Source organism: Oncorhynchus keta, unplaced genomic scaffold (genome assembly GCF_023373465.1).
Source record: "Oncorhynchus keta strain PuntledgeMale-10-30-2019 unplaced genomic scaffold, Oket_V2 Un_contig_3332_pilon_pilon, whole genome shotgun sequence".
Classification (NCBI taxonomy): domain Eukaryota; kingdom Metazoa; phylum Chordata; class Actinopteri; order Salmoniformes; family Salmonidae; genus Oncorhynchus; species Oncorhynchus keta.
Window position 1 is genome coordinate 1 of NW_026287200.1, and position 68,214 is coordinate 68,214.

The 68,214-nt window shown below is 49.0% G+C and overlaps 1 protein-coding gene and 1 long non-coding RNA gene across 51 annotated transcripts; both read left to right on the forward strand.

Annotated features, from left to right (window-relative positions):
• Positions 1 to 127: 127 nt before the first annotated feature.
• LOC127923896 (uncharacterized) lies at positions 128 to 3,022 on the forward strand. 2 transcript variants are annotated; one of them, XR_008116056.1, is made up of 7 exons: positions 128 to 274; positions 317 to 518; positions 583 to 646; positions 1,338 to 1,433; positions 1,901 to 1,996; positions 2,157 to 2,252; positions 2,848 to 3,022. It is a non-coding gene; the product is annotated as an uncharacterized LOC127923896 (long non-coding RNA). The 2 variants fall into 2 exon arrangements; XR_008116055.1 differs by lacking the exon at positions 583 to 646 and having other exon boundaries at positions 317 to 582; positions 1,370 to 1,465; positions 1,901 to 2,252.
• A 1,402-nt stretch (positions 3,023 to 4,424) lies between these two features.
• LOC127923897 (BAG family molecular chaperone regulator 1-like) lies at positions 4,425 to 22,052 on the forward strand. Of its 49 annotated transcripts, none has more exons than XM_052508080.1 (9): positions 4,425 to 5,205; positions 6,055 to 6,378; positions 6,429 to 6,865; positions 6,917 to 7,002; positions 7,053 to 7,590; positions 7,693 to 7,806; positions 12,670 to 12,777; positions 18,630 to 18,692; positions 18,839 to 22,052. In XM_052508080.1, exons 5-9 carry the CDS (start codon positions 7,525 to 7,527, stop codon positions 18,929 to 18,931), a joined length of 444 nt encoding a protein of 147 aa, XP_052364040.1. In that variant the 5' UTR covers positions 4,425 to 5,205; positions 6,055 to 6,378; positions 6,429 to 6,865; positions 6,917 to 7,002; positions 7,053 to 7,524; the 3' UTR covers positions 18,932 to 22,052. The 49 variants fall into 49 exon arrangements, with proteins under 49 accessions (XP_052364040.1, XP_052364038.1, XP_052364048.1 ...); XM_052508078.1 differs by having other exon boundaries at positions 6,917 to 6,966; positions 7,003 to 7,590; XM_052508088.1 differs by having other exon boundaries at positions 6,429 to 6,829; positions 6,866 to 6,966; positions 7,104 to 7,590.
• Positions 22,053 to 68,214: the final 46,162 nt, after the last annotated feature.

The window sequence follows — 68,214 nt, forward strand, 5'->3', positions numbered from 1 at the left end:
GGGAGGTTCCTATGTGGCAGCAGTGTGTAGGAGGGAGGTTCCTATGTAGCAGCAGTGTGGAGGAGGGAGGTTCCTATGTAGCAGCAGTGTGTAGGAGGGAGGTTCCTATGTAGCAGCAGTGTGTAGCAGCAGTGAGTAGGAGGGAGGTTCCTATGTGGCAGCAGTGTGTAGGAGGGAGGTTCCTATGTAGCAGCAGTGTGTAGGAGGGAGGTTCCTATGTAGCAGCAGTGTGTAGGAGGGAGGTTCCTATGTAGCAGCAGTGTGTAGGAGGGAGGTTCCTATGTGGCAGCAGTGTGTAGGAGGGAGGTTCCTAGAGGTTCCTATGTAGCAGCAGTGTGTAGGAGGGAGGTTCCTAGAGGTTCCTATGTAGCAGCAGTGTGTAGGAGGGAGGTTCCTATGTAGCAGCAGTGTGGAGGAGGGAGGTTCCTATGTAGCAGCAGTGTGTAGGAGGGAGGTTCCTATGTGGCAGCAGTGTGGAGGAGGGAGGTTCCTATGTAGCAGCAGTGTGTAGGAGGGAGGTTCCTATGTAGCAGCAGTGTGTAGGAGGGAGGTTCCTATGTGGCAGCAGTGTGTAGGAGGGAGGTTCCTATGTGGCAGCAGTGTGTAGGAGGGAGGTTCCTATGTAGCAGCAGTGTGTAGGAGGGAGGTTCCTATGTGGCAGCAGTGTGTAGGAGGGAGGTTCCTATGTGACAGCAGTGTGGAGGAGGAGGTTCCTATGTGGCAGCAGTGTAGGAGGAGGTTCCTATGTAGCAGCAGTGTGTAGGGGAGGTTCCTATGTAGCAGCAGTGTGGAGGAGGGAGGTTCCTATGTAGCAGCAGTGTGTAGGAGGGAGGTTCCTATGTAGCAGCAGTGTGTAGTAGGGAGGTTCCTATGTGGCAGCAGTGTGTAGGAGGGAGGTTCCTATGTAGCAGCAGTGTGGAGGAGGGAGGTTCCTATGTAGCAGCAGTGTGGAGGAGGGAGGTTCCTATGTAGCAGCAGTGTGGAGGAGGGAGGTTCCTATGTAGCAGCAGTGTGGAGGAGGGAGGTTCCTATGTGACAGCAGTGTGTAGGAGGGAGGTTCCTAGATGTTCCTATATAGCAGCAGTGTGGAGGAGAGAGATTCCTATGTAGCAGCAGTGTGTAGGAGGGAGGTTCCTATGTGGCAGCAGTGTGTAGGAGGGAGGTTCCTAGATGTTCCTATGTAGCAGCAGTGTGGAGGAGGGAGGTTCCTATGTAGCAGCAGTGTGTAGAAGGGAGGTTCCTAGATGTTCCTATGTAGCAGCAGTGTGGAGGGAGATTCCTATGAAGCAGCAGTGTGTAGGAGGAGGTTCTATGTGGCAGCAGTGTGTAGGAGGGAGGTTCCTATGTAGCAGCAGTGTGTAGGAGGGAGGTTCCTATGTAGCAGCAGTGTGTAGGAGGGAGGTTCCTATGTAGCAGCAGTGTGTAGGAGGGAGGTTCCTATGTAGCAGCAGTGTGTAGGAGGAAGGTTCCTATGTGCAGCAGTGTGTAGGAGGGAGGTTCCTATGTAGCAGCAGTGTGTAGGAGGGAGGTTCCTATGTAGCAGCAGTGTGTAGGAGGGAGGTTCCTATGTAATATATATAATAATAATATAATATATGCCATTTAGCAGACGCTTTTATCCAAAGCGACTTACAGTCATGTGTGCATACATTCTACGTATGGGTGGTCCCGGGAATCGAACCCACTATCCTGGCGTTACAATCGCCATGCTCTATGCTCTACCAACTGTGCTACAGTGGGCAGCAGTGTGTGTAAGAGGGAGGTTCCTATGTGGCAGCAGTGTGTAGGAGGGAGGTTCCTAGATGTTCCTATATAGCAGCAGTGTGGAGGAGGGAGGTTCCTATGTGGCAGCAGTGTGTAGGAGGGAGGTTCCTATGTAGCAGCAGTGTGGAGGAGGGAGGTTCCTATGTGGCAGCAGTGTGTAGGAGGGAGGTTCCTATGTAGCAGCAGTGTGTAGGAGGGAGGTTCCTATGTAGCAGCAGTGTGTAGGAGGGAGGTTCCTATGTAGCAGCAGTGTGTAGGAGGGAGGTTCCTATGTAGCAGCAGTGTGTAGGAGGGAGGTTCCTATGTGGCAGCAGTGTGTAGGAGGGAGGTTCCTATGTAGCAGCAGTGTGTAGGAGGGAGGTTCCTATGTGGCAGCAGTGTGGAGGAGGGAGGTTCCTATGTAGCAGCAGTGTGTAGGAGGGAGGTTCCTATGTGGCAGCAGTGTGTAGGAGGGAGGTTCCTATGTAGCAGCAGTGTGGAGGAGGGAGGTTCCTATGTAGCAGCAGTGTGTAGGAGGAGGTTCCTATGTGGCAGCAGTGTGTAGGAGGGAGGTTCCTATGTGGCAGCAGTGTGTAGGAGGGAGGTTCCTATGTGGCAGCAGTGTGGAGGAGGGAGGTTCCTATGTAGCAGCAGTGTGTAGGAGGGAGGTTCCTATGTGGCAGCAGTGTGTAGGAGGGAGGTTCCTAGATGTTCCTATGTAGCAGCAGTGTGTAGGAGGGAGGTTCCTAGATGTTCCTATGTAGCAGCAGTGTGGAGGAGGGAGGTTCCTATGTGGCAGCAGTGTGTAGGAGGGAGGTTCCTATGTGGCAGCAGTGTGGAGGAGGGAGGTTCCTATGTAGCAGCAGTGTGGAGGAGGGAGGTTCCTATGTAGCAGCAGTGTGGAGGAGGGAGGTTCCTAGGTAGCAGCAGTGTGGAGGAGGGAGGTTCCTATGTAGCAGCAGTGTGGAGGAGGGAGGTTCCTATGTGGCAGCAGTGTGGAGGAGGGAGGTTCCTAGGTAGCAGCAGTGTGGAGGAGGGAGGTTCCTATGTAGCAGCAGTGTGTAGGAGGGAGGTTCCTATGTGGCAGCAGTGTGGAGGAGGGAGGTTCCTGTGTAGCAGCAGTGTGTAGGAGGGAGGTTCCTATGTAGCAGCAGTGTGTAGGAGGGAGGTTCCTATGTAGCAGCAGTGTGTAGAAGGGAGGTTCCTAGGTGTGAGAAGTGTGCAAGAGAATGAGACAAAGGAATGTGTAGCATTGCGGAAAGTAGTGGTATGTGTTAATTGTAGGGGGTGCTCGTGGAGCCTGGGAATCAGAAATGTCCCGTGTGAGAGAGGCAGGTTGAGGTTTCCAGGGTTAGAGTAGTGCAGACGTTGTCATATAGTGCAGAAATTGTCATATGCTGAGGCAGTGAAGAAAGTAGAGGAAGGTGGGTCAAGGGGGAAGGATCCTGAGAGGCGTTGTGTGACTAGTAGATCTGTACCAGAACATAGGGAGGATCCTGAGAGGAGGGGTGTAGTAGATCTGACCCAGAACAGAGGGAGGGATCCTGAGATGAGGGGTGTGACTAGTAGATCTGACCCAGAACAGAGGGAGGGATCCTGAGAGGAGGGGTGTGACTAGTAGATCTGACCCAGAACAGAGGGAGGGATCCTGAGAGGAGGGGTGTGACTAGTAGATCTGACCCAGAACAGAGGGAGGGATCCTGAGAGGAGGGGTGTGACTAGTAGATCTGACCCAGAACAGAGGGAGGGATCCTGAGAGGAGGGGTGTGACTAGTAGATCTGACCCAGAACAGAGGGAGGGATCCTGAGAGGAGGGGTGTGACTAGTAGATCTGACCCAGAACAGAGGGAGGGATCCTGAGAGGAGGGGTGTGACTAGTAGATCTGACCCAGAACAGAGGGAGGGATCCTGAGAGGAGGGTGTGACTAGTAGATCTGACCCAGAACAGAGGGAGGGATCCTGAGAGGGGTGTGACTAGTAGATCTGGCCCAGAACAGAGGGAGGGGCCAACAAGTGATAAATGCTTCAGTAAGATTGGAGTTTTAGTATTTATAGCAATGGTTATCAACTGTACTACAGGGATGGAACATAGGTCTCAGAAAATGTAGGTTGTGGTGGCAGCTGCAGAGAGGTATTTGGGTGTGCGAGACATCAGAAGAGTTACAGGGTGTGTTAAGTGGTGGTGGCCCATCCTTTCAGGTTGTTGGCCTGAAGTAGGACTAAATACTGTAGATTTAAATAGTGGAGAACGAGGGTGGTGGCCCATCCTTTCAGGTTGTTGGCCTGAAGTAGGACTAAATACTGTAGATTTAAATAGTGGAGAACGAGGGTGGTGGCCCATCCTTTCAGGTTGTTGGCCTGAAGTAGGACTAAATACTGTAGATTTAAATAGTGGAGAACGAGGGTGGTGGCCCATCCTTTCAGGTTGTTGGCCTGAAGTAGGACTAAATACTGTAGATTTAAATAGTGGAGAACGAGGGTGGTGGCCCATCCTTTCAGGTTGTTGGTCGCTCTGGATAAGAGCGTCTGCTAAATGACTTAAATGTAAATGTAAATGTAACAACCACCCGAGCCACTGCCTGTTCACCCCGCTATCATCCAGAAGGCGAGGTCGGTACAGGTGCATCAAAGCTGGGACCGAGAGACTGAAAAACAGCTTCTATCTCAAGGCCATCAGACTGTTAAACAGCCATCACTAACACAGAGAGGCTGCTGCCAACATACTGACTCAAATCTCCAGCCACTTAAAGAAATGGATCACTAGTCTCTTTAAATAATGTCACTTTAATAATGTTTACATATCTTACATTACTCATCTCACATGTATATACTGTATTTTATACCATCTACTGCATCTTGCCTGTGCCGTTCGGTCATCCATATATTTATATGTACATATTCTTATTCCATCCCTCAATATTATAATATATGCCATTTAGCAGACGCTTTTATATTTGTGTGTATTAGGTAGTTGTTGTGGAATTGTTAGATTACTTGTTGGTTATTACTGCACTGTCGGAACTAGAAGCAGAAGCATTTTGCTTCACTCACATTAACATCTGCGAACCATGTGTATAAAATGTGATTTGATTTAACCTGAGCCACGGTACATCCGGCTATGACCGGCCACCCCATTCAATACCAATCAATCGATATAATCGAGAACTATGGCTGTTCAGTTGTCGTTTTTTTTGTTGTCTTTTTCATGTTACTTTTTTCACTGTCTGATTCATGTCGCGTAGTTTCTGATGATCGTTCTCGATGATATCGACTGATTGGTTGTGTATGGGTTGGGCCCGTAACCCTTCTCAACCCAAACAGCGTCTGTGAAGCTGCAGTACCGCCAGTCCCCTCCGTGTTCATGGGATGGCGTGCTTTCCAACCGGAACCCTGGCCTCTTGCGGTTTCACTCATGCTACACAGAAATGGCGGAGAATACAGTCACGGTCACTGTTGCTTACGGTAAAGTCAACCACGTTGCTTTGAATGTTGCAGCTTGTTTAATGTATATTAATTACCCCGTAAAAGGAAGACAAAGAGATGGTGCCTGTAGTCGGATAGTCGGAGTCTCCGGGCTGGCTGGCTACACGCAGCAGGAGATGTTAGTTAGCCAGGTAGTTAGTTGTCAGATACGTTGCTAGGTGCTTTTGAAATGCTGATGTATTTATGTACACTAGTCTTGCTTTAAAATGTATTGGATTGCACCAAAACAGTCTTTGGGAAGCCAGATGTTAATGCGTCAGTTCACATGCTAGACGGAACTAGGAAACTCTGAATACACGTTTCCGTAGTTCCGTAGTTCCGACTGGCATCTGAACGCGGCATCAATACGATTTTAATTTGAATGTACCGTCTGTCGATGGGTTGGCAGGACGGTCGGTCATTAAAAGTGTTGAATTTAAGACCGGTCGTGTTATGAAACACGTTCTGGTCTGTTGTAGACCCACCACCTCTCTGCGTAACGTTACCCAAAGCCCCCCGCAGGTTATTCCCTGTTCGTCCACACGACTCTTCATTTGGACGTAAACAGAGAGGAAGTGGGTCTACAACAGACCTACGTTTGGAAGTCAGTTTAATAATATGATATTTTGTCTCAACTGCCCCCGGTCATAATGACAAAACCGTCCTAAATGGAGTTGTATTTAACATCTGGCTTCCCATGGACTGTTTTTGTGCAAACCAATACAATTGAATGCAACACTAGTGTATGTTGCTAAAAGCACCGATCAGTTACTGAGATGTGTAGCTGGCTAATGTCTCTGATGTAGCCGCTATATGAAAGTACTCTGCATCTAATTCACCCCCATGCAGGTTCTACGAAGCACAGCATCACGGTAACGGGGCTGGACGGGAACGAACCGATACTGAAGGACCTTTCTGATGCTCTGGTTCAGGTTACCGGGGTCCCGATGCCTGCACAGAAACTCATCTTTAAGGGTAGAGTAACAAATCAAAATGTTATGTCACATGCTCTGTAAACAACAGGTGTAGACTAACAGTCAAATGCTGACTGATGGGTCCTTGGTAAACAACAGGTGTAGACTAACAGTGAAATGCTGACTGATGGGTCCTTGGTAAACAACAGGTGTAGACTAACAGTGAAATGCTGACTGATGGGTCCTTGGTAAACAACAGGTGTAGACTAACAGTGAAATGCTGACTGATGGGTCCTTGGAAAACAACAGGTGTAGACTAACAGTGAAATGCTGACTGATGGGTCCTTGGTAAACAACAGGTGTAGACTAACAGTGAAATGCTGACTGATGGGTCCTTGGTAAACAACAGGTGTAGACTAACAGTGAAATGCTGACTGATGGGTCCTTGGTAAACAACAGGTGTAGACTAACAGTAAAATGCTGACTGATGGGTCCTTGGTAAACAACAGGTGTAGACTAACAGTGAAATGCTGACTGATGGGTCCTTGGTAAACAACAGGTGTAGACTAACAGTGAAATGCTGACTGATGGGTCCTTGGTAAACAACAGGTGTAGACTAACAGTGAAATGCTGACTGACTGGGTCCTTGGTAAACAACAGGTGTAGACTAACAGTGAAATGCTGACTGATGGGTCCTTGGTAAACAACAGGTGTAGACTAACAGTAAAATGCTTGGTAAACAACAGGTGTAGACTAACAGTGAAATGCTGACTGACTGGGTCCTTGGTAAACAACAGGTGTAGACTAACAGTGAAATGCTGACTGATGGGTCCTTGGTAAACAACAGGTGTAGACTAACAGTAAAATGCTTGGTAAACAACAGGTGTAGACTAACAGTGAAATGCTGACTGATGGGTCCTTGGTAAACAACAGGTGTAGACTAACAGTGAAATGCTGACTGACTGGGTCCTTGGTAAACAACAGGTGTAGACTAACAGTGAAATGCTGACTGATGGGTCCTTGGTAAACAACAGGTGTAGACTAACAGTAAAATGCTTGGTAAACAACAGGTGTAGACTAACAGTGAAATGCTCTAACCACAGGGTAGCTGGTTCAGCCTCTGCCAAGAGGTCTGGACTGTATGGCACAGGGTGTAGTATATTGCACTCACCTCTAACCACAGGGTAGCTGGTTCAGCCTCTGCCAAGAGGACTGGACTGTATGGCACAGGGTGTAGTATATTGAACTCACCTCTAACCACAGGGTAGCTGGTTCAGCCTCTGCCAAGAGGACTGGACTGTATGGCACAGGGTGTAGTATATTGCACTCACCTCTAACCACAGGGTAGCTGGTTCAAGCCCCAAAATGATGCTGTCCTGTTGTTTCAGGGAAGTCACTGAAGGAGATGGAGGAGAGTCTGTCCAGCTTTGGAATCAAACAGGGATGTAAACTCATGATGATTGGAAAGAGGGTAAGACCTTCCTAGTTCTGCTGACTGGCACTCACATATTTGTTTTTAATAATTTGTTCCTAAAATGGTTTGAATACAGACCCGTGTGTTGTCTCCTCTCAGAACAGCCCAGAGGAGGAGTCTGAGCTGAAGAAGTTGAAGGACATTGAGAAGTCAGTAGAACAGACGGCTAAGAAACTGGAGAAGGTGGATGGAGAGCTGACAGGCCTGAAGAATGTATGTTCTGATACTTTATATCTACATATTATATACATTGCCTTCACCTTTTCCACATTTTTGTTGTTACAGACCGAAGTTAAAATGTATTTACTTAAGATTTTGTGTCACTGATCTACACACAATACCCCCATGGCAAAGTTACATTTAGTTTGTAGAATATTTTTTTAATTGATAAAAATGTTTAAAGCTGAAATGTCTTGAGTCAATAATAAGCGTAAATAAGTTCAGGAGTTTTTAATGACTACCCCATCTCTGTACCCCACACATCTGTAGGCCGTCATTGTAAATAAGAATTTGTTCTTAACTGACTTGCCTAAATAAATAAAAGTTCCCTCAATCGAGGAGTGAATTTCAAGCACAAATTCAACCACAGTGACCAGGGAGGTTTTTCAGTGCCTCGCAAAGAAGGGCACCTATTGGTAGATGTGTTAAAAATCAAATAAAAAGCAGTTCTTGAATATCCCTTTGAACATGGTGAAGTTATTAACTACACTTTGGATGGTGTATCAACACACCCAGTCACCACTGTTAGGTTCTAATTCACAGTAAATAACTCAAAGGACACTATGAAAGCTTAACCAAGTTGAATTCTTCCCAGAGGATCAATGCAGCTGCATTAGACAAAATATGTTTCCACCACCACCACAAGTATATATATATACTCTAATTTAGGCCCTCCTCCTTCTCTCCAATCTGTACATCTATTATGGTTCGACAGGAAGAGGAAGTGATGGGGTAACAAACCATGTTTCCACCACCACAAGTATATATATATACTCTAATTTAGGCCCTCCTCCTTCTCTCCAATCTGTACATCTATTATGGTTCGACAGGAAGAGGAAGTGATGGGGTAACAAACCATTGTTTCTCCCTTAAGGGGATCTGACCTCAGCCCCCTTGATGCCTAATCCAAAGATCTCCACCCGTAACCGATAACCGTTGACTTCTGATGTAAAAACCAGTCTCCGTCACTCCTCAGATACTATACTTCTGAGTATACTGTGTTCCAAGTTTAACCCAGAATGTAACACTACAAAGATACAGGCGTCCTTCCTAACTCAGTTGCTGGAGATGAAGGAAACCGATCAGGGATTTCACCTTGAGGCCAATGACACAGTTACAGAGTTTAATGGCTGTGACAGGAGAAAACTAAGGATGGATCAACAACATTAGTTACTCCACAATATTAACAACCTAATTGACAGAGTGAAAAGAAGGATATTCCACACATGCATCCTGTTTGCAACAAGGCACTAAAGTAATAGGCCATGGTTGACATTCACCTTTCAGCAGGACAACAACCTAAAAGACAAAGACAAATCTACACCGGAGTTGCTTATCAAATCAAATTTATTTGTCACACACACGGTTAGCAGATGTTAATGGTCCTCATACACATGGTTAGCAGATGTTAATGGTCCTCATACACACGGTTAGCAGATGTTAATGGTCCTCATACACATGGTTAGCAGATGTTAATGGTCCTCATACACATGGTTAGCAGATGTTAATGGTCCTCATACACATGGTTAGCAGATGTTAATGGTCCTCATACACATGGTTAGCAGATGTTAATGCGAGTAGCGAAATGCTTGTGCTTCTAGTTCCGACAATGCAGTAATAACCAACGAGTAATCTAACCTAACAATTCCACAACTACTACCTTATACACACACAAGTGCAAAGGGATAAAGAATATGTACATAAAGATATATGAATGAGTGATGGTACAGAGCAGCATAGGCAAGATACAGTAGATGGTATCGAGTACAGTATATACATATGAGATGAGTATGTAAACAAAGTGGCATAGTTAAAGTGGCTAGTGATACATGTATTACATAAAGATGCAGTAGATGATATAGAGTACAGTATATACATATACATATGAGATGAATAATGTAGGGTATGTAAACATTATATTAAGTAGCATTGTTTAAAGTGGCTAGTGATACATGTATTACATAAGGATGCAGTAGATGATATAGAGTACAGTATATACGTATACAGTGCCTTGCGAAAGTATTCGGCCCCCTTGAACTTTGCGACCTTTTGCCACATTTCAGGCTTCAAACATAAAGATATAAAACCTGTATTTTTTTGTGAAGAATCAACAACAACAAGTGGGACACAATCATGAAGTGGAACGACATTTATTGGATATTTCAAACTTTTTTAACAAATCAAAAACTGAAAATGGGGCGTGCAAAATTATTCAGCCCCCTTAAGTTAATACTTTGTAGCGCCACCTTTTGCTGCGATTACAGCTGTAAGTCGCTTGGGGTATGTCTCTATCAGTTTTGCACATCAAGAGACTGACATTATTACCCATTCCTCCTTGCAAAACAGCTCGAGCTCAGTGAGGTTGGATGGAGAGCATTTGTGAACAGCAGTTTTCAGTTCTTTCCACAGATTCTCGATTGAATTCAGGTCTGGACATTGACTTTGCCATTCTAACACCTGGATATGTTTATTTTTGAACCATTCCATTGTAGATTTTGCTTTATGTTTTGGATCATTGTCTTGTTGGAAGACAAATCTCCGTCCCAGTCTCAGGTCTTTTGCAGACTCCATCAGGTTTTTTTCCAGAATGGTCCTGTATTTGGCTCCATCCATCTTCCCATCAATTTTAACCATCTTCCCTGTCCCTGCTGAAGAAAAGCAGGCCCAAACCATGATGCTGCCACCACCATGTTTGACAGTGGGGATGGTGTATTCAGGGTGATGAGCTGTGTTGCTTTTACGCCAAACATAACGTTTTGCATTGTTGCCAAAAAGTTACATTTTGGTTTCATCTGACCAGAGCACCTTCTTCCACATGTTTGGTGTGTCTCCCAGGTGGCTTGTGGCAAACTTTAAACAACACTTTTTATGTATATCTTTAAGAAATGGCTTTCTTCTTGCCACTCTTCCATAAGGGCCAGATTTGTGCAATATACGACTGATTGTTGTCCTATGGACAGAGTCTCCCACCTCAGCTGTAGATCTCTGCAGTTCATCCAGAGTGATCATGGGCCTCTTGGCTGCATCTCTGATCAGTCTTCTCCTTGTATGAGCTGAAGGTTTAGAGGGACGGCCAGGTCTTGGTAGATTTGCAGTGGTCTGATACTCCTTCCATTTCAATAGTATTGCTTTCACAGTGCTCTTTGGGATGTTTAAAGCTTGGGAAATCTTTTTGTATCCAAATCTGGCTTTAAACTTCTTCACAACAGTATCTCGGACCTGCCTGGTGTGTTCCTTGTTCTTCATGATGCTCTCTGTGCTTTTAACGGACCACTGAGACTATCACAGTGCAGGTGCATTTATACGGAGACTTGATTACACACAGGTGTATTGTATTTATCATCATTAGTCATTTAGGTCAACATTGGATCATTCAGAGATCCTCACTGAACTTCTGGAGAGAGTTTGCTGCACTGAAAGTAAAGGGGCTGAATAATTTTGCACGCCCAATTTTTCAGTTTTTGATTTGTTAAAAAAGTTTGAAATATCCAATAAATGTCGTTCCACTTCATGATTGTGTCCCACTTGTTGTTGATTCTTCACAAAAAAAATACAGTTTTATATCTTTATGTTTGAAGCTTGAAATTTGGCAAAAGGTCTCAAAGTTCAAGGGGGCCGAATACTTTCGCACGGCACTGTACATATGAGATGAGTAATGTAGGGTATGTAAATATTATATTAAGTAGCATTGTTTAAAGTGGCTAGTGATATATTTGACATCAATTTCCATCAATTCCCATTATTAAAGTGGCTGGAGTTTAGTCAGTGTGTTGGCAGCAGCCACTCAATATTAGTGGTGGCTGTTTAACAGTCTGATGGCCTTGAGATAGAAGCTGTTTTTCAGTCTCTCGGTCCCAGCTTTGATGCACCTGTACTGACCTCGCCTTCTGGATGATAGCGGGGTGAACAGATAGTGGCTCGGGTGGTTGTTGTCCTTGATGATCTTTTTGGCCTTCCTGTAACATCGGGTGGTGTAGGTGTCCTGGAGGGCAGGTAGTTTGCCCCCGGTGATGCATTGTGCAGACCTCATGGAATGTTCCTGAGTGGCCTAGTTATAGTTTTGACATAAATCAGCTATAAAAAAATATGACGAGACTTGAATGATCAGCAATCAACTTGTCAGAGTTTGAAGAATTTAAAGATGAATGGGCAAATATTGTAAAATCCAGGTGTGCAAAGCTCTTAGAGACTCACCCAGAAAGACTCACAGCTCTTAGAGACTTACCCAGAAAGACTCACAGTTGTAATCACTCTTAGAGACTCACCCAGAAAGACTCACAGCTGTAATCACTGCAAAAAGGTGATTCTACAAAGTAAATTAAATATTTCTGTATTTAATTTTGAATACTTTTCTAAAAATGTCTAAAAACATGTTTTCACTTTGTCATTATAGGGTATTATGTGTAGAAAAAAAAGATTGGATCCATTCAGGCTGAAACACAACAAAATGTGGAATAAGCCGAGTAAGGAAGAATACTTTCCAAAGGCACTTTACATGTGAATATATACTAGGACTGTGATGATACTAAACCAGGAAGCACACAACTCTTGCTATGTAAAATATTGTGTGCTATAGCTTAGAAAATAAATACATGTGACTCTATGATGTTTGTTTCCTAGACAAGTTAAATCCGCATCGTGTTTTGTGTCCTTGCCACAATACTAAGGAGTATTACTGGTATGGTCCTGGTTCAACATCCTTACCAAACTGAGACCCAGCAGTAGTGTTAGCACAGATAATGCCCGGAGAGAGTGAAGCAAGAGCCTGCACTTGTCAGCACCCACACAGTATCTACACATTACATGTACACAGGAGATAGCTTTTCTTTGTACTTTCCTGTTACTGTTGTTCTATAGGGGTTCCTAGCTAAAGACCTGCAGGCTGAGGCGCTGGGGAGACTGGACCAAAGAGTGAAGGTGGCATCTGAACAGTTCATGAAGATTGTAGAGCAGGTGGACTCTATGGTAACACAGCCCTAACCCTCCTACACCTAGTGCTGGTCCCCTAACCCTCCTACACTTAACCCTCCTACACTTCGTACTGGTCCCCTTAACCCTCCTACACCTAGTGCTGGTCCCCCTAACCCTCCTACACTTAACCCTCCTACACTTAACCCTCCTACACTTAGTACTGGTCCCCTTAACCCTCCTACACTTCGTACTGGTCCCCCTTAACCCTCCTACACCTAGTACTGGTCCCCTTAACCCTCCTACACTTAACCCTCCTACACTTAGTACTGGTCCCCTTAACCCTCCTACACTTAACCCTCCTACACTTAGTACTGGTCCCCTTAACCCTCCTACACTTAGTACTGGTCCCCTTAACCCTCCTACACTTAACCCTCCTACACTTAGTACTGGTCCCCTTAACCCTCCTACACTTAACCCTCCTACACTTAGTACTGGTCCCCTTAACCCTCCTACACTTAGTACTGGTCCCCTTAACCCTCCTACATTTAACCCTCCTACACTTAGTACTGGTCCCCTTAACCCTCCTACACTTAACCCTCCTACACTTAGTACTGGTCCCCTTAACCCTCCTACACTTCGTACTGGTCCCCTTAACCCTCCTACACTTAACCCTCCTACACTTAGTACTGGTCCCCTTAACCCTCCTACACTTAACCCTCCTACACTTAGTACTGGTCCCCTTAACCCTCCTACACTTAGTACTGGTCCCCTTAACCCTCCTACACTTCGTACTGGTCCCCTTAACCCCCTACACTTAACCCTCCTACACTTAGTACTGGTCCCCCTAACCCTCCTACACTTCGTACTGGTCCCCTTAACCCTCCTACACTTAACCCTCCTACACTTAGTACTGGTCCCCCTAACCCTCCTACACTTCGTACTGGTCCCCTTAACCCTCCTACACTTAACCCTCCTACACTTAGTACTGGTCCCCTTAACCCTCCTACACTTAGTACTGGTCCCCTTAACCCTCCTACACTTAGTACTGGTCCCCTTAACCCTCCTACACTTAGTACTGGTCCCCTTAACCCTCCTACACTTAACCCTCCTACACTTAGTACTGGTCCCCTTAACCCTCCTACACTTAGTACTGGTCCCCTTAACCCTCCTACACTTAGTACTGGTCCCCCTAACCCTCCTACACTTCGTACTGGTCCCCTTAACCCTCCTACACTTAACCCTCCTACACTTAGTACTGGTCCCCTTAACCCTCCTACACTTAGTACTGGTCCCCTTAACCCTCCTACACTTAGTACTGGTCCCCTTAACCCTCCTACACTTAGTACTGGTCCCCTTAACCCTCCTACACTTAGTACTGGTCCCCTTAACCCTCCTACACTTAGTACTGGTCCCCTTAACCCTCCTACACTTCGTACTGGTCCCCTTAACCCCCCTACACTTAACCCTCCTACACTTAGTACTGGTCCCCCTAACCCTCCTACACTTAGTACTGGTCCCCCTAACCCTCCTACACTTCGTACTGGTCCCCTTAACCCTCCTACACTTAACCCTCCTACACTTAGTACTGGTCCCCTTAACCCTCCTACACTTAGTACTGGTCCCCTTAACCCTCCTACACTTCGTACTGGTCCCCTTAACCCCCCTACACTTAACCCTCCTACACTTAGTACTGGTCCCCCTAACCCTCCTACACTTAGTACTGGTCCCCTTAACTCTCCTACACTTCGTACTGGTCCCCTTAACCCTCCTACACCTAGTGATGGTCCCCCTAACCCTCCTACACTTAACCCTCCTACACTTCGTACTGGTCCCCTTAACCCTCCTACACTTAACCCTCCTACACTTAACCCTCCTACACTTCGTACTGGTCCCCTTAACCCTCCTACACCTAGTGATGGTCCCCCTAACCCACCTACACTTAACCCTCCTACACTTCGTACTGGTCCCCTTAACCCTCCTACACTTCGTACTGGTCCCCTTAACCCTCCTACACCTAGTGATGGTCCCCCTAACCCTCCTACACTTAACCCTCCTACACTTCGTACTGGTCCCCTTAACCCTCCTACACTTAACCCTCCTACACTTAACCCTCCTACACTTCGTACTGGTCCCCTTAACCCTCCTACACCTAGTGATGGTCCCCCTAACCCACCTACACTTAACCCTCCTACACTTCGTACTAGTCACCTTAACCCTCCTACACCTAGTGATGGTCCCCTTAACCCTCCTACACTTAGTACTGGTCCCCTTAACCCTCCTACACTTAGTGCTGGTCCCCTTAACCCTCCTACACTTAACCCTCCTACACTTCGTACTGGTCCTCTTAACCCTCCTACACTTCGTACTGGTCCCCTTAACCCTCCTACACTTAGTACTGGTCCCCTTAACCCTCATACACTTAGTACTGGTCCCCCTAACCCTCCTACACTTAGTACTGGTCCCCTTAACCCTCCTACACTTCGTACTGGTCCCCTTAACCCTCCTACACTTAGTACTGGTCCCCTTAACCCTCCTACATTTAGTACTGGTCCCCTTAACCCTCCTAAACTTAGTGCTGGTCCCCCTTAACTCTCCTACACTTAGTGCTGGTCCACTTAACCCTCCTACACTTAGTGCTGGTCCCCCTAACCCTCCTACACTTAACCCTCCTACACTTAGTGCTGGTCCCCTTAACCCTCCTACACTTAGTGCTGGTCCTCTTAACCCTCCTACACTTAGTGCTGGTCCACTTAACCCTCCTACACTTAGTGCTGGTCCCCCTAACCCTCCTACACTTAACCCTCCTACACTTAGTGCTGGTCCACTTAACCCTCCTACACTTAGTGCTGGTCCCCCTAACCCTCCTACACTTAGTGCTGGTCCCCTTAACCCTCCTACACTTAGTACTGGTCCCCCTAACCCTCCTACACTTAGTACTGGTCCCCTTAACCCTCCTACACTTAGTACTGGTCCCCTTAACCCTCCTACACTTAGTACTGGTCCCCTTAACCCTCCTACACTTCGTACTGGTCCCCTTAACCCTCCTACACTTAGTACTGGTCCCCTTAACCCTCCTACATTTAGTACTGGTCCCCTTAACCCTCCTAAACTTAGTGCTGGTCCACTTAACCCTCCTACATTTAGTACTGGTCCCCTTAACCCTCCTAAACTTAGTGCTGGTCCCCTTAACCTTCCTGCACTTAGTGCTGGTCCCCCTTAACCCTCCTACACTTAGTGCTGGTCCCCTTAACCCTCCTACACTTAGTACTGGTCCCCTTAACCCTCCTACACTTAGTACTGGTCCCCTTAACCCTCCTACACTTAGTACTGGTCCCCTTAACCCTCCTACACTTAACCCTCCTACACTTAGTACTGGTCCCCTTAACCCTCCTACACTTAGTACTGGTCCCCTTAACCCTCCTACACTTAGTACTGGTCCCCTTAACCCTCCTACACTTAGTACTGGTCCCCTTAACCCTCCTACACTTAACCCTCCTACACTTAGTACTGGTCCCCTTAACCCTCCTACACTTAGTACTGGTCCCCTTAACCCTCCTACACTTAGTACTGGTCCCCCTAACCCTCCTACACTTCGTACTGGTCCCCTTAACCCTCCTACACTTAACCCTCCTACACTTAGTACTGGTCCCCTTAACCCTCCTACACTTAGTACTGGTCCCCTTAACCCTCCTACACTTAGTACTGGTCCCCTTAACCCTCCTACACTTAGTACTGGTCCCCTTAACCCTCCTACACTTAGTACTGGTCCCCTTAACCCTCCTACACTTAGTACTGGTCCCCTTAACCCTCCTACACTTCGTACTGGTCCCCTTAACCCCCCTACACTTAACCCTCCTACACTTAGTACTGGTCCCCCTAACCCTCCTACACTTAGTACTGGTCCCCCTAACCCTCCTACACTTCGTACTGGTCCCCTTAACCCTCCTACACTTAACCCTCCTACACTTAGTACTGGTCCCCTTAACCCTCCTACACTTAGTACTGGTCCCCTTAACCCTCCTACACTTCGTACTGGTCCCCTTAACCCCCCTACACTTAACCCTCCTACACTTAGTACTGGTCCCCTAACCCTCCTACACTTAGTACTGGTCCCCTTAACTCTCCTACACTTCGTACTGGTCCCCTTAACCCTCCTACACCTAGTGATGGTCCCCTAACCCACCTACACTTAACCCTCCTACACTTCGTACTAGTCACCTTAACCCTCCTACACCTAGTGATGGTCCCTTAACCCTCCTACACTTAGTACTGGTCCCCTTAACCCTCCTACACTTAGTGCTGGTCCCCTTAACCCTCCTACACTTAACCCTCCTACACTTCGTACTGGTCCTCTTAACCCTCCTACACTTCGTACTGGTCCCCTTAACCCTCCTACACTTAGTACTGGTCCCCTTAACCCTCATACACTTAGTACTGGTCCCCTAACCCTCCTACACTTAGTACTGGTCCCCTTAACCCTCCTACACTTCGTACTGGTCCCCTTAACCCTCCTACACTTAGTACTGGTCCCTTAACCCTCCTACATTTAGTACTGGTCCCCTTAACCCTCCTAAACTTAGTGCTGGTCCCCTTAACTCTCCTACACTTAGTGCTGGTCCACTTAACCCTCCTACACTTAGTGCTGGTCCCCCTAACCCTCCTACACTTAACCCTCCTACACTTAGTGCTGGTCCCCTTAACCCTCCTACACTTAGTGCTGGTCCTCTTAACCCTCCTACACTTAGTGCTGGTCCACTTAACCCTCCTACACTTAGTGCTGGTCCCCCTAACCCTCCTACACTTAACCCTCCTACACTTAGTGCTGGTCCACTTAACCCTCCTACACTTAGTGCTGGTCCCCCTAACCCTCCTACACTTAGTGCTGGTCCCCTTAACCCTCCTACACTTAGTACTGGTCCCCTAACCCTCCTACACTTAGTACTGGTTCCCTTAACCCTCCTACACTTAGTACTGGTCCCCTTAACCCTCCTACACTTAGTACTGGTCCCCTTAACCCTCCTACACTTCGTACTGGTCCCCTTAACCCTCCTACACTTAGTACTGGTCCCCTTAACCCTCCTACATTTAGTACTGGTCCCCTTAACCCTCCTAAACTTAGTGCTGGTCCACTTAACCCTCCTACATTTAGTACTGGTCCCCTTAACCCTCCTAAACTTAGTGCTGGTCCCCTTAACCTTCCTGCACTTAGTGCTGGTCCCCCTTAACCCTCCTACACTTAGTGCTGGTCCCCTTAACCCTCCTGCACTTAGTGCTGGTCCCCCTTAACCCTCCTACACTTAGTGCTGGTCCCCTTAACCTTCCTGCACTTAGTGCTGGTCCCCCTTAACCCTCCTACACTTAGTACTGGTCCACTTAACCCTCCTACACTTAGTACTGGTCCCCTTAACCCTCCTACACTTAACCCTCCTACACTTTGTTCTGGTCCCCTGAACCCTCATACACTTAGTACTGGTCCCCTTAACCCTCCTACACTTAGTGCTGGTCCTCTTAACCCTCCTACACTTAGTGCTGGTCCACTTAACCCTCCTACACTTAGTACTGGTCCCCTTAACCCTCCTACACTTAGTGCTGGTCCCCTTAACCCTCCTACACTTAGTGCTGGTCCACTTAACCCTCCTACACTTAGTGCTGGTCCTCTTAACCCTCCTACACTTAGTACTGGTCCCCTTAACCCTCCTACACTTAGTAATGGTCCCCTTAACCCTCCTTAGTACTGCTCCTAAAGCAGGTGGACTCTATGGTAACACAACCTTATTAACAAGCACATGTAGTTCTAGTCAGGTGGACTCTATGGTAACACAGATTGGTTGAGTAGAGAATCCCGAGCTGCTGGTCTTATCACAGCTTACTCTGTAACCACTAAAACAACTGTGTTGTGTTAACAGACTTTACCAGAGAACTTTGGTGACTGTCGGATGAAGAAAAAGGGTCTAATAAAAACAGTTCAGGTGAGTCTGTTTTCATTTCTGATGAACTCTGAGTCCTTGTTCCACTTGAGTAATATAAAACCATGCTGTTAATAAGTTGTTACTAGTTTTTATTACTACGATGATCTAAGAACAACTGCTGTCTCCTCTTCCTGTTCCTCCTCCAGGGATTCCTGGCTCAGTGTGACAAGATTGAAGCAGGGATTCTAGACCACTTGGCTAAGATCCAGTCTAAGAACCTGGCCCTGGCAGATTCTTAGATCTACTAGTTCACAGAGATCTACTGGGTCACCATCTGGGATCTGCTGTCATGTCCATCTCCACGCTGCTCCACATCTGTCTCTGTCCCTGGTCTCCACGCTGCTCCACATCTCTGCCCTGGTCTCCACGCTGCTCCACATCTCTGTCTCTGTCCCTGGTCTCCACGCTGCTCCACATCTCTGTCCCTGGTCTCCACGCTGCTCCACATCTCTGTCTCTGCCCTGTTCTCCACGCTGCTCCACATCTCTGTCTCTGCCCTGGTCTCCACGCTGCTCCACATCTCTGTCTCTGTCCCTGGTCTCCATGCTGCTCCACATCTCTGTCTCTGCCCTGGTCTCCACGCTGCTCCACATCTCTGTCTCTGCCCTGGTCTCCACGCTGCTCCACATCTCTGTCTCTGCCCTGGTCTCCACGCTGCTCCACATCTCTGTCTCTGCCCTGGTCTCCACGCTGCTCCACATCTCTGTCTCTGTCCCTGGTCTCCACGCTGCTCCACATCTCTGTCTCTGTCCCTGGTCTCCACGCTGCTCCACATCTCTGTCTCTGCCCTGGTCTCCACGCTGCTCCACATCTCTGTCTCTGCCCTGGTCTCCACGCTGCTCCACATCTCTGTCCCTGGTCTCCACGCTGCTCCACATCTCTGTCTCTGCCCTGTTCTCCACGCTGCTCCACATCTCTGTCTCTGCCCTGGTCTCCACGCTGCTCCACATCTCTGTCCCTGGTCTCCACGCTGCTCCACATCTCTGTCCCTGCCCTGTTCTCCACGCTGCTCCACATCTCTGTCTCTGCCCTGGTCTCCACGCTGCTCCACCTCTCTGTCCCTGGTCTCCACGCTGTTCCACCTCTCTGTCTCTGCCCTGGTCTCCACTGAGTCACCATCTGGGATCTGGGGATTTGATTTCGATGACCTTTTGATAGCACCCCTTTCAATTTGAACAAAACCTTCCATACGTAGTGACCCATTGTAGAAGAGGTCAGAAAGTGACCTTCGGGACCTGAATGCCAAAACATCGAAGACATAAAGGTGCTCAAGGTTGACCTAGTAGAATGTATGACACCCATTCTGTGTCTCAACCGATGGACAACACAACCTCAGATGATGTGAAATGGGGTCTAAGCTACAAAATGCAGATATGAAAAAGAGTTTACACTTTGTTAATTTATGTTAAAGCATTAAATAATGTCCACATTTTTATTAAAACATATTTTTTTCAAGAAATGATTAAATCGTATGATAACCCTGTTTGTAAGCTCTTAAATGATATCAATCTCAACCATACATTTTTTCCAGTGATGTCTCGTGGTATGGTGGGGTATGCAAAACGGGTCGACTTTGAGGACCTTTATGTCCTGAATGTTTTGGCATTCAGGTCCCAAACGTCACTTCCTGACTTCTTCTTCGATGGGCGGAAAGTTGTGTTTAAATCAAAAGGGCTGTCAAAAAGTGATTGGCCTGTAGCAGCTCGAGGACACCTCTAGTAGAGTCATCTCTCTCCAGGCCTGTAGCAGCTCGAGGACACCTCTAGTAGAGTCATCTCTCTCCAGGCCTGTAGCAGCTCGAGGACACCTCTAGTAGAGTCATCTCTCTCCAGGCCTGTAGCAGCTCGAGGACACCTCTAGTGGAGTCATCTCTCTCCAGGCCTGTAGCAGCTCGAGGACACCTCTAGTGGAGTCATCTCTCTCCAGGCCTGTAGCAGCTCGAGGACACCTCTAGTAGAGTCATCTCTCTCCAGGCCTGTAGCAGCTCGAGGACACCTCTAGTAGAGTCATCTCTCTCCAGGCCTGTAGCAGCTCGAGGACACCTCTAGTAGAGTCATCTCTCTCCAGGCCTGTAGCACCTCGAGGACACCTCTAGTAGAGTCATCTCTCTCCAGGCCTGTAGCAGCTCGAGGACACCTCTAGTGGAGTCATCTCTCTCCAGGCCTGTAGCACCTCGAGGACACCTCTAGTAGAGTCATCTCTCTCCAGGCCTGTAGCAGCTCGAGGACACCTCTAGTAGAGTCATCTCTCTCCAGGCCTGTAGCAGCTCGAGGACACCTCTAGTAGAGTCATCTCTCTCCAGGCCTGTAGCAGCTCGAGGACACCTCTAGTAGAGTCATCTCTCTCCAGGCCTGTAGCAGCTCGAGGACACCTCTAGTAGAGTCATCTCTCTCCAGGCCTGTAAGCAGCTCGAGGACACCTCTAGTAGAGTCATCTCTCTCCAGGCCTGTAGCAGCTCGAGGACACCTCTAGTGGAGTCATCTCTCTCCAGGCCTGTAGCAACTCGAGGACACCTCTAGTAGAGTCATCTCTCTCCAGACCTGTAGCAGCTCGAGGACACCTCTAGTGGAGTCATCTCTCTCCAGGCCTGTAGCAGCTCGAGGACACCTCTAGTGGAGTCATCTCTCTCCAGGCCTGTAGCAGCTCGAGGACACCTCTAGTGGAACCCTATTCAAACGTAGTGCTTTAGTTTGGGACAGAGACCTATGTGGGAGCCCTATCAGGCCAAAGCAAGGACACTTAAATAAGGAGTGACATTTATGAGCTGTTCTAATGTATTTATTTAGCATGGCAACATGCAGCAGAGTACCCTTATACTGAGCCCTCCGTGTGTGTGCTGGGGTAGAGAAGACAACACTGACTGCTGCAGCCTTTGGTCCCCAGGGACTTAAGAAAAGGGTGCTGTGTATGTAGGATATTTTAACAAAAGTAAAAGAACCAAAAATGAAATAATCCTTCAGACTTTGAAAATGTGTGGTGTTTGCTGATACGTGTCGCTATCACAAAGAGACTGCTGATATTGAGCTGGTGACTGATTCTGTACTGCTTTCTAGTGACAGGATGTGATGTCACTAATGGTCAGTCTGACCAGTGACAGGATGTGATGTTACTAATGGTCAGTCTGACCAGTGACAGGATGTGATGTCACTAATGGTCAGTCTGACCAGTGACAGGATGTGATGTCACTAATGGTCAGTCTGACCAGTGACAGGATGTGATGTCACTAATGGTCAGTCTGACCAGTGACAGGATGTGATGTCACTAATGGTCAGTCGGACCAGTGACAGGATGTGATGCTGACTGCCTAGTGGAACCATGTTATAGTGTGTCGTTTCACATAAAAAGCTGTTGTGATTTAAACTGTGTAGTCTGTCTGAACTGGTATCCTGTGATAATATAGTGCACTAGCCCCCAGCACCCTGGTCAAAGTAGGGCACTAGCCCCCAGCACCCTGGTCAAAGTAGGGCGCTAGCCCCCAGCACCCTGGTCAAAGTAGGGCACTAGCCCCCAGCACCCTGGTCAAAGTAGGGCACTAGCCCCCAGCACCCTGGTCAAAGTAGGGCACTAGCCCCCAGCACCCTGGTCAAAGTAGGGCACTAGCCCAAAGCACCCTGGTCAAAGTAGGGCACTAGCCCCCAGCACCCTGGTCAAAGTAGGGCACTAGCCCAAAGCACCCTGGTCAAAGTAGGGCACTAGCCCCCAGCACCCTGGTCAAAGTAGGGCACTAGCCTCCAGCACCCTGGTCAAAGTAGGGCACTAGCCCCCAGCACCCTGGTCAAAGTAGGGCACTAGCCCCCAGCACCCTGGTCAAAGTAGGGCACTAGCCCAAAGCACCCTGGTCAAAGTAGGGCACTAGCCCCCAGCACCCTGGTCAAAGTAGGGCACTAGCCCAAAGCACCCTGGTCAAAGTAGGGCACTAGCCCCCAGCACCCTGGTCAAAGTAGGGCACTAGCCCAAAGCACCCTGGTCAAAGTAGGGCACTAGCCCCCAGCACCCTGGTCAAAGTAGGGCACTAGCCCCCAGCACCCTGGTCAAAGTAGGGCACTAGCCCAAAGCACCCTGGTCAAAGTAGGGCACTAGCCCCCAGCACCCTGGTCAAAGTAGGGCACTAGCCCAAAGCACCCTGGTCAAAGTAGGGCACTAGCCCCCAGCACCCTGGTCAAAGTAGGGCACTAGCCCCCAGCACCCTGGTCAAAGTAGGGCACTAGCCCAAAGCACCCTGGTCAAAGTAGGGCACTAGCCCCCAGCACCCTGGTCAAAGTAGGGCACTAGCCCCCAGCACCCTGGTCAAAGTAGGGCACCAGCCCCTAGCACCCTGGTCAAAGTAGGGCACTAGCCCCCAGCACCCTGGTCAAAGTAGGGCACTAGCCCCCAGCACCCTGGTCAAAGTAGGGCACCAGCCCCCAGCACCCTGGTCAAAGTAGTGCACTAGCCCCCAGCACCCTGGTCAAAGTAGTGCACTAGCCCCCAGCACCCTGGTAAAAGTAGTGCACTAGCCCCCAGCACCCTGGTCAAAGTAGTGCACTAGCACCCAGCACCCTGGTCAAAGTAGGGCACTAGCACCCAGCACCCTGGCCAAAGTAGGGCACTAGCACCCAGCACCCTGGTCAAAGTAGGGCACTAGCCCCCAGCACCCTGGTCAAGGTAGTGCACCAGCACCCTGGTCAAAGTAGGGCACTAGCCCCCAGCACCCTGGTCAAAGTAGTGCACTAGCCCCCGGCACCCTGGTAAAAGTAGTGCACTAGCCCCCAGCACCCTGGTCAAAGTAGTGCACTAGCCCCCAGCACCCTGGTCAAAGTAGGGCACTAGCCCCCAGCACCCTGGTCAAAGTAGGGCACTAGATCCCAGCACCCTGGTCAAAGTAGGGCACTAGCCCCCAGCACCCTGGTCAAAGTAGGGCACTAGCCCCCAGCACCCTGGTTAAAGTAGGGCCCTCGCCTCCAGCACCCTGGTCAAAGTAGTGCACTAGAACCCAGCACCCTGGTCAAAGTAGGGCACTAGCCCCCAGCACCCTGGTCAAAGTAGGGCACTAGCCCCCAGCACCCTGGTCAAAGTAGGGCCCTAGCCTCCAGCACCCTGGTCAAAGTAGTGCACTAGATCCCAGCACCCTGGTCAAAGTAGGGCACTAACCCCCAGCACCCTGGTCAAAGTAGGGCCCTAGCCTCCAGCACCCTGGTCAAAGTAGGGCACTAGCCCCAGCACCCTGGTCAAAGTAGGGCACTCGCCCCCAGCACCCTGGTCAAAGTAGGGCACTAGCCCCCAGCACCCTGGTTAAAGTAGGGCCCTCGCCTCCAGCACCCTGGTCAAAGTAGTGCACTAGATCCCAGCACCCTGGTCAAAGTAGGGCACTAACCCCCAGCACCCTGGTCAAAGTAGGGCACTAGCCCCCAGCACCCTGGTTAAAGTAGGGCCCTAGCCGCACCCTGGTCAAAGTAGTGCACTAGATCCCAGCACCCTGGTCAAAGTAGGGCACTAGCCCCCAACACCCTGGTCAAAGTAGGGCCCTAGCCTCCAGCACCCTGGTCAAAGTAGGCCACTAGCCCCCAGCACCCTGGTCAAAGTAGGGCCATCGCCTCCAGCACCCTGGTCAAAGTAGTGCACTAGATCCCAGCACCCTGGTCAAAGTAGGGCACTAGCCCCCAGCACCCTGGTCAAAGTAGGGCACCAGCCCCTAGCACCCTGGTCAAAGTAGTGCACTAGCCCCCAGCACCCTGGTCAAAGTAGTGCACTAGCCCCCAGCACCCTGGTAAAAGTAGTGCACCCAGCACCCTGGCCAAAGTAGGGCACTAGCACCCAGCACCCTGGTCAAAGTAGGGCACTAGCCCCCAGCACCCTGGTCAAGGTAGTGCACCAGCACCCTGGTCAAAGTAGGGCACTAGCCCACAGCACCCTGGTCAAAGTAGTGCACTAGCCCCCGGCACCCTGGTAAAAGTAGTGCACTAGCCCCCAGCACCCTGGTCAAAGTAGTGCACTAGCCCCCAGCACCCTGGTCAAAGTAGGGCACTAGCCCCCAGCACCCTGGTCAAAGTAGGGCACTAGCCCCCAGCACCCTGGTCAAAGTAGGGCACTAGCCCCCAGCACCCTGGTTAAAGTAGGGCCCTCGCCTCCAGCACCCTGGTCAAAGTAGTGCACTAGAACCCAGCACCCTGGTCAAAGTAGGGCACTAGCCCCCAGCACCCTGGTCAAAGTAGGGCACTAGCCCCCAGCACCCTGGTTAAAGTAGGGCCCTAGCCTCCAGCACCCTGGTCAAAGTAGTGCACTAGATCCCAGCACCCTGGTCAAAGTAGGGCACTAGCCCCCAACACCCTGGTCAAAGTAGGGCCCTAGCCTCCAGCACCCTGGTCAAAGTAGGGCACTAGCCCCCAGCACCCTGGTCAAAGTAGGGCCATCGCCTCCAGCACCCTGGTCAAAGTAGTGCACTAGATCCCAGCACCCTGGTCAAAGTAGGGCACTAGCCCCCAGCACCCTGGTCAAAGTAGGGCACCAGCCCCTAGCACCCTGGTCAAAGTAGTGCACTAGCCCCCAGCACCCTGGTCAAAGTAGTGCACTAGCCCCCAGCACCCTGGTAAAAGTAGTGCACCCAGCACCCTGGCCAAAGTAGGACACTAGCCCCCAGCACCCTGGTCAAAAGTAGGGCACTAGCCCCCAGCACCCTTGTCAAAGTAGCCCCCAGCACCCTGGTCAAAGTAGGGCACTAGCCCCCAGCACCCTGGTCAAAGTAGGGCACTAGCCCCCAGCACCCTGGTCAAAGTAGGGCACTAGCCCCCAGCACCCTGGTCAAAGTAGGGCACTAGCCCCCAGCACCCTGGTTAAAGTAGGGCCCTCGCCTCCAGCACCCTGGTCAAAGTAGTGCACTAGATCCCAGCACCCTGGTCAAAGTAGGGCACTAACCCCCAGCACCCTGGTCAATGTAGGGCACTAGCCCCCAGCACCCTGGTTAAAGTAGGGCCCTAGCCTCCAGCACCCTGGTCAAAGTAGTGCACTAGCCCCCAGCACCCTGGTCAAAGTAGTGCACTAGCCCCCAGCACCCTGGTAAAAGTAGTGCACCCAGCACCCTGGCCAAAGTAGGGCACTAGCACCCAGCACCCTGGTCAAAGTAGGGCACTAGCCCCCAGCACCCTGGTCAAGGTAGTGCACCAGCACCCTGGTCAAAGTAGGGCACTAGCCCCCAGCACCCTGGTCAAAGTAGTGCACTAGCCCCCAGCACCCTGGTCAAAGTAGGGCACTAGATCCCAGCACCCTGGTCAAAGTAGGGCACTAGATCCCAGCACCCTGGTCAAAGTAGGGCACTAGCCCCCAGCACCCTGGTCAAAGTAGGGCACTAGCCCCCAGCACCCTGGTCAAAGTAGGGCACTAGCCCCCAGCACCCTGGTTAAAGTAGGGCCCTCGCCTCCAGCACCCTGGTCAAAGTAGTGCACTAGAACCCAGCACCCTGGTCAAAGTAGGGCCCTAACCCCCAGCACCCTGGTCAAAGTAGGGCACTAGCCCCCAGCACCCTGGTTAAAGTAGGGCCCTAGCCTCCAGCACCCTGGTCAAAGTAGTGCACTAGATCCCAGCACCCTGGTCAAAGTAGGGCACTAGCCCCCAACACCCTGGTCAAAGTAGGGCCCTAGCCTCCAGCACCCTGGTCAAAGTAGGGCACTAGCCCCCAGCACCCTGGTCAAAGTAGGGCCATCGCCTCCAGCACCCTGGTCAAAGTAGTGCACTAGATCCCAGCACCCTGGTCAAAGTAGGGCACTAGCCCCCAGCACCCTGGTCAAAGTAGGGCACCAGCCCCTAGCACCCTGGTCAAAGTAGTGCACTAGCCCCCAGCACCCTGGTCAAAGTAGTGCACTAGCCCCCAGCACCCTGGTAAAAGTAGTGCACCCAGCACCCTGGCCAAAGTAGGGCACTAGCCCCCAGCACCCTGGTCAAAAGTAGGGCACTAGCCCCCAGCACCCTTGTCAAAGTAGCCCCCAGCACCCTGGTCAAAGTAGGGCACTATCCCCCAGCACCCTGGTCAAGGTAGTGCACTAGCCCCCAGCACCCTGGTCAAAGTAGGGCACTAGCCCCAGCACCCTGGTCAAAGTAGGGCACTAGCCCCCAGCACCCTGGTCAAGGTAGTGCACTAGCCCCCAGCACCCTGGTCAAAGTAGGGCACTAGCCCACAGCACCCTGGTCAAAGTAGTGCACTAGCCCCCAGCACCCTGGTCAAAGTAGGGCACTAGCCCCCAGCACCCTGGTCAAAGTAGTGCACTAGCCCCCAGCACCCTGGTCAAAGTAGTGCACTAGCCCCCAGCACCCTGGTCAAAGTAGGGCACTAGCCCCCAGCACCCTGGTCAAAGTAGTGCACTAGCCCCCAGCACCCTGGTCAAAAGTAGGGCACTAGCCCCCCAGCACCCTTGTCAAAGTAGCCCCCAGCACCCTGGTCAATTTAGGGCACTATCCCCCAGCACCCTGGTCAATTTAGGGCACTATCCCCCAGCACCCTAGTCAAAGTAGTGCACTAGCCCCCAGCACTTTTTAGCTGCATTTACACAGTCAGCTGAATTCTGATCTTTTCCCCAATTTTTGACAAAATAGCTAATCTAGTTGATCAAAAGACGCAATTAGTGGGAATAATATTATAATTATGTTGGCTGTGTAAACGCAGCCATGTTGAATATGGTGTTTCAGATGCAGTCCAGTGTATTCTATCCATTCACTCAGCAGGTTAACAAATCGAACATCTGTCTTCACTTTCACACCTTTATACAGACTATTCAGGAAGTATTCAGACCCCTTCCCCCTTCTCCACATTTTGTTACGTTACAGACTTATTCTAAAATTATTTCAATAATCTCATGAATCTCATCAATCTACACACACTACCCCATAATGACAACGCGAGAACAGGTTTTTAGAAATGTTTGCTCATTTATAAAAAATAAGAAACAGAAATACCTTATTTATTCAGTACCTTAAGTAGTCAGACCCTTTGCTATGAGACCCCAAATTGAGCTCAGGTGCATCCTGTTTCCATTGATCATCCTGTTTCTACAACTTGATTGGAGTTCACCTGTGGTAAATTACATTGATTGGATATGATTTGGAAACCAAGCCATGAGGTCGAAGGAATTGTCCATAGAACTCCCAAGACAGGATAGTATCGAGACATGGATCTGGGAATAGGTACCAAAATAATTATTCACCATTGAACACAGTGGCCTACTTCATTCTAAATGGAACAAGTTTGGAGCCACCAAGACTCTTCCTAGAGCTGTCTGCCCAGCCATCGGGGGAGAAGGGCCTTGGTCAAGGAGGTGACCAAGAACCTGATGGTCATTCTGTGGAGATGGGAGAACCTTCCAGAAGGACAACCATCTCTGCAGCACTCCACCAACCAGGCCTTTATGGTAGAGTGGCCAGACAGAAGCCACTCCTCAGTAAAAGGCACATGACAGCCCACTTGGAGTTTGCCAAAAGGCACCTAAAGAAACAAGATTCTCTGGTCTGATGAAACCAAGATTGAACTATTTGGCCTGAGTGCCAAGTGTCACATCTGGAAGAAACCTTGCACCTTCCCTGCGGTGAAGCACGGTGGTGGCAGCATCCCTGCGGTGAAGCACGGTGGTGGCAGCATCCCTACGGTGAAGCACGGTGGTGGCAGCATCCCTATTTAAAGGTCTTACTCAGATCAGCTACGGAGAATGTGTTCACGCATGGTTCAGTGTTGCTTGCCTCGCAGTGAGCATAGAGCGCATTTAGCTAGTCTGGTAGGATCGTGTCACTGGGCAGATCACCGCTGTTTCCCTTTGTAATCCGTGATAGTTTGTTGTGCAGGTCCTCTTTGTCGATGAATTTGTCTTTGTTCTGGTTGGTCATGTTAAAGGCTACTTTCAAATTCTGGATCTGTGATTGGTCGCACATAACGAACACGTCGGAGGTTGCCCTCTGGAGGGGGTTCTTAACATGTTGGAGGTTGCCCTCTGGAGGGGGTTCTTAACATGTTGGAGGTTGCCCTCTGGAGGGGGTTCTTAACATGTTGGAGGTTGGGAGGCCGTACCTGAGTCAGAGAAACCACAGGATGGTCATGATGTTGGCAGGGTGGGAGGCTGTACCTGGTTCAGAGAAACCACAGGATGGTCATGATGTTGGCAGGGTGGGAGGCTGTACCTGGTTCAGAGAAACCACAGGATGGTCGTGATGTTGGCAGGGTGGGAGGCTGTACCTGGGTCAGAGAAACCACAGGATGGTCGTGATGTTGGCAGGGTGGGAGGCTGTACCTGGGTCAGAGAAACCACAGGATGGTCGTGATGTTGGCAGGGTGGGAGGCTGTACCTGGTTCAGAGAAACCACAGGATGGTTGTGATGTTGGCAGGGTGGGAGGCTGTACCTGAGTCAGAGAAACCACAGGATGGTTGTGATGTTGGCAGGGTGGGAGGCTGTACCTGGTTCAGAGAAACCACAGGATGGTTGTGATGTTGGCAGGGTGGGAGGCTGTACCTGAGTCAGAGAAACCACAGGATGGTTGTGATGTTGGCAGGGTGGGAGGCTGTACCTGAGTCAGAGAAACCACAGGATGGTCATGATGTTGGCAGGGTGGGAGGCTGTACCTGAGTCAGAGAAACCACAGGATGGTCGTGATGTTGGCAGGGTGGGAGGCTGTACCTGAGTCAGAGAAACCACAGGATGGTCATGATGTTGGCAGGGTGGGAGGCTGTACCTGAGTCAGAGAAACCACAGGATGGTCATGATGTTGGCAGGGTGGGAGGCTGTACCTGGTTCAGAGAAACCACAGGATGGTCATGATGTTGGCAGGGTGGGAGGCTGTACCTGGTTCAGAGAAACCACAGGATGGTCATGATGTTGGCAGGGTGGGAGGCTGTACCTGAGTCAGAGAAACCACAGGATGGTCGTGATGTTGGCAGGGTGGGAGGCTGTACCTGGGTCAGAGAAACCACAGGATGGTCGTGATGTTGGCAGGGTGGGAGGCTGTACCTGGTTCAGAGAAACCACAGGATGGTCATGATGTTGGCAGGGTGGGAGGCTGTACCTGGTTCAGAGAAACCACAGGATGGTCATGATGTTGGCAGGGTGGGAGGCTGTACCTGGTTCAGAGAAACCACAGGATGGTCATGATGTTGGCAGGGTGGGAGGCTGTACCTGGGTCAGAGAAACCACAGGATGGTCATGATGTTGGCAGGGTGGGAGGCTGTACCTGAGTCAGAGAAACCACAGGATGGTCATGATGTTGGCAGGGTGGGAGGCTGTACCTGGGTCAGAGAAACCACAGGATGGTCATGATGTTGGCAGGGTGGGAGGCTGTACCTGAGTCAGAGAAACCACAGGATGGTCATGATGTTGGCAGGGTGGGAGGCTGTACCTGAGTCAGAGAAACCACAGGATGGTCATGATGTTGGCAGGGTGGGAGGCTGTACCTGAGTCAGAGAAACCACAGGATGGTCATGATGTTGGCAGGGTGGGAGGCTGTACCTGGGTCAGAGAAACCACAGGATGGTCATGATGTTGGCAGGGTGGGAGGCTGTACCTGGAGTCAGAGAAACCACAGGATGGTCATGATGTTGGCAGGGTGGGAGGCTGTACCTGAGTCAGAGAAACCACAGGATGGTCATGATGTTGGCAGGGTGGGAGGCTGTACCTGGTTCAGAGAAACCACAGGATGGTCATGATGTTGGCAGGGTGGGAGGCTGTACCTGAGTCAGAGAAACCACAGGATGGTCATGATGTTGGCAGGGTGGGAGGCTGTACCTGAGTCAGAGAAACCACAGGATGGTCATGATGTTGGCAGGGTGGGAGGCTGTACCTGAGTCAGAGAAACCACAGGATGGTCATGATGTTGGCAGGGTGGGAGGCTGTACCTGGGTCAGAGAAACCACAGGATGGTCATGATGTTGGCAGGGTGGGAGGCTGTACCTGGTTCAGAGAAACCACAGGATGGTCATGATGTTGGCAGGGTGGGAGGCTGTCCCTGGTTCAGAGAAACCACAGGATGGTCATGATGTTGGCAGGGTGGGAGGCTGTACCTGGTTCAGAGAAACCACAGGATGGTCATGATGTTGGCAGGGTGGGAGGCTGTACCTGGTTCAGAGAAACCACAGGATGGTCAGTGATGTTGGCAGGGTGGGAGGCTGTACCTGGTTCAGAGAAACCACAGGATGGTCATGATGTTGGCAGGGTGGGAGGCTGTACCTGAGTCAGAGAAACCACAGGATGGTCATGATGTTGGCAGGGTGGGAGGCTGTACCTGAGTCAGAGAAACCACAGGATGGTCATGATGTTGGCAGGGTGGGAGGCTGTACCTGGGTCAGAGAAACCACAGGATGGTCATGATGTTGGCAGGGTGGGAGGCTGTACCTGAGTCAGAGAAACCACAGGATGGTCATGATGTTGGCAGGGTGGGAGGCTGTACCTGAGTCAGAGAAACCACAGGATGGTCATGATGTTGGCAGGGTGGGAGGCTGTACCTGGGTCAGAGAAACCACAGGATGGTCATGATGTTGGCAGGGTGGGAGGCTGTACCTGGGTCAGAGAAACCACAGGATGGTCATGATGTTGGCAGGGTGGGAGGCTGTACCTGAGTCAGAGAAACCACAGGATGGTCATGATGTTGGCAGGGTGGGAGGCTGTACCTGGTTCAGAGAAACCACAGGATGGTCATGATGTTGGCAGGGTGGGAGGCTGTACCTGGGTCAGAGAAACCACAGGATGGTCATGATGTTGGCAGGGTGGGAGGCTGTACCTGGTTCAGAGAAACCACAGGATGGTCATGATGTTGGCAGGGTGGGAGGCTGTACCTGAGTCAGAGAAACCACAGGATGGTCATGATGTTGGCAGGGTGGGAGGCTGTACCTGAGTCAGAGAAACCACAGGATGGTCATGATGTTGGCAGGGTGGGAGGCTGTACCTGAGTCAGAGAAACCACAGGATGGTCATGATGTTGGCAGGGTGGGAGGCTGTACCTGGGTCAGAGAAACCACAGGATGGTCATGATGTTGGCAGGGTGGGAGGCTGTACCTGGGTCAGAGAAACCACAGGATGGTCATGATGTTGGCAGGGTGGGAGGCTGTACCTGGTTCAGAGAAACCACAGGATGGTCATGATGTTGGCAGGGTGGGAGGCTGTACCTGGTTCAGAGAAACCACAGGATGGTCATGATGTTGGCAGGGTGGGAGGCTGTACCTGAGTCAGAGAAACCACAGGATGGTCGTGATGTTGGCAGGGTGGGAGGCTGTACCTGAGTCAGAGAAACCACAGGATGGTCATGATGTTGGCAGGGTGGGAGGCTGTACCTGAGTCAGAGAAACCACAGGATGGTCATGATGTTGGCAGGGTGGGAGGCTGTACCTGGGTCAGAGAAACCACAGGATGGTTGTGATGTTGGCAGGGTGGGAGGCTGTACCTGGGTCAGAGAAACCACAGGATGGTCATGATGTTGGCAGGGTGGGAGGCTGTACCTGGTTCAGAGAAACCACAGGATGGTTGTGATGTTGGCAGGGTGGGAGGCTGTACCTGGGTCAGAGAAACCACAGGATGGTCATGATGTTGGCAGGGTGGGAGGCTGTACCTGAGTCAGAGAAACCACAGGATGGTCATGATGTTGGCAGGGTGGGAGGCTGTACCTGAGTCAGAGAAACCACAGGATGGTCATGATGTTGGCAGGGTGGGAGGCTGTACCTGAGTCAGAGAAACCACAGGATGGTTGTGATGTTGGCAGGGTGGGAGGCTGTACCTGAGTCAGAGAAACCACAGGATGGTCATGATGTTGGCAGGGTGGGAGGCTGTACCTGGTTCAGAGAAACCACAGGATGGTCATGATGTTGGCAGGGTGGGAGGCTGTACCTGGTTCAGAGAAACCACAGGATGGTCATGATGTTGGCAGGGTGGGAGGCTGTACCTGAGTCAGAGAAACCACAGGATGGTCATGATGTTGGCAGGGTGGGAGGCTGTACCTGAGTCAGAGAAACCACAGGATGGTCATGATGTTGGCAGGGTGGGAGGCTGTACCTGAGTCAGAGAAACCACAGGATGGTTGTGATGTTGGCAGGGTGGGAGGCTGTACCTGAGTCAGAGAAACCACAGGATGGTCGTGATGTTGGCAGGGTGGGAGGCTGTACCTGGTTCAGAGAAACCACAGGATGGTCGTGATGTTGGCAGGGTGGGAGGCTGTCCCTGGTTCAGAGAAACCACAGGATGGTCATGATGTTGGCAGGGTGGGAGGCTGTACCTGGTTCAGAGAAACCACAGGATGGTCATGATGTTGGCAGGGTGGGAGGCTGTACCTGGGTCAGAGAAACCACAGGATGGTCATGATGTTGGCAGGGTGGGAGGCTGTACCTGAGTCAGAGAAACCACAGGATGGTCATGATGTTGGCAGGGTGGGAGGCTGTACCTGAGTCAGAGAAACCACAGGATGGTCATGATGTTGGCAGGGTGGGAGGCTGTACCTGGGTCAGAGAAACCACAGGATGGTCATGATGTTGGCAGGGTGGGAGGCTGTACCTGAGTCAGAGAAACCACAGGATGGTCATGATGTTGGCAGGGTGGGAGGCTGTACCTGAGTCAGAGAAACCACAGGATGGTCATGATGTTGGCAGGGTGGGAGGCTGTACCTGAGTCAGAGAAACCACAGGATGGTTGTGATGTTGGCAGGGTGGGAGGCTGTACCTGAGTCAGAGAAACCACAGGATGGTCATGATGTTGGCAGGGTGGGAGGCTGTACCTGAGTCAGAGAAACCACAGGATGGTCATGATGTTGGCAGGGTGGGAGGCTGTACCTGAGTCAGAGAAACCACAGGATGGTTGTGATGTTGGCAGGGTGGGAGGCTGTACCTGAGTCAGAGAAACCACAGGATGGTCATGATGTTGGCAGGGTGGGAGGCTGTACCTGAGTCAGAGAAACCACAGGATGGTCATGATGTTGGCAGGGTGGGAGGCTGTACCTGAGTCAGAGAAACCACAGGATGGTCATGATGTTGGCAGGGTGGGAGGCTGTACCTGGTTCAGAGAAACCACAGGATGGTTGTGATGTTGGCAGGGTGGGAGGCTGTACCTGGGTCAGAGAAACCACAGGATGGTCATGATGTTGGCAGGGTGGGAGGCTGTACCTGAGTCAGAGAAACCACAGGATGGTCATGATGTTGGCAGGGTGGGAGGCTGTACCTGAGTCAGAGAAACCACAGGATGGTCATGATGTTGGCAGGGTGGGAGGCTGGACCTGGTTCAGAGAAACCACAGGATGGTCATGATGTTGGCAGGGTGGGAGGCTGTACCTGAGTCAGAGAAACCACAGGATGGTCATGATGTTGGCAGGGTGGGAGGCTGTACCTGGTTCAGAGAAACCACAGGATGGTCATGATGTTGGCAGGGTGGGAGGCTGTACCTGAGTCAGAGAAACCACAGGATGGTCATGATGTTGGCAGGGTGGGAGGCTGTACCTGAGTCAGAGAAACCACAGGATGGTCATGATGTTGGCAGGGTGGGAGGCTGTACCTGAGTCAGAGAAACCACAGGATGGTCATGATGTTGGCAGGGTGGGAGGCTGTACCTGGGTCAGAGAAACCACAGGATGGTCATGATGTTGGCAGGGTGGGGAGGCTGTACCTGGTTCAGAGAAACCACAGGATGGTTGTGATGTTGGCAGGGTGGGAGGCCGTACCTGGTTCAGAGAAACCACAGGATGGTCATGATGTTGGCAGGGTGGGAGGCTGTCCCTGGTTCAGAGAAACCACAGGGTGGTCATGATGTTGGCAGGGTGGGAGGCTGTCCCTGGTTCAGAGAAACCACAGGATGGTCATGATGTTGGCAGGGTGGGAGGCTGTACCTGAGTCAGAGAAACCACAGGATGGTCATGATGTTGGCAGGGTGGGAGGCTGTACCTGTTCAGAGAAACCACAGGATGGTGTGATGTTGGCAGGGTGGGAGGCTGTACCTGGGTCAGAGAAACCACAGGATGGTCATGATGTTGGCAGGGTGGGAGGCTGTACCTGGGTCAGAGAAACCACAGGATGGTTGTGATGTTGGCAGGGTGGGAGGCTGTACCTGGGTCAGAGAAACCACAGGATGGTCATGATGTTGGCAGGGTGGGAGGCTGTACCTGAGTCAGAGAAACCACAGGATGGTCATGATGTTGGCAGGGTGGGAGGCTGTACCTGAGTCAGAGAAACCACAGGATGGTCGTGATGTTGGCAGGGTGGGAGGCTGTACCTGAGTCAGAGAAACCACAGGATGGTCATGATGTTGGCAGGGTGGGAGGCTGTACCTGAGTCAGAGAAACCACAGGATGGTCATGATGTTGGCAGGGTGGGAGGCTGTACCTGAGTCAGAGAAACCACAGGATGGTCATGATGTTGGCAGGGTGGGAGGCTGTACCTGAGTCAGAGAAACCACAGGATGGTTGTGATGTTGGCAGGGTGGGAGGCTGTACCTGAGTCAGAGAAACCACAGGATGGTCATGATGTTGGCAGGGTGGGAGGCTGTACCTGGGTCAGAGAAACCACAGGATGGTCATGATGTTGGCAGGGTGGGAGGCTGTACCTGGGTCAGAGAAACCACAGGATGGTCATGATGTTGGCAGGGTGGGAGGCTGTACCTGAGTCAGAGAAACCACAGGATGGTCATGATGTTGGCAGGGTGGGAGGCTGTACCTGAGTCAGAGAAACCACAGGATGGTCATGATGTTGGCAGGGTGGGAGGCTGTACCTGGTTCAGAGAAACCACAGGATGGTCATGATGTTGGCAGGGTGGGAGGCTGTACCTGAGTCAGAGAAACCACAGGATGGTCATGATGTTGGCAGGGTGGGAGGCTGTACCTGAGTCAGAGAAACCACAGGATGGTCATGATGTTGGCAGGGTGGGAGGCTGTACCTGGTTCAGAGAAACCACAGGATGGTTGTGATGTTGGCAGGGTGGGAGGCTGTACCTGGGTCAGAGAAACCACAGGATGGTTGTGATGTTGGCAGGGTGGGAGGCTGTACCTGAGTCAGAGAAACCACAGGATGGTCATGATGTTGGCAGGGTGGGAGGCTGTACCTGAGTCAGAGAAACCACAGGATGGTCATGATGTTGGCAGGGTGGGAGGCTGTACCTGGTCAGAGAAACCACAGGATGGTCATGATGTTGGCAGGGTGGGAGGCTGGACCTGAGTCAGAGAAACCACAGGATGGTCATGATGTTGGCAGGGTGGGAGGCTGTACCTGAGTCAGAGAAACCACAGGATGGTTGTGATGTTGGCAGGGTGGGAGGCTGTACCTGGTTCAGAGAAACCACAGGATGGTCATGATGTTGGCAGGGTGGGAGGCTGTACCTGGTTCAGAGAAACCACAGGATGGTCATGATGTTGGCAGGGTGGGAGGCTGTACCTGAGTCAGAGAAACCACAGGATGGTCATGATGTTGGCAGGGTGGGAGGCTGTACCTGGTTCAGAGAAACCACAGGATGGTCGTGATGTTGGCAGGGTGGGAGGCTGTACCTGGTTCAGAGAAACCACAGGATGGTCATGATGTTGGCAGGGTGGGAATCAGAGAAACCACAGGATGGTCATGATGTTGGCAGGGTGGGAGGCTGTACCTGGTTCAGAGAAACCACAGGATGGTTGTGATGTTGGCAGGGTGGGAGGCTGTACCTGAGTCAGAGAAACCACAGGATGGTCATGATGTTGGCAGGGTGGGAGGCTGTACCTGAGTCAGAGAAAACAGGATGGTCATGATGTTTTTGGGAGGCTGTACCTGGGTCAGAGAAACCACAGGATGGTCATGATGTTGGCAGGGTGGGAGGCTGTACCTGGTTCAGAGAAACCACAGGATGGTCATGATGTTGGCAGGGTGGGAACCTGAGTCAGAGAAACCACAGGATGGTCATGATGTTGGCAGGGTGGGAGGCTGTACCTGAGTCAGAGAAACCACAGGATGGTCATGATGTTGGCAGGGTGGGAGGCTGTACCTGAGTCAGAGAAACCACAGGATGGTCATGATGTTTGGGAGGCTGTACCTGAGTCAGAGAAACCACAGGATGGTTGTGATGTTGGCAGGGTGGGAGGCTGTACCTGGTTCAGAGAAACCACAGGATGGTCATGATGTTGGCAGGGTGGGAGGCTGTACCTGAGTCAGAGAAACCACAGGATGGTCATGATGTTGCAGGGTGGGAGGCTGTACCTGAGTCAGAGAAACCACAGGATGGTCATGATGTTGCAGGGTGGGAGGCTGTACCTGGGTCAGAGAAAACAGGATGGTCATGATGTTGGCAGGGTGGGAGGCTGTACCTGAGTCAGAGAAAACAGGGTGGTCATGATGTTGGCAGGGTGGGAGGCTGTACCTGGTTCAGAAACCACAGGATGGTCATGATGTTGGCAGGGTGGGAGGCTGTACCTGAGTCAGAGAAACCACAGGATGGTCATGATGTTGGCAGGGTGGGAGGCTGTACCTGAGTCAGAGAAACCACAGGATGGTTGATGTTGGCAGGGTGGGGAGGCTGTACCTGGGTCAGAGAAACCACAGGATGGTTGATGTTGGCAGGGTGGGAGGCTCCACCTGAGTCAGAGAAACCACAGGATGGTCGTGATGTTGGCAGGGTGGGAGGCTGTACCTGGTTCAGAGAAACCACAGGATGGTCATGATGTTGGCAGGGTGGGAGGCTGTACCTTCAGAGAAACCACAGGATGGTCATGATGTTGGCAGGGTGGGAGGCTGTACCTGGGTCAGAGAAACCACAGGATGGTCATGATGTTGGCAGGGTGGGAGGCTGTACCTGAGTCAGAGAAACCACAGGATGGTCATGATGTTGGCAGGGTGGGAGGCTGTCCCTGGTTCAGAGAAACCACAGGATGGTCGTGATGTTGGCAGGGTGGGAGGCTGTACCTGAGTCAGAGAAACCACAGGATGGTTGTGATGTTGGCAGGGTGGGAGGCTGTACCTGAGTCAGAGAAACCACAGGATGGTTGTGATGTTGGCAGGGTGGGAGGCTGTACCTGAGTCAGAGAAACCACAGGATGGTTGTGATGTTGGCAGGGTGGGAGGCTGTACCTGAGTCAGAGAAACCACAGGATGGTTGTGATGTTGGCAGGGTGGGAGGCTGTACCTGAGTCAGAGAAACCACAGGATGGTTGTGATGTTGGCAGGGTGGGAGGCTGTACCTGAGTCAGAGAAACCACAGGATGGTCATGATGTTGGCAGGGTGGGAGGCTGTACCTGAGTCAGAGAAACCACAGGATGGTCATGATGTTGGCAGGGTGGGAGGCTGTACCTGAGTCAGAGAAACCACAGGATGGTCATGATGTTGGCAGGGTGGGAGGCTGTACCTGGTTCAGAGAAACCACAGGATGGTCATGATGTTGGCAGGGTGGGAGGCTGTACCTGGTTCAGAGAAACCACAGGATGGTCGTGATGTTGGCAGGGTGGGGAGGCTGTACCTGGTTCAGAGAAACCACAGGATGGTCATGATGTTGGCAGGGTGGGAGGCTGTACCTGGTTCAGAGAAACCACAGGATGGTCATGATGTTGGCAGGGTGGGGAGCTGTACCTCGAGAAACCACAGGATGGTCATGATGTTGGCAGGGTGGGAGGCTGTACCTGGGTCAGAGAAAAAGGGTTATCATTCCGTGCAAGATTATTTATTCAGCGTTGTACTCACACACATGTCTTCTAATAAAGACAGAGACGATCAATCAATCAGGTAGATCTGTGAAATCAGCAACAAACGGGTCCAAATCAAGCAAAACACTTCAAAATAAAAAGTCTTCCAAATTTGATTTATTTGACCTTCTATTTAAGCAGGGAGTCACCATTGAGAACAGGTCTCTTTCACTGGAGTCTTGTATTGAACACTTGAACATAACGAATTGGAGTGTATTTTGGCTGTTTCAAGATGGAGTATATTTTGAACTGGTTATTTGAAATAGGCAAGGTAGCAATTAAATAAACAATCAGTACATGTTCAAAAACAATTATAAGGGGACATCGAAATGTAGATGACCTGTTAAATATAAATGGAGTCTGAAAGGAATTAATGATTTGAATTTGAAAGATTCTGCATTAAATTATATCTGGAGTAACAGTTTCATTTCCGTTCCACTAGATGGCACTGTCCCCATGCTGCGCCCAGTCAGGGGTCTGAGGTTCAGAAACGAAAGGTTTTACGCTCTTGAAACGCATCTGTGCATTGGTAGCTGTGCTGTACATTGTTATAAACAGTTATTACACTGCCATAGACTTTTCACTGCTATTGACTGTTATAAACACGTATTCAATTATACATTGGGATCCTGAGTGGTGCAGAGGCGTCACTACAGACCCGGGTTCAATCCCGTGCTGTATCACAACCGGCCGTGATCGGGTGTCCCATAGGGCGGCGTACATTTGGCCCAGCGTCGTCCGGGTTAGGGGAGGGTTTGGCCGGTGTAGGCCGTCATTGTAAAATAAGTATTTGTTCTTAACTGACTTGCCTAGTTAAATGAAGGTACAATCAGGCAAATATTATAGACTGTGGTGCTAACACCATCAGGGTTGTGGGTTTGATTCACGGGCCCGCCCATACCTAAAATGGATGCACGAATGACTAAATCGCTTTGGATAAAAGCTTCTGATAAATGGCATTTATTATTACATTGTTAAAACAACAGACAATGTGAAGGTATTTTGCGTTTTCAAATGAAGATTTTTGTCAATTAGGAAATCTGCACGTTTCACGTTGCACAGTTTAAAATGAGGGAGGACGCCGTTTAAAATGAGGCAGGACGCCGTTTAAAATGAGGGAGGACGCCGTTTAAAATGAGGGAGGACACCGTTTAAAATGAGGGAGGACACCGTTTAAAATGAGGGAGGACACCGTTTAAAATGAGGGAGGACACCGTTTAAAATGAGGGAGGACACAGTTTAAAATGAGGGAGGACACAGTTTAAAATGAGGGAGGACGCCGTTTAAAATGAGGGAGGACGCCATTTAAAATGAGGGAGGACACCGTTTAAAATGAGGGAGGACACCGTTTTAAAATGAGGAGGACACCGTTTAAAATGAGGGAGGACACAGTTTAAAATGAGGGAGGACACAGTTTAAAATGAGGAGGACACCGTTTTAAAATGAGGAGGACACAGTTTAAAATTTTAAAATGAGGGAGGACACCAGTTTTAAAATGAGGGAGGACACCGTTTTAAAATGAGGGAGGACACCGTTTTAAAATGAGGAGGACACCGTTTTAAAATGAGGGAGGACACCGTTTTAAAATGAGGAGGACACCGTTTTAAAATGAGGGAGGACACAGTTTAAAATGAGGGAGGACATGAGCATAGCCTTATTTCTATTACAGCATGTTGGTGACTGTCATTCATAGTCCATTCACTGTTTGAGCATTCCTGTAGCTTTTCCTTCCAGAATATAAAATTGTATAAAAAAGGGACTACTATATACTACTATCTGTACTTACTGGTTGCACAGACTCTGTTTCATCCTTCTACACTGAAATTACTCTTGTCTAACGTTTGCATCTGAAGCTGGGCTTGCAGCACAGCTATCCTTGCTGTAAGGCGATCGTTCTCATGTATATTATGAGTACAGCGACTGCAATTAGAAGGCATAACTTTAACATTACTACTTAGCTTCGGCTGGTGGAGGTCCTGGTGAACCATGTCCAGATAAAGCATCATGTTAATGTTACTACTTAGCTTCGGCTGGTGGAGGTCCTGGTGAACCATGTCCAGATAAAGCATCATGTTAATGTTACTACTGGTTGGCTGGTTGAGGTGGCTGGATAAAGGGTCAGGTACTGGTTGGCTGGTGGAGGTCCTGATGAATGTCCAGATAAAGCATCATGTTAATGTTACTACTGGTTGGCTGGTGGAGGTCCTGTGAACCATGTCCAGATAAAGCATCATGTTAATGTTAATACTGGTTGGCTGGTGGAGGTCCTGATGAACCATGTCCAGACCATCATGTTAAATACTGGTTGGCTGGTGGAGGTCCTGATGAACCACGTCCAGATAAAGCATCATGTTAATGTTACTACTGGTTGGCTGGTGGAGGTCCTGGTGAACCACGTCCAGATAAAGCATCATGTTAATGTTAATACTGGTTGGCTGGTGGAGGTCCTGATGAACCACGTCCAGATAAAGCATCATGTTAATGTTACTACTGGTTGGCTGGTGGAGGTCCTGATGAACCATGTCCAGATAAAGCATCATGTTAATGTTACTACTGGTTGGCTGGTGGAGGTCCTGTAGAACCACGTCCAGATAAAGCATCATGTTAATGTTTACTGGTACTAGAACCACGTCCAGGTTGGCTGGTGGAGGTCCTGTAGAACCACGTCCAGATAAAGCATCATGTTAATGTTACTACTGGTTGGCTGGTGGAGGTCCTGTAGAACCACGTCCAGATAAAGCATCATGTTAATGTTACTACTGGTTGGCTGGTGGAGGTCCTGGTGAACCACGTCCAGATAAAGCATCATGTTAATGTTACTACTGGTTGGCTGGTGGAGGTCCTGTAGAACCACGTCCAGATAAAGCATCATGTTAATGTTACTACTGGTTGGCTGGTGGAGGTCCTGGAGAACCACGTCCAGATAAAGGATCATGTTAATGTTACTACTGGTCGGCTGGTGGAGGTCCTGGTGAACCACGTCCAGATAAAGGATCATGTTAATGTTAATACTGGTCGGCTGGTGGAGGTCCTGGTGAACCACGCCCAGATAAAGCATCATGTTAATGTTAATACTGGTTGGCTGGTGGAGGTCCTGTAGAACCACGTCCAGATAAAGCATCATGTTAATATTACTACTGGTTGGCTGGTGGAGGTCCTGTAGAACCACGTCCAGATAAAGCATCATGTTAATGTTACTACTGGTTGGCTGGTTGAGGTCCTGTAGAACCACGTCCAGATAAAGCATCATGTTAATGTTACTACTGGTTGGCTGGTGGAGGTCCTGGTGAACCAGGTCCAGATAAAGCATCATGTTAATACTGGTTGGCTGGTGGAGATCCTGGTGAACCACGTCCAGATAAAGCATCATGTTACTACTGGTTGGCTGGTGGAGGTCCTGATGAACCACGTCCAGATAAAGGGTCATGTTAATGTTAATACTGGTCGGCTGGTGGAGGTCCTGGAGAACCACGTCCAGATAAAGCATCATGTTAATGTTAATACTGGTTGGCTGGTGGAGGTCCTGTAGAACCACGTCCAGATAAAGCATCATGTTAATGTTACTACTGGTTGGCTGGTGGAGGTCCTGTAGAACCACGTCCAGATAAAGCATCATGTTAATGTTACTACTGGTTGGCTGGTGGAGGTCCTGTAGAACCACGTCCAGATAAAGCATCATGTTAATGTTACTACTGGTTGGCTGGTGGAGGTCCTATAGAACCAGGTCCAGATAAAGCATCATGTTAATGTTACTACTGGTTGGCTGGTGGAGGTCCTGATGAACCACGTCCAGATAAAGCATCATGTTAATGTTACTACTGGTTGGCTGGTGGAGGTCCTGGAGAACCACGTCCAGATAAAGCATCATGTTAATGTTACTACTGGTTGGCTGGTGGAGGTCCTGTAGAACCACGTCCAGATAAAGCATCATGTTAATGTTACTACTGGTCGGCTGGTGGAGGTCCTGATGAACCACGTCCAGATAAAGCATCATGTTAATGTTACTACTGGTTGGCTGGTGGAGGTCCTGTAGAACCACGTCCAGATAAAGCATCATGTTAATGTTAATACTGGTTGGCTGGTGGAGGTCCTGTAGAACCACGTCCAGATAAAGCATCATGTTAATGTTACTACTGGTTGGCTGGTGGAGGTCCTGTAGAACCACGTCCAGATAAAGCATCATGTTAATGTTACTACTGGTTGGCTGGTGGAGGTCCTGATGAACCACGTCCAGATAAAGCATCATGTTAATGTTACTACTGGTTGGCTGGTGGAGGTCCTGTAGAACCACGTCCAGATAAAGCATCATGTTAATGTTACTACTGGTTGGCTGGTGGAGGTCCTGGAGAACCACGTCCAGATAAAGCATCATGTTAATGTTAATACTGGTTGGCTGGTGGAGGTCCTGATGAACCATGCCCAGATAAAGCATCATGTTAATGTTACTACTGGTTGGCTGGTGGAGGTCCTGTAGAACCATGTCCAGATAAAGCATCATGTTAATGTTAATACTGGTTGGCTGGTGGAGATCCTGATGAACCACGTCCAGATAAAGCATCATGTTAATGTTACTACTGGTTGGCTGGTGGAGGTCCTGATGAACCACGTCCAGATAAAGCATCATGTTAATGTTACTACTGGTTGGCTGGTGGAGGTCCTGTAGAACCACGTCCAGATAAAGCATCATGTTAATGTTACTACTGGTTGGCTGGTGGAGGTCCTGATGAACCACGTCCAGATAAAGCATCATGTTAATGTTACTACTGGTTGGCTGGTGGAGGTCCTGATGAACCACGTCCAGATAAAGCATCATGTTAATGTTACTACTGGTTGGCTGGTGGAGGTCCTGGAGAACCAGGTCCAGATAAAGCATCATGTTAATGTTACTACTGGTTGGCTGGTGGAGGTCCTGTAGAACCAGGTCCAGATAAAGCATCATGTTAATGTTACTACTGGTTGGCTGGTGGAGGTCCTGAAGAACCAGGTCCAGATAAAGCATCATGTTAATGTTACTACTGGTTGGCTGGTGGAGGTCCTGTAGAACCAGGTCCAGATAAAGCATCATGTTAATGTTACTACTGGTTGGCTGGTGGAGGTCCTGATGAACCAGGTCCAGATAAAGCATCATGTTAATGTTACTACTTAGCTTCGGCTGGTGGAGGTCCTGATGAACCACGTCCAGATAAAGCATCATGTTAATATTACTACTGGTTGGCTGTTGCAGGTCCTGTAGAACCACGTCCAGATAAATGATCATGTTAATGTTACTACTGGTTGGCTGGTGGAGGTCCTGTAGAACCACGTCCAGATAAAGCATCATGTTAATGTTACTACTTAGCTTCGGCTGGTGGAGGTCCTGATGAACCACGTCCAGATAAAGCATCATGTTAATATTACTACTGGTTGGCTGTTGCAGGTCCTGTAGAACCACGTCCAGATAAAGCATCATGTTAATGTTACTACTGGTTGGCTGGTGGAGGTCCTGATGAACCACGTCCAGATAAAGCATCATGTTAATGTTAGTACTGGTTGGCTGGTGGAGGTCCTGTAGAACCACGTCCAGATAAAGGGTCATGTTAATACTGGTTGGCTGGTGGAGATCCTGTAGAACCACGTCCAGATAAAGCATCATGTTAATGTTAATACTGGTCGGCTGGTGGAGGTCCTGTAGAACCACGTCCAGATAAAGCATCATGTTAATGTTACTACTGGTTGGCTGGTGGAGGTCCTGATGAACCACGTCCAGATAAAGGGTCATGTTAATACTGGTTGGCTGGTGGAGGTCCTGTAGAACCACGTCCAGATAAAGCATCATATTAATGTTACTACTGGTTGGCTGGTGGAGGTCCTGTAGAACCACGTCCAGATAAAGCATCATGTTAATGTTACTACTGGTTGGCTGGTGGAGGTCCTGATGAACCACGTCCAGATAAAGCATCATGTTAATGTTACTACTGGTTGGCTGGTGGAGGTCCTGAAGAACCACGTCCAGATAAAGCATCATGTTAATGTTACTACTGGTTGGCTGATGGAGGTCCTGATGAACCAGGTCCAGATAAAGCATCATGTTAATGTTACTACTGGTTGGCTGGTGGAGGTCCTGATGAACCACGTCCAGATAAAGCATCATGTTAATGTTACTACTGGTTGGCTGGTGGAGGTCCTGATGAACCATGTCCAGATAAAGCATCATGTTAATGTTAGTACTGGTTGGCTGGTGGAGGTCCTGTAGAACCACGTCCAGATAAAGGGTCATGTTAATACTGGTTGGCTGGTGGAGGTCCTGTAGAACCACGTCTAGATAAAGCATCATGTTAATGTTACTACTGGTTGGCTGGTGGAGGTCCTGGTGAACCACGTCCAGATAAAGCATCATGTTAATGTTACTACTGGTTGGCTGGTGGAGGTCCTGATGAACCACGTCCAGATAAAGCATCATGTTAATGTTACTACTGGTTGGCTGGTGGAGGTCCTGGAGAACCACGTCCAGATAAAGCATCATGTTAATGTTACTACTGGTTGGCTGGTGGAGGTCCTGATGAACCACGCCCAGATAAAGGGTCATGTTAATACTGGTTGGCTGGTGGAGGTCCTGTAGAACCACGTCCAGATAAAGCATCATATTAATGTTACTACTGGTTGGCTGGTGGAGGTCCTGTAGAACCACGTCCAGATAAAGGGTCATGTTAATACTGGTTGGCTGGTGGAGGTCCTGTAGAACCACGTCCAGATAAAGCATCATATTAATGTTACTACTGGTTGGCTGGTGGAGGTCCTGGTGAACCACGTCCAGATAAAGGGTCATGTTAATACTGGTTGGCTGGTGGAGATCCTGATGAACCACGCCCAGATAAAGCATCATGTTAATGTTACTACTGGTTGGCTGGTGGAGGTCCTGTAGAACCACGTCCAGATAAAGGGTCATGTTAATACTGGTTGGCTGGTGGAGGTCCTGTAGAACCACGTCCAGATAAAGGGTCATGTTACTACTGGTTGGCTGGTGGAGGTCCTGGTGAACCACGTCCAGATAAAGGGTCATGTTAATACTGGTTGGCTGGTGGAGATCCTGATGAACCACGTCCAGATAAAGCATCATGTTAATGTTACTACTGGTTGGCTGGTGGAGGTCCTGATGAACCACGTCCAGATAAAGCATCATGTTAATGTTACTACTGGTTGGCTGGTGGAGGTCCTGTAGAACCACGTCCAGATAAAGCATCATGTTAATGTTACTACTGGTTGGCTGGTGGAGGTCCTGTAGAACCACGTCCAGATAAAGCATCATGTTAATGTTACTACTGGTTGGCTGGTGGAGGTCCTGATGAACCACGTCCAGATAAAGCATCATGTTAATGTTACTACTGGTTGGCTGGTGGAGGTCCTGAAGAACCACGTCCAGATAAAGCATCATGTTAATGTTACTACTGGTTGGCTGGTGGAGGTCCTGGAGAACCACGTCCAGATAAAGCATCATGTTAATGTTACTACTGGTTGGCTGGTGGAGGTCCTGTAGAACCACGTCCAGATAAAGCATCATGTTAATGTTACTACTGGTTGGCTGGTGGAGGTCCTGGAGAACCACGTCCAGATAAAGCATCATGTTAATGTTACTACTGGTTGGCTGGTGGAGGTCCTGGAGAACCACGTCCAGATAAAGCATCATGTTAATGTTACTACTGGTTGGCTGGTGGAGGTCCTGTAGAACCACGTCCAGATAAAGCATCATGTTAATGTTACTACTGGTTGGCTGGTGGAGGTCCTGTAGAACCACGTCCAGATAAAGGGTCATGTTACTACTGGTTGGCTGGTGGAGGTCCTGGTGAACCACGTCCAGATAAAGGGTCATGTTAATACTGGTTGGCTGGTGGAGATCCTGATGAACCACGTCCAGATAAAGCATCATGTTAATGTTACTACTGGTTGGCTGGTGGAGGTCCTGATGAACCACGCCCAGATAAAGCATCATGTTAATGTTACTACTGGTTGGCTGGTGGAGGTCCTGTAGAACCACGTCCAGATAAAGCATCATGTTAATGTTACTACTGGTTGGCTGGTGGAGGTCCTGGAGAACCACGTCCAGATAAAGCATCATGTTAATGTTACTACTGGTTGGCTGGTGGAGGTCCTGATGAACCACGCCCAGATAAAGCATCATGTTAATGTTACTACTGGTTGGCTGGTGGAGGTCCTGATGAACCACGCCCAGATAAAGCATCATGTTAATGTTACTACTGGTTGGCTGGTGGAGGTCCTGTAGAACCACGCCCAGATAAAGCATCATGTTAATGTTACTACTGGTTGGCTGGTGGAGGTCCTGAAGAACCACGTCCAGATAAAGCATCATGTTAATGTTACTACTGGTTGGCTGGTGGAGGTCCTGGAGAACCACGTCCAGATAAAGCATCATGTTAATGTTACTACTGGTTGGCTGGTGGAGGTCCTGTAGAACCAGGTCCAGATAAAGCATCATGTTAATGTTACTACTGGTTGGCTGGTGGAGGTCCTGTAGAACCAGGTCCAGATAAAGCATCATGTTAATGTTACTACTGGTTGGCTGGTGGAGGTCCTGGAGAACCAGGTCCAGATAAAGCATCATGTTAATGTTACTACTGGTTGGCTGGTGGAGGTCCTGGAGAACCAGGTCCAGATAAAGCATCATGTTAATGTTAATACTGGTCGGCTGGTGGTTAGACCTGATTACCCTCCTTTTAGACCTGGTTAGACCTGATTACCCTCCTTTTAGACCAGGTTAGACCTGTTTACCCTTTATTTAGACCAGGTCAGTCCTGTTTACCCTCTGTTGAGACCAGGTTATACCAGTTTACCCTCCATTTAGACCAGGTTAGACCTGTTTACCCTTTATTTAGACCAGGTCAGTCCTGTTTACCCTCTGTTGAGACCAGGTCAGTCCTGTTTACCCTCTGTTGAGACCAGGTTATACCAGTTTACCCTCCATTTAGACCAGGTTAGACCTGTTTACCCTCTGTTGAGACCAGGTTATACCTGTTTACCCTCTGTTGAGACCAGATTATACCTGTTTACCCTCTTTTGAGACCAGGTTATACCTGTTTACCCTCTGTTGAGACCAGGTTATACCTGTTTACCCTCCATTTAGACCAGGTTAGACCTGTTTACCCTTTATTTAGACCAGGTCAGTCCTGTTTACCCTCTGTTGAGACCAGGTTATACCTGTTTACCCTCTGTTGAGACCAGGTTATACCTGTTTACCCTCTGTTGAGACCAGGTTATACCTGATTACCCTCCATTTCGACCAGGTTAGACCTGATTACCCTCCATTTAAACCAGGTTAGACCTGTTTACCCTCCATTTAGACCAGGTTAGACCAGGTTACCCTCCATTTAGACCAGGTTAGACCTGATTACCCTCCATTTAAACCAGGTTAGACCTGTTTACCCTCCATTTAGACCAGGTTAGACCTGATTACCCTCCATTTAGACCAGGTTAGACCTGATTACCCTCCTTTTAGACCAGGTTAGACCTGATTACCCTCCATTTAGACCAGGTTAGACCTGATTACCCTCCATTTAGACCAGGTTAGACCTGATTACCCTCTATTTAAACCAGGTTAGACCAGGTTACCCTCCATTTAGACCAGGTTAGACCAGTGTACCCTCCTTTTAGACCAGGTTAGACCTGATTACCCTCCATTTAGACCAGGTTAGACCAGTGTACCCTCCTTTTAGACCAGGTTAGACCTGATTACCCTCCTTTTAGACCAGGTTAGACCTGATTACCCTCCATTTAGACCAGGTTAGACCTGATTACCCTCCATTTAGACCAGGTTAGACCAGGTTACCCTCCATTTAGACCAGGTTAGACCAGATTACCCTCCATTTAGACCAGGTTAGACCTGTTTACCCTCCTTTTAGACCAGGTTAGACCTGATTACCCTCCTTTTAGACCAGGTTAGACCTGATTACCCTCCATTTAGACCAGGTTAGACCTGATTACCCTCCATTTAGACCAGGTTAGACCTGTTTACCCTTTGTTTAGACCAGGTTAGACCAGTGTACCCTCCTTTTAGACCAGGTTAGACCTGTTTACCCTCCGTTTAGACCAGGTTAGACCAGTATGCACTACCCTCGAAGCATTCATCAGTATTTATCTAATTTTACTAAACACTACAATGAAAACCCCACCAACACACACAGCCCCCACACCCTCCCCTCTCCTCTAACCTCGCAGAGTCCTTGCCAAGTTCACAAATTGAAAGCTCCCCTTGAGGCGTAGTGAAGGAGTGTACACTTCAGGGAGAAGTCGGGTGGTTCTGTGCCAAGTTCATTAACTTCCTCTTGACTGGGCGAGTTGCCAGGGCGACTGATACAATAGCCTAATATGTAAATTAGTTATTGGCCCCTGGCCTGTGATAGGTTGGGTTAGGATCAGCTGGTCTGTGGTTGGTTGGGTCAGGATCAGGTGACCGGGGCCTCATCTAGAGGGGCTCAGTTCCCTAAATCTGTATAATTAATAAACGTAATAGCTCAGCTGCTCCCTCTGCTCTGAACCCGTTCTCTTTCTCTCTCTCTCTCAATTCAATTTCAATTTAAGGGCTTTATTGGCATGGGAAACAGGTTTACATTGCCAAAGCAAGTGAAATAAGTATTAAACAAAAGTGAAATAAACAGTAAAAAATTAACAGTAAACACAAAAAATGAACAGTATGCACAAAAGAATAAAGGCATTTCAAATGCCATATTATGTTTATATAGAGTGTTGTAACAATGTGCAAATAGTTAAAGTACAAAAGGGGAAATATACAGTGCATTCTGAAAGTATTCAGACCCCTTCCCTTTTCCACATTTTGTTACGTTACAGCTTATTCTAAAATGGACTAAAATGGATTAAAATATAAAATCTTTTCCCTTATCAATCTACACACAATAATCTATAATGACAAGTTGAAAACAGGTTTTTAAAAAACATAAATACCTTATGTTTTTACAACTTCATTGGAGGCCACATCAAATGTATTTAAAAAGCCGTTCTTACATCAGCTGATATCTCAAAGTGCTGTACAGAAACCCAGCCTAAAACCCCCAAACAGCAAGCAATGCAGGTGTAGAAGCACGGTTCCTAGGAAAAACTCCCTAGAAACCTAGAGAGGAACCAGGCTATGGGGGTTGGCCTCTTCTGGCCAAGATGTTCAAATGTTCATAAATGACCAGCAGGGTCAAATAATAATAATCACAGTAAACACACACGGCCAGGTGGACTGGGGACAGCAAGGAGTCATCAGGCCAGGTAGTTCCGAGGCATGGACATAGGGCTCAGGTCCTCTGAGAGAGTGTGAGAAAGAATTAGAGAGAGCATAATTAAATTCACACAGGACACCGGATAAGACAGGAGAAATACTCCAGATATAACAGACTGACCCTAGCCCCCCGACACATAAACTACTGCAGCATAAGAACTGGAGGCTGAGACAGGAGGGGTCGGGAGACACTGTGGACACTGTCCGATGATACCCCCAGACAGGGCCAAACAGGCAGGATATAACCCCACCCACTTTGCCAAAGCACAGCCCCCACACCACTAGAGGGATATCTTCAACCACCAACTTACCACCCTGAGACAAGGCCGAGTATAGCCCACAAAGACCTCCGCCACGGCACAACCCAAGGTGGGGTGCCAACCCAGACAGGAAGATCACGTCAGTGACTCAACCCACTCAAGTGACGCACCCCTCCTAGGGACAGCATGGAAGAGCACCAGTAAGCCCCTGTGACTCAGCCCCTGTAATAGGGTTAGAGGCAGAGAATCCCAGTGGAAAAGGGGGAACCGGCCAGGCAGAGACAGCAAGGGCGGTTCGTTGCTCCAGAGCCTTTCCCTTCACCTTCACACTCCCGGGCCAGACTACACTCAATCATAGGACCTACTGAAGAGATGAGTCTTCAATAAAGACTTAAGAGTTTAGACCGAGTCTGCGTCTCTCACATGGGTAGGCAGACCATTCCTTAAAAATGTAGCTCTATAGGCGAAAGCCCTGCCTCCTGCTGTTTGCTTAGAAATTCTAGGGACAGTTAAGAGGCCTGCGTCTTGTGACCGTAGTGTACGTGTAGGTATGTACGGAAAGACCAAATCGGAAAGATTGGTAGGAGCAAGCCCATGTAATGCTTTGTAGGTTAGCAGTAAAACCTTGAAATCAGAGGCTGGAGTAATATGATATTTTTTGGGGGGTTCTTGTCAGGATTCTAGCAGCTGAAGCTTATTATTATTCTTTTTATTTATTTGTTTATCCGGGTAGCCGGAAAGATAAGATCTAAACCAGGCCAGAACATGTCCGTGTAGACCAATTTAGGTTTCCAATCTCTCCAAAAGAATGTGGTAATCGATGGTATCTAAAGCAGCACTAAGGTCTAGAAGCTCGAGGACAGATGCAAAGCCTTGGTCTGGTGCCAGTAAAGGTAATTTACCACTTTCACAAGTGCAGTCTCAGTGCTATGATGGGGTCTAAAATCAGACTGAAGCATTTCGTATATATTGTTTGTCTTCAGGAAGGCAGTGAGTTGCTGCGCAAATCTTTGAGAGGAATGGGAGATATGATATAGGCCAATAGTTTTTAAATATTTTCTGGGTCAAGGTTTGGCTTTTTCAAGAGAGGCTTTATTACTGCCACTTTTAGTGAGTTTGGTACACATCCAGTGGATAGAGAGCCATTTATTATGTTCAACATAGGAGGGCCAAGCACAGGAAGCAGCTCTTTCAGTAGTTTAGTTGGAATAGGGTCCAGTATGCAGCTTGAATGTTTAGAGGCCGTGATTATTTTCATAATTGTTTCAATATATATAGTATTAAAACATTTGAGTGTCTCCCTTGATCCTCGGTCCTGGCAGAGATACTGCACGGTACTGTCTTTCCAAGCTAGTCGGAAGACTTCCAGTTTGGTGTAGCAGCAGTGAGGGCTCTTCGATACTGCCCGGTACTGTCTTTCCAAGCTAGTCGGAAGACTTCCAGTTTGGTGTGGTGCCATTTCCGTTCCAATTTTCTGGAAGCTTGCTTCAGAGCTCGGGTATTATCTGTGTACCAGGGAGCTAGTTTCTTATGAGAAATGTTTTTAGTTTTTAGGGGTGCGACTGCATCTTGGGTATTACGCAAGGTTAATTTTAGTTTCTCAGTTAGGTGGTTAACTGATTTTTGTCCTCTTGATGTCATTGGGTAGGTGGAGAGAGTCGGAAATGGGCATCTAGGAATCTTTGGGTTGTCTGAGAATTTATAGCACGGCTTTTGATAATCCTTGGTTGCGGTCTGAGGAAATTATTTCTTGCGATTGCAAACGTAACAAAATGGTGGTCCGATAGTCCAGGATTATGAGGAAAAACATTAAGATCCACAACCCTTTTTCCATGGGACAAAACTTGGTCCAGAGTATGACTGTGACAGTGAGTGGGTCCAGAGACATGTTGGACAAAACCCACTGAATCGATGATGGCTCCGAAAGCCTTTTGGAGTGGGTCTGTGGACTTTTCCACGTCAATATTAAAGTCACCAAAAATGTGAATATTATTTGCAAAGACTACAATGTCCGATAGGTATTCAGGGAACTCAGTGAGGAACGCTGTATATGGCCCAGGAGGCCTGTAAACAGTAGCTATAAAAAGTGATTGAGTAGGCTGCATAGATTTCATGAAGCTCAAAAGACGAAAATGTCGTTTTGTTTTGTAAATTGAAATTTGCTATCATAAATGTTAGCAACACCTCCACCTTTGCGGGATGCGTGGGGGATATGGTCACTAGTGTAACCAGGAGGAGAGGCCTCATTTAACACAGTAAATTCATCAGGCTCAAACCATGTTTCAGTCAGGATAAATCACATCAAGATTATGATCAGTGATTAGTTCATTGTTCTAACTGCCTTGGAAGTGAGGGATCTAACATTAAGTAGTCCTATTTTGAGATGTGAGGTATCACGATCTCTTTCAATAATGTCAGGAATGGAGGAGGTCTATATTCCAGTGAAATTGCTAGAGCAAACACTGCCATGTTCAGTTTTGCCCAACCTAGGTCGATGCACAGACACGGTCTCAATGGGGTTAGCTGAGCTGACTACACTGACTGCTAGTGGCAGACTCCACTAAGCTGGCTAACAGGGTGCAGGCCAGGCAGCAGGCTATCTCATTGTGGAGCTAGGGGAGTTAGAGCGCTGTCTATGTTGGTAGATAAGATGAGAGCACCCCTCCAGCTATGATGGAGTCTGACATTCCTCAGCAGGTCAGGCTTTGTCCTGTTTGTGGGTGAGTCCCAGAAGGAGGGACAATTATCTACAAATTCTATCTTTTGGGAGGGGAAGAAAACAGTTTTCAACCAGCGATTGAGTTGTGAGACTCTGCTGTAGAGCTCATCACTCCCCCTGACTGGGAGGGGGCCAGAGACAATTACTCCATGCCGACACATCTTTCTAGCTGATTTACACGCAGAAGCTATGTTGCGCTTGGTGATCTCTGACTGTTTCATCCGAACATCATTGGTGCCGACGTGGATAACAATATCCCTATACTCTCTACACTCGCCAGTTTTAGCCTTAGCCAGCACCATCTTCAGATTAGCATTAACGTCGGTAGCCCTGCCACCTGGTAAACAGATTATCCTTAACGTCGGTAGCCCTGCCACCTGGTAAACAATGAATGATCGCTGGATGCAGGTAATAGAGTCACCAATGACTAGGGTTTTCATTTTGTCAGAGCTAATAGTGGGAGGCTTCGGCGTCTCAGACCCGGTAACGGGTGAAGTAAAGACCAGAGAAGGCTCGGCATCTCAGACCCTGTAACGGGTGAAGTAGAGACCAGAGAAGGCTCGGCATCTCAGACCCTGTAACGGGTGAAGTAGAGACCAGAGAAGGCTCGGCATCTCAGACCCTGTAACGGGTGAAGTAGAGACCAGAGAAGGCTCGGCATCTCAGACCCTGTAACGGGTGAAGTAGAGACCAGAGAAGGCTCGGCATCTTAGACCCTGTAACGGGTGAAGTAAAGACCAGAGAAGGCTCGGCATCTCAGACCCTGTAACGGGTGAAGTAGAGACCAGAGAAAGCTCGGCATCTTAGACCCCGTAACGGGTGAAGTAGAGACCAGAGAAAGCTCGGCATCTTAGACCCCGTAACGGGTGAAGTAGAGACCAGAGAAGGCTCGGCATCTTAGACCCCGTAACGGGTGAAGTAGAGACCAGAGAAGGCTCGGCATCTTAGACCCCGTAATGGGTGAAGTAGAGACCAGAGAAGGCTCGGCATCTTAGACCCCGTAACGGGTGAAGTAGAGACCAGAGAAAGCTCGGCATCTTAGACCCCGTAACGGGTGAAGTAGAGACCAGAGAAGGCTCGGCATCTCAGACCCCGTAACGGGTGAAGTAGAGACCAGAGAAGGCTCGGCGTCTCAGACCCCGTAACGGGTGAAGTAGAGACCAGAGAAGGCTCGGCATCTCAGACCCCTTAACGGGTGAAGTAGAGACCAGAGAAGGCTCGGCATCTCAGACCCCGTAACGGGTGAAGTAGAGACCAGAGAAGGCTCGGCATCTTAGACCCCGTAACGGGTGAAGTAGAGACCAGAGAAGGCTCGGCATCTTAGACCCCGTAACGGGTGAAGTAGAGACCAGAGAAGGCTCGGCATCTCAGACCCCGTAACGGGTGAAGTAGAGACCAGAGAAGGCTCGGCATCTCAGACCCCGTAACGGGTGAAGTAGAGACCAGAGAAAGCTCGGCATCTTAGACCCCGTAACGGGTGAAGTAGAGACCAGAGAAGGCTCGGCATCTCAGACCCCGTAACGGGTGAAGTAGAGACCAGAGAAAGCTCGGCATCTTAGACCCCATAACGGGTGAAGTAGAGACCAGAGAAGGCTCGGCATCTTAGACCCCGTAACGGGTGAAGTAGAGACCAGAGAAGGCTCGGCATCTCAGACCCCGTAACGGGTGAAGTAGAGACCAGAGAAGGCTCGGCATCTTAGACCCCGTAACGGGTGAAGTAGAGACCAGAGAAGGCTCGGCATCTCAGACCCCGTAACGGGTGAAGTAGAGACCAGAGAAGGCTCGGCATCTCAGACCCCGTAACGGGTGAAGTAGAGACCAGAGAAGGCTCGGCATCTCAGACCCTGTAACGGGTGAAGTAGAGACCAGAGAAGGCTCGCCATCTCAGACCCCGTAACGGGTGAAGTAGAGACCAGAGAAGGCTCGGCATCTCAGACCCCGTAACGGGTGAAGTAGAGACCAGAGAAGGCTCGGCATCTCAGACCCTGTAACGGGTGAAGTAGAGACCAGAGAAGGCTCGGCATCTCAGACCCTGTAACGGGTGAAGTAGAGACCAGAGAAGGCTCGGCATCTCAGACCCCGTAACGGGTGAAGTAGAGACCAGAGAAGGCTCGGCATCTCAGACCCCGTAACGGGTGAAGTAGAGACCAGAGAAGGCTCGGCATCTCAGACCCTGTAACGGGTGAAGTAGAGACCAGAGAAGGCTCGGCATCTTAGACCCTGTAACGGGTGAAGTAAAGACCAGAGAAGGCTCGGCATCTCAGACCCTGTAACGGGTGAAGTAGAGACCAGAGAAAGCTCGGCATCTTAGACCCCGTAACGGGTGAAGTAGAGACCAGAGAAAGCTCGGCATCTTAGACCCCGTAACGGGTGAAGTAGAGACCAGAGAAGGCTCGGCATCTTAGACCCCGTAACGGGTGAAGTAGAGACCAGAGAAGGCTCGGCATCTTAGACCCCGTAACGGGTGAAGTAGAGACCAGAGAAGGCTCGGCATCTTAGACCCGTAACGGGTGAAGTAGAGACCAGAAAGCTCGGCATCTCAGACCCGTAACGGGTGAAGTAGAGACCAGAGAAGGCTCGGCATCTCAGACCCCGTAACGGGTGAAGTAGAGACCAGAGAAGGCTCGGCGTCTCAGACCCCGTAACGGGTGAAGTAGAGACCAGAGAAGGCTCGGCGTCTCAGACCCCTTAACGGGTGAAGTAGAGACCAGAGAAGGCTCGGCATCTCAGACCCCGTAACGGGTGAAGTAGAGACCAGAGAAGGCTCGGCATCTTAGACCCGTAACGGGTGAAGTAGAGACCAGAGAAGGCTCGGCATCTTAGACCCCGTAACGGGTGAAGTAGAGACCAGAGAAGGCTCGGCATCTCAGACCCCGTAACGGGTGAAGTAGAGACCAGAGAAGGCTCGGCATCTCAGACCCCGTAACGGGTGAAGTAGAGACCAGAGAAAGCTCGGCATCTCAGACCCCGTAACGGGTGAAGTAGAGACCAGAGAAGGCTCGGCATCTCAGACCCCGTAACGGGTGAAGTAGAGACCAGAGAAAGCTCGGCATCTTAGACCCCGTAACGGGTGAAGTAGAGACCAGAGAAGTCTCGGCATCTTAGACCCCGTAACGGGTGAAGTAGAGACCAGAGAAGGCTCGGCATCTCAGACCCCGTAACGGGTGAAGTAGAGACCAGAGAAGGCTCGGCATCTTAGACCCCGTAACGGGTGAAGTAGAGACCAGAGAAGGCTCGGCATCTCAGACCCCGTAACGGGTGAAGTAGAGACCAGAGAAGGCTCGGCATCTCAGACCCCGTAACGGGTGAAGTAGAGACCAGAGAAGGCTCGGCATCTTAGACCCCGTAACGGGTGAAGTAGAGACCAGAGTAGGCTCGGCATCTCAGACCCCGTAACGGGTGAAGTAGAGACCAGAGAAGGCTCGGCCTCCGACTCCGACTCGCTGCTTAATGGGGAAAACCGGTTGAAAGTTTCTGTCAGCTCAATGAGCGACACTGGTTGAGCATAAAAATACATTTTTGGAATGTCTTTCCTTCTTAATGCTTTTGAGCCAATCAGTTGTGTAGTGACAAGGAAGTGTTGGTGTACAGAAGATAGCCCTATTTTGTAAAGGACCAAAATAAATAAAAAATGTATAAAATTTTATTTGTCACATGCGTCTAATACAACAGTGAAATGCTTTTTTTACAAGCCCTTAACCAACAATGCAATTCAAGAAATAGAGTTAAGAAAACATTTTTAAATATAATAAAGTTTTAAAAATCAATAAATTCCAGGGGGTCAATGTAAATAGTCTGGTGGCCATTTGGTTAATTGTTCAGCAGTCTTATGGTTGGGGGTAGAAGCTGTTAAGGAGCCATTTTGTCCTTGCCAGCAAGTCCCTCTCAGGGTAAGAACAGCTCGAATAAGAAAAGAGAAATGACAGTCCGTCTTTACTTTACGACGTGAAGGTCAATCAATCTGGAAAATGTCAAGAACATTGAGGGTTTTTTCAAGTGCAGTCGCAAAAACCATCAAGCATTGGCTCTCACGAGGACCGCCACAGGAAAGGAAGATCCCAAGTTACCTCTGCTGCAGAGGACACGTTCATCAGCGTTACCAACCTCAGACATTGCAGCCCAAATAAATGCTTCACAGAGTTCAAGTAACAGACACATCTCAACATAAACTGTTCAAAGGAGACTACGTGAATCAGGCCTTCATGGTCAAATTGCTGATTTTTGGTTCCTACCGCTGTGTCTTCGTGATACGCAGAGTAGGTGAATGGAGGATCTTCACATCTGTGGTTCCCACCGTGAAGCATGGAGGAGGAGGTGTGATGGTGAGCGGGTGCTTTGCTGGTGACACAGTCAGTGATTTATTTAGAATTCAAGGCACACTTAACCAGCATGGCTACCACAGCATTCTGCAGCGATACACCATCCTATCTGGTTTTGCTCATTGGGACCATCATTTGTTTTTCAACAGGACAATGACCCCAAACACACCTCCAGGCTGTCTAAGGACTATTTCACCAAGGAGTGATGGAGTGCTGCATCAGATGACCTGGCCTCCACTATCACCTGACCTCAACCCAATTGAGATTGTTTGGGATGAGTTGGACCGCATAGTGAAGGAAAAGCAAATCAAATCAAAATCAAATCCAATTTTATTTGTCACATACACATGGTTAGCAGATGTTGATGCGAGTGTAGCGAAATGCTTGTGCTTCTAGTTCCGACAATGCAGTAATAACCAACAAGTCATCTAGCTAACAATTCCAAAACTACTACCTTATAGACACAAGTGTAAGGGGATAAGAATATGTACATAAAGATATATGAATGAGTGATGGTACAGAGCGGCATAGGCAAGATACAGTAGATGGTATCGAGTACAGTATATACATATGAGATGAGCATGTAAACAAAGTGGTATAGTTAAAGTGGCTAGTGATAAATGTATTACATAAAGATGCCGTAGATGATATAGAGTACAGTATATACGTATACATATGAGATGAATAATGTAGGGTATGTAAACATTATATTAGGGAGCATTGTTTAAAGTGGCTAGTGATATATTTTACATAATTTCCCATCAATTCCCATTATTAAAGTGGCTGGAGTTGAGTCAGTGTCAGTGTGTTGGCAGCAGCCACTCAATGTGGCTGTTTAACAGTCTGATGGCCTTGAGATAGAAGCTGTTTTTCAGTCTCTCCGTCCCTGCTTTGATGCACCTGTACTGACCTCGCCTTCTGGATGATAGCGGCGTGAACAGGTAGTGGCTCGGGTGGTTGTTGTCCTTGATGATCTTTATGGCCTTCCTGTGACATCGGGTGGTGTAGGTGTCCTGGAGGGCAGGTAGTTTGCCCCCGGTGATGCGTTGTGCAGACCTCACTACCCTCTGGAGAGCCTTACGGTTGTGGGCGGAGTGTTTGCCGTACCAGGCGGTGATACAGCCCGACAGGATGCTCTCGATTGTGCATCTGTAGAAGTATGTGAGTGCTTTTGGTGACAAGCCGAATTTCTTCAGCCTCCTGAGGTTGAAGAGGCGCTGCTGCGCCTTCTTCACGATGCTGTCTGTGTGGGTGGACCAATTCAGTTTGTCTGTGATGTGTATGCCGAGGAACTTAAAACTTACTACCCTCTCCACTACTGTTCCATCGATGTTGCTAGGGGGGTGTTCCCTCTGCTGTTTCCTGAAGTCCACAATCATCTCCTTAGTTTTGTTGATGTTGAGTGTGAGGTTATTTTCCTGACACCACACTCCGAGGGCCCTCACCTCCTCCCTGTAGGCCGTCTCGTCGTTGTTGGTAATCAAGCCTACCACTGTTGTGTCGTCAGGAAACTTGATGATTGAGTTGGAGACGTGCGTGGCCACGCAGTCGTGGGTGAACAGGGAGTACAGGAGAGGGCTCAGAACGTACCCTTGTGGGGCCCCAGTGTTGAGGATCAGCGGGGTGGAGATGTTGTTGCCTACCCCCACCACCTGGGGGCGGCCCGTCAGGAAGTCCAGTACCCAGTTGCACAGTACCCAGGGTCTCGAGCTTGATGACGAGCTTGGAGGGCGCTATGGTGTTAAATGCCGAGCTGTAGTCGATGAACAGCATTCTCACATAGGTATTACTCTTGTCCAGATGGGTTAGGGCAGTGTGCAGTGTGGTTGAGATTGCATCGTCTGTGGACCTATTTGGGCGGTAAGCAAAATGGAGTGGGTCTAGGGTGTCAGGTAGGGTGGAGGTGATATGGTCCTTGACTAGTCTCTCAAAGCACTTCATGATGACGGAAGTGAGTGCTACGGGGCGGTAGTCGTTTAGCTCAGTTACCGTAGCTTTCTTGGGAACAGGAACAATGGTGGCCCTCTTGAAGCATGTGGGAACAACAGACTGGGATAGGGATTGATTATGTCCGTAAACACACCAGCCAGCTGGTCTGCGCATGCTCTGAGGGCGCGACTGGGGATGCCGTCTGGGCCTGCAGCCTTGCGAGGGTTAACACATTTAAATGTTTTCCTCACGTCGGCTGCAGTGAAGGAGAGTCCGCATGTTTTGGTTGCGGACCGTGTCAGTGGCACTGTATTGCCCTCAAAGCGGGCAAAAAAGTTATTTAGTCTGCCTGGGAGCAAGACATCCTGGTCCGTGACGGGGCTGGTTTTCTTTTTGTAATCCGTGATTGACTGTATACCCTGCCACATACCTCTTGTGTCTGAGCCATTGAATTGAGATTCTACTTTGTCTCTATACTGATACTTAGCTTGTTTGATTGCCTTGCGGAGGGAATAGCTACACTGTTTGTATTCGGTCATGTTTCCGGTCACCTCGCTCTGATTAAAAGCAGTGGTTCGCGCTTTCAGTTTCACGCGAATGCTGCCATCAATCCACGGTTTCTGGTTAGGGAATGTTTTAATCGTTGCTATGGGAACGACACCTTCAACGCACGTTCTAATGAACTCGCTCACCGAATCAGCGTATTCGTCAATGTTGTTGTTTGATGCAATACGAAACATGTCCCAGTCCACGTGATGGAAGCAGTCTTGGAGTGTGGAATCAGATTGGTCGGACCAGCGTTGAACAGACCTCAGCGAGGGAGCTTCTTGTTTTAGTTTCTGTCTGTAGGCAGGGATCAACAAAATGGAGTCGTGGTCAGCTTTTCCGAAAGGAGAGCGGGGCAGGGCAGGGCAGGGCAGATCCAAGGTTTTTCCAGCCCTAGTTGCGCAATCGATATGCTGATACAATTTAGGGAGTCTTGTTTTTCAGATTAGCCTTGTTAAAATTCCCAGCTACAATGAATGCAATGAATGCAGCCTCAGGATATATGGATTCCAGTTTGCAAAGAGTCAAATAAAGTTTGTTCAGAGCCATCGATGTGTCTGCTTGGGGAGGAATATATACGGCTGTGATTATAATCGAAGAGAATTCCCTTGGTAGATAATGTGGTTGACATTTGATTGTGGGAAATTCTAAATCAGGTGAACAGAAGGACTTGAGTTCCTGTATGTTGTTGTGACCACACCACGTCTCATTAACCATGAAGCATACGTCCCCGCCCCTCTTCTTACCAGAAAGATGTTTGTTTCTATCGGCGCGATGCGTGGAGAAACCAGCTGGCTGCACCGACTGCTACCCTTGCTCGGATTTCATCAACCTTGTTGTCAAGAGACTGGACATTGGCGAGTAGAATGCTAGGGAGTGGCGCGCGATGTGCCCGTCTCAGGAGACCGCTCCATTTGTCTCTTTTACGACGTCGTTGTTTTGGGTCGCAGGCTGGGATCCATTCCGTTGTCCTGGGTGGAAGGCAGAACACACGATCCGCTCTGGGAAAGTCATATTCTTGGTCGTACTGATGGTGAGTTGACGCTGCCATTTCTGTCAGCGACAAGTGCTCAGCAAATGTAAAGCATTCCAGGTGACAACCTCATGAAGCTGGTTGAGAGAATGCCAAGAGTGCAAAGCTGTCATCAAGCAAAGGGTGGCTACAAATATAACATATTTGATTTGTTTAACACTTTTGTTGTTACAAAATGATTCCATATGTGTTATATCATAGTTATGATGTCTTCGCTATCATTCTACAATGTATAAAATAGTCAAAATAAAGAAAACCCTTGAATGAGTAGGTGTAACCTACTGTAACCTCCCATGTGTATTTTCTACTTCTGTCTTTGTTCCATCTGGCCACTAAACTAAATTATAGTCTCAGAAACATCTCATCTGTGCTTCACAACCAAAAGGTTTGGCGTCCTGACTGTTGGCAAATGACCAGTCATCAGCATTGGCAGGCATTATCCAGATTATTGACCAGAAAGCACTGTATTTTATCTTCTCCTTTTTTGCCTGGCAAACCAGAGTATCCGACTCTCATTTATCCATATAAAATACAGTTTAGCAATCTGTTAAAGACACATCCAGAACAATAGGCTACCTGGATTTTTTTTAAATTATTTTCTGATTTCAGATTCAGGTTTTGCATCAATAGCAAACAACTATTTCTGGGTAAAAATTAAGCACTTTAATGTGATTGTTTTCAATTAAAACTGTATGAAAAAAAACGGGGAAAAAAACAGCCTTAAAAAAAGCAATTTCTCAAGCCAAAATGTTGCTGTGACTGTCTGAGTGAGTGGGGAAGAGAACTGAAAACTAGAGGTTTGGACCCATCTTTCTTATAGTGCACCATTGGTTTATAATACCTTGTAAATTATAGTGTCATGTGTTCCTCCTGCCCGCTTAGCTGTGTTTAATATTAGGCTACATATACAGCCAAAACATGAAGGAATTGGCAGTACATACAGTGGTGCAAAAAACGTATTTAGTCAGCCACCAATTGTGCAAGTTCTCCCACTTAAAAAGATGAGAGAGGCCTATAATTTTCATCATAGGTACACTTTAACTATGACAGACAAAATGAGAAAACAAATCCAGAAAATCACATTGTAGGATTTTTTATGAATTTATTTGCAAATTATGGTGGGAAAAAAGTATTTGGTCAATAACAAAAGTTTATCTCAATACTTTGTTATATACCCTTTGTTGGCAATGACAGAGGTCAAACTATTTCTGTAATTCTTCACTACAACCTTTAGCAATTAAATCGCTTAATTTCAGACATTTAGCAGCGTTGGCCACAATAGACCTTTTTTGGTCTCTTTATCTTTTTCGGCCTTTTACGTTTTTTTGTATGATCCGTGATTTTCTGTTCTGACTCAATGACTGACAGAGCGAGAGCTCATTCTCTTTGATGATGCGCGTTTGACTTTGAATATGAATTCGGGCCACCTCAGCTCAGCCAATCAGAAAACCAGGCCGGCCTATCTTAGTACGGGATCCAGCAGCTCAATATAAATTAGAAATTGCGTAATAAAAAAATAAAAACCTCCCTAAAATATTGGTAAATTTAGATCAGCCCACCACAATAAAAGATGGCCCGGCCTTGCTGGCATTTGCCGGAATTGCCAGATGGCCAATCCGCCCACGCATTCGGGCAAAACGTGGATAGAAAGTACAAATCAGGTGTGAGTGACAGAATAGGACAACTTTAATTGCATCCTGTGTTCCACTTACAACCAACTTCTCCTCGTCATTGTCCTGAAAACAACGGTGATTAGGAAAATGCAACCACTGCTGCTAGCTAAGCTTTAGCCTTTAGCCTGGAAACAGGCCACAGAAGCGGCTTTAGTGTGTGTGTGTGTGTGTGTGTGTGTGTGTGTGTGTGTGTGTGTGTGTGTGTGTGTGTGTGTGTGTGTGTGTGTGTGTGTGTGTGTGTGTGTGTGTGTGTGTGTGTGTGCGCGCCTTATGCCTGTTGACCACCATGTCTACTTTATCTTTGAATGTAGGACTTTTTGTCTGCTAAAGGAGCACTTCATGCGCTGCATGATTTGATGAATCTCCACTTGGGTGCTGCTGTCCATGGTGCTGACTACCTGCAGAGCTCTATATAGAGCCATGTGTTCTGTCCATGGTGCTGACTACCTGCAGAGCTCTATATAGAGCCATGTGTTCTGTCCATGGTGCTGACTACCTGCAGAGCTCTATATAGAGCCACGTGTTCTGTCCATGGTGCTGACTACCTGCAGAGCTCTATATAGAGCCATGTGTTCTGTCCACGGTGCTGACTACCTGTAGAGCTCTATATAGAGCCATGTGTTCTGTCCATGGTGCTGACTACCTGCAGAGCTCTATATAGAGCCATGTGTTCTGTCCATGGTGCTGACTACCTGCAGAGCTCTATATAGAGCCATGTGTTCTGTCCATGGTGCTGGCTACCTGCAGAGCTCTATATAGAGCCATGTGTTCTGTCCATGGTGCTGACTACCTGCAGAGCTCTATATAGAGCCATGTGTTCTGTCCATGGTGCTGACTACCTGCAGAGCTCTATATAGAGCCATGTGTTCTGTCCATGGTGCTGACTACCTGCAGAGCTCTATATAGAGCCATGTGTTTTGTCCATGGTGCTGACTACCTGCAGAGCTCTATATAGAGCCATGTGTTCTGTCCATGGTGCTGGCTACCTGCAGAGCTCTATATAGAGCCATGTGTTCTGTCCATGGTGCTGACTACCTGCAGAGCTCTATATAGAGCCACGTGTTCTGTCCATGGTGCTGACTACCTGTAGAGCTCTATATAGAGCCATGTGTTCTGTCCATGGTGCTGACTACCTGCAGAGCTCTATATAGAGCCACGTGTTCTGTCCATGGTGCTGACTACCTGCAGAGCTCTATATAAAGCCACGTGTTCTGTCCATGGTGCTGACTACCTGCAGAGCTCTATATAGAGCCACGTGTTCTGTCCATGGTGCTGACTACCTGCAGAGCTCTATATAGAGCCACGTGTTCTGTCCATGGTGCTGACTACCTGCATAGCTCTATATAGAGCCATGTGTTCTGTCCGTGGTGCTGACTACCTGCAGAGCTCTATATAGAGCCACGTGTTCTGTCCATGGTGCTGACTACCTGCAGAGCTCTATATAGAGCCACGTGTTCTGTCCATGGTGCTGACTACCTGCAGAGCTCTATATAGAGCCATGTGTTCTGTCCACGGTGCTGACTACCTGCAGAGCTCTATATAGAGCCACGTGTTCTGTCCATGGTGCTGACTACCTGCAGAGCTCTATATAGAGCCATGTGTTCTGTCCATGGTGCTGACTACCTGCAGAGCTCTATATAGAGCCACGTGTTCTGTCCATGGTGCTGACTACCTGCAGAGCTCTATATAGAGCCATGTGTTCTGTCCACGGTGCTGACTACCTGCAGAGCTCTATATAGAGCCATGTGTTCTGTCCGTGGTGCTGACTACCTGCAGAGCTCTATATAGAGCCATGTGTTCTGTCCATGGTGCTGAAACATTGTATTGTATTGTATTGTATTGTCTTGTATGTTTTATTGGAAATATGTGATGGGCTTAGCCTTGAGCTAAGCCCATCTCCCGACAACTGAAGAGGCCCAACAATACCTCTTTTGCCAATTGGCCTGGACCCTTTACTGCCGACCACGGGCCCCGCCGATCCATCACGACTGGTCCGCCCGACATAATCGTCCGAGGTGGTTTCAACAGGCTTTTCGTTAGCATACTCCTGGGCTACAATTACCCGGGCCCGACCGGTCTGTCGATGTCACCGCAAGAAGAGGAATAAACAGACTCACCCCATTGCGGCGTCCCCCAAGGTTAGCTCTCTAGCCCTCGCTATCTCCCTGCTTGCTAATTCGGCCTGCTAACGGTTAGCTTGTCTAGCCCGGGCCTACGAACTGTTAGCTTGTTAGCACAGGCCTGCTAACCATCTGGCTCACTGCGTTCTAAACACTCTGAACCCATTTACTTTCTATCTCTCTTTGATTTTTATTTTGTTTATACCTTCCGGAAACCTGCCTCACCCACTGTGATACGGAATCGCTATCACCTTTAATTTTATTTTATTTTTATGACACACTCAAGAACCTCCAGACGCTAACCAGCTAACTAGCTACAAGCTATTTAGTCATTGTTAGTTTTTTTTTTTTAAACCTGGATAACACTCGCCAGCCCAGCTTCCCTGCCCATCACCGCTGCCCCTGGACACTGATCTCTTGGCTACATAGCTGACGCACGCTGGACTGTCCATTAATCACGGTACTCCATTCTGCTTGTTTGTTTTATCTGTCGACCCAGTTGCCTAGTCAACGCCATTTTACCTGCTGTTTGTTGTGCTAGCTGATTAGCCTCGCCTACTGTTTTTAGCTAGCTTTCCCAATTCTACACCTGTGATTACTGTATGCCTCGCTGTATGTCTCTCCCAAATGTCAATATGCCTTGTATACTGTTGTTCAGGTTAGTTATCATTGTTTTAGTTCACAATGGAGCCCCTAGATCCACTCTGCATACCCCTGTTACCTCCTTTGTCCCACCCCCACACATGCGGTGACCTCACCCATTACAACCAGCATGTCCAGAGATACAACCTCTCTCATCATCACCCAGTGCCTGGGCTTACCTCCGCTGTACCCGCACCCCACCATACCCCTGTCTGCGCATTATGCCCTGAATATATTCTACCATGCCCAGAAACCTGCTCCTCTTATCCTCTGCCCCCAACGCTCTAGGCGACCAGTTTTGATAGCCTTTAGCCGCACCCTCATACTACTCCTTCTCTGTTCCGCGGGTGATGTGGAGGTAAACCCAGGCCCTGCATGTCCCCAGGTACCCTCATTTGTTGACTTCTGTGATCGAAAAAGTCTTGGTTTTATGCATGTCAACATCAGAAGCCTCCTCCCTAAGTTTGTTTTACTCACTGCTTTAGCACACTCTGCTAACCCTGATGTCCTTGCCGTGTCTGAATCCTGGCTCAGGAAGGCCACCAAAAATTCAGAGATTTCCATACCCAACTATAACATCTTCCGTCAAGATAGAACTGCCAAAGGGGCGGAGTCGCAGTCTACTGCAGAGATAGCCTGCAAAGTAATGTCATACTTTCAGGTCCATACCCAAACAGTTTGAACTACTAATTTTGAAAATTACTCTCTCCAGAAACAAGTCTCTCACTGTTGCCGCCTGCTACCGACCCCGTCAGCTCCCAGCTGTGCCCTGGACACCATTTGTGAATTGATCGCCCCCATCTAGCTTCAGAGTTTGTTCTGTTAGGTGACCTAAACTGGGATATGCTTAACACCCCGGCAGTCCTACAATCTAAGCTAGATGCCCTCAATCTCACGCAAATCATCAAGGAACCCACCAGGTACAACCTAACTCTGTAAACAAGGGCACCCTCATAGACGTCATCCTGACCAACTGGCCCTCCAAATATACCTCCGCTGTCTTCAACCAGGATCTCAGCGATCACTGCCTCATCGCCTGTATCCGCCACGGAGCCGCAGTCAAACGACCACCCCTCATCACTGTCAAACGCTCCCTAAAACACTTCTGTGAGCAGGCCTTTCTAATCGACCTGGCCCGTGTATCCTGGAAGGACATTGACCTCATCCGTCAGTTGAGGATGCCTGGTCATTCTTTAAAAGTAACTTCCTCACCATTTTGGATAAGCATGCTCCGTTCAAAAAATGCAGAACCAAGAACAGATACAGCCCTTGGTTCACTCCAGACCTGACTGCCCTCGACCAGCACAAAAACATCCTGTGGCGGACTGCAATAGCATCGAATAGCCCCGTGATATGCAACTGTTCAGGAAGTCAGGAACCAACCTACACGCAGTCAGTCAGGAAAGCTAAGGCCAGCTTCTTCAGGCAAAAGTTTGCATCCTGTAGCTCCAACTCCAAAAGTTCTGGGACACTGTGAAGTCCATGGAGAACAAGAGCACCTCCTCCCAGCTGCCCACTGCACTGAGGCTAGGAAACACGGTCTCCACCGATAAATCCATGATTATCGAAAACTTCAATAAGCACTTCTCAACGGCTGGCCATGCCTTCCGCCTGGCTACTCCAACCTCGGCCAACAGCTCCGCCCCCCCGTAGTTCCTCACCCAAGCCTCTCCAGGTTCTCCTTTACCCAAATCCAGATAGCAGATGTTCTGAAAGAGCTGCAAAACCTGGACCCGTACAAATCAGCTGGGCTTGACAATCTGGACCCGCTATTTCTGAAACTATCTGCCGCCATTGTCGCAACCCCTATTACCAGCCTGTTCAACCTCTCTTTCATATCGTCTGAGATCCCCAAGGATTGGAAAGCTGCCGCAGTCATCCCCCTCTTCAAGGAGGAGACACCCTGGACCCAAACTGCTATAGACCTATATCCATCCTGCCCTGCCTATCTAAGGTCTTGAAAGCCAAGTCAACAAACAGGTCACTGACCATCTCGAATCCCACCGTACCTTCTCCGCTGTGCAATCTGGTTTCCGAGCCGGTCAGGTGCACCTCAGCCACACTCAAGGTACTAAATGATATCATAACCGCCATCGATAAAAGACAGTACTGTGCAGCCGTCTTCATCGACCTCGCCAAGGCTTTCGACTCTGTCAATCACCAAATTCTTATCGGCAGACTCAACAGCCTCGGTTTTCGGATGACTGCCTTGCCTGGTTCACCAATTACTTTGCAGACAGAGTTCAGTGTGTCAAATCAGAGGGCATGCTGTCCGGTCCTCTGGCAGTCTCTATGGGGGTGCCACAGGGTTCAATTCTCGGGCGACTCTTTTCTCTGTATATATCAATGATGTTGCTCTTGCTGCGGGCGATTCCCTGATCCACCTCTCATGACGACACCATTCTATATACTTTCGGCCCCGTCATTGGACACTGTGCTATCAAACCTCAAACGAGCTTCAATGCCATACAGCACTCCTTCCGTGGCCTCAACTGCTCTTAACGCGAGTAAAACCAAATGCATGCTTTTCAACCGATCGCTGCCTGCACCCGCATGCCCGACTAGCATCACCACCCTGGATGGTTCCAACCTTGAATATGTGGACATCTATAAGTACCTAGGTGTCTGGCTAGACTGCAAACTCTCCTTCCAGACTCACATCAAACATCTCCAATCAAAAATCAAATCCAGAGTCGGCTTTCTATTCCCAGCAAAGCCTCCTTCACTCACGCTGCCAAGCTTACCTAGTAAAACTGACTATCCTACCGATCCTCGACTTCGGCGATGTCATCTACAAAATGGCTTCCAACACTCTACTCAGCAAACTGGATGCAGTCTATCACAGTGCCATCCGTTTTGTCACTAAAGCACCTTATACCACCCACCACTGCGGCTTGTATGCTCTAGTCGGCTGGCCCTCACTACATATTAGTCGCCAGACCCACTGGCTCCAGGTCATTTACAAGTCCATGCTATCAGCTATCCGAGCAGCTAACCGATCGCTGCAGCTGTACATAGTCTATAGGTAAATAGCTCACCCTTTTTCACCTACCTCATTCCCATACTGTTTTTATACTGTTTTTATTTATTTACTTTTCTGCTCTTTTGCACACCAATATCTCTACCTGTACATGCCCATCTGATCATTTATCACTCCAGTGTTAATCTGCAAAATTGTATTATTCGCCTACCTCCTCATGCCTTTTGCACACATTGTATATAGACTGCCCATTTTTTTCTACTGTGTTATTGACTTGCTAATTGTTTACTCCATGTGTAACTCTGTGTTGTCTGTTCACACTGCTATGCTTTATCTTGGCCAGGTCGCAGTTGCAAATGAGAACTTGTTCTCAACTAGCCTACCTGGTTAAATAAAGGTGAAATAAAAATAAAAAAATAAAA

Coding starts and splice junctions, on each gene's coding strand:
- LOC127923897 (XM_052508064.1), top strand. CDS start 7,525: ATGGAGGAGAGTCTGTCCAGCTTTGGAATCAAACAGGGATGTAAACTC. Junction 7,591..7,692: donor TCATGATGATTGGAAAGAGG/GTAAGACCTTCC, acceptor GTCTCCTCTCAG/AACAGCCCAGAGGAGGAGTC. Junction 12,778..18,629: donor TAGAGCAGGTGGACTCTATG/GTAACACAGCCC, acceptor TTGTGTTAACAG/ACTTTACCAGAGAACTTTGG.